This window comes from Carettochelys insculpta, chromosome 1, assembly GCF_033958435.1.
Source record: "Carettochelys insculpta isolate YL-2023 chromosome 1, ASM3395843v1, whole genome shotgun sequence".
Taxonomy (NCBI): Eukaryota; Metazoa; Chordata; order Testudines; family Carettochelyidae; genus Carettochelys; species Carettochelys insculpta.
Window position 1 is genome coordinate 284,492,749 of NC_134137.1, and position 61,266 is coordinate 284,554,014.

The window sequence follows — 61,266 nt, forward strand, 5'->3', positions numbered from 1 at the left end:
GAATCCAGTAAGCATCTCGATTCTTGGACTCCCAACCAAAAATAAATACAGGATGTAAAGCTTGGTTTGGATTGAATCCGTAGATCTGTGAAATGGGGGGAACTACCATAACTTTCACCCCCTCCCCTTGTGAGGAACACTGGAGGAGGATCTTGTATGAGGAAAAGGGGGACTGGAGACAAGGAAGTAAGGAAGCACAGATGTTTTCCCACCACCAATCTACAGGAAATATGTCAACAGTTAATGCAACCTCTACCTTATAGGTTCATAAAATAAGCCACACAGAAAATCATATGTCCATTTAGGGCCAATGTGCTGTAAAATCCCAAGGAGAGGTGCTGCATATATATTAAATATAATAGTAATATAGTCTCACTATTTTTTCTGTAACATTTTTCCAGCAGCATGAAAAACTTCTCACCAGAGCTTTCTAATGTGTTTTCTGGATATTCTGTCATTCACACTTCATGCCCTGCAAGGGCCTTGTAGAATGTGTGAAGAAATATTATCAGGGAGTGCATCATATTTCACATGATATCCTCTTCGTATCTCCTTGGTGTCACAATAAATAATAGGCCTTTTCCCCCTGAAACTTGCTCATATTGCTACCACTATTTCAGCTTAACTGGGGGAGCATCAGGTAAATGCAGTGCTGCTGGTGTCATCATACTGTGTTGTCTAACTTTGCTCCCAGCAGGGCCATGCCACCCACTGCTTTAAGGGCAAGCAGATGGCTGCCACCTGTGGAGTTGAAAACATGAGCGAGTTAGCAAATATTTCCTATCTTAGGCAAGGCTATAAAGCTAGAGAAGTGGAATTTCAGCTATGCCACACAGGTTCCAGAGTATCATATTCATATGTAGGAAGCAGACATCTTGGCTGCAGAAACTTGCAGGTCCAGCCAACTCCCTGTGATCCTATTCCAAGCAGGAAGTAAAAGGTCCTGTGACTGATGCAGTGGCTGAGATACCCTTGAGATTGTCGCTTGATGTGCTGGTCATACTACTGAGCCTGCCTGCTTGCCTTCTGCACCACCCTGTCCTACTGAGCCAGAACCTCTGATCCTTCCTAGCAATGGCGCAGAGCTGGGGTCACAGACCCCAGCAGAGCAGCACACACACTGAGATCTGATCTGCTCTGGGAAGGCTCCATCAATGGCACTTGGCACAGCCCCCAGGTGCAAGGCTCAAATGGAACCAGAATCCCAAGTAAATCTCTCTCACCCAGTATAAAATGTGTATAGAGCAAGCTCATAACTTGTTTGCTTCCTTAATCAATGAAAAAGAGATGCACAGCTGTTACCCTACCCCCTCGCCCCCAGTAACAATCATTTACAACAGGTTAATAAGCAAAAGTGATGTTATTAAGCATAAAAAAGTAGGATTTAAGTGGTTGCAAGTGATAACTTACTGTGATCTGCATGTTACTAAGCAAAACAGCACAAAACACAAGCTACGCTGAGCCTAATACACTCGTCCCTTGCTATACGAGCACAAATGATTCCCAAATTTCTTCTTGTAGGTGAAAACTCACAAGAGCGACATTAAATTCCCATTAAAATACATATAAAAGTCTCCAATTCATTCCAAGTGCTTGTAATGACATAAACTAGTTGACTTTAGTAACAGAGAGGAAGCCGTGCTAGTCTGTGCACTATCAAAACAAAAAGCAGTCAAGTAGCACTTTAAAGACTAGCAAAATAGTTTATTAGGTGAGCTTTCGTGGGACCCACGAAAGCTCACCTAATAAACTATTTTGCTAGTCTTTAAAGTGCTACTTGACTGCTTTTTGTTTTGATAGTTGACTTTAGGTACTTTTCTGATGTATTTGAACAGTTTGGCACCAAAAATAGCATGCAATACATGTATGTAGAGCAGGGATTCCCAACCTATGGGTCAGGACCCAAACATGGGTCACCATTAGATTTGTAAAGTGTCCCCAGCTGGGCAGTTCTGAGCTGCATGTGGCTGTTAAAGAAGCCATTTGCAGTTTCTTAACACTGCTGCCTCAGGCAGATATCGATCAACAGAGATAGCTGCCCTGTCCAGCAGCTCTCTCTATCACTAGGGATAGCAATTACCTTATGCCTAGGTGCTGAAAGCGTAACACTTGAATTCATTGGTTTTAACTGTTACCTGCTGGGAGCAGGAGGGCTGGGGGAGCTGCCCAGACTAGCAGCCCCTGTGGAGAGGCTGTGGGAGGAGGAGGCGTGTCTAAGGCTGGGGCCCTTTAGAGCTGTGGTGAGGGGTAGAATCTAAGGCTGGGGGCGGTTTGGGGCTGCAGGGGGAGTCTAAGGCTGAGGGCTGCTGGTGGGGGGTAAGCCTGGGGCAGTTTGGGTCTTCTGGGGGAGGGTCTAAGGCTGGGGGTGGTTTGGGGCTTCTGTGGGGGTTTAAGGCTGGGGCAGTTTGGGGCAGCTGGGGGGGCTCTAAGGCTGGGGGTGGTTTTGGGCTGCTGGTGGGGGTTAAAACCTGGCCAAGGGTGAGGTCTGCATGGCAGGTGGCAGGAACTAATACATTAAACCCTTGAGTTATGCAGGGGTTGTTCCTGCAACCCATGCATAACTCGGATTTTCCTGCAAGGCAGGGGGAGCCAGGAACTACCAGGGCTGGCTAGTTTCCTGGCTCCCAGAGTGGCAGGAGCTTGGAATCAGGGGCGGTCTGATTCCAGTCTCCCCATGGCTTGTGGGGCAGGAAACTTGCCAGCTCGTGGCTGGTCAATGTCACATTCCTGCCAGCGCAGAGGAAAGAACCAGGCTAAGAGCCTTCTCCCTCTCTTCCCCCAGCCACAGGGCTGTCAGACAGCTGCATGTCTGAGGGAAGGGAGGGAGAAGGCTCCAGCTGCAGGGCTGCGGGTCTCCCCACCTCCCCCCCGGCCAGGGACCCCGCAGCTTCAGCAGAGCCAGACACGGGGCTGCAGGTCTCCCTGCCTCCCCATGGCACTCCTCCCACACCCCTCTCACCTGAACTGGAGATATGTGCACGTTGAATGCGTGTGTCTAGCAAGTAGTTTACTGTACCTGGCAGCATGTTGGGTCCCTGGGGCAGTGGGGGTGGTGGTGTTAAAACCTGGTGGCAGGTTAGGTGAGGGGGGTGTTAAAGCTCATATTAGCAGGGAAAGTCACTCATCTAATGAACATAGATATGTATATGTGTCCCTCGTTCTAGCGAGTACTCACAAGTAAAGCACTCATGCAAGGGGGGGATGAGTGTATATTAAGAGAACTTATTACAAATCTTAATTTTTCACCTTAGTCCTTATTTCAGGTAAAGTCCTCAAACCAGAGCTGTCCTTTCTGATCTGAATCCAGCAGGTCTCTTCTACCCTTGTTGCCACAGTCCTTTTGTTTTCAGGTGTTTCATGTATCCTCTTTGGCCTGGTCTACACTAGGAGATTCAGTGGAATTTAAGTCTTATTTGGATTTTATGAGCTGTGCGTCTACACCCCAGCACTCAACAGGTCGATTTGAAGGGGCTGTAATGTCGACATTTGTAATGCTGACTCCCCCCACCACAGTACCTTGAGAGGTCGAATTTGCGAAGTCGAACTGTGCAGGTGGAGATGGCAATGTTATCAAGATTTTTTTTTTTTATCTTGAGCCTTTAAACTATCACACAGTGCCCCTCAAGGTGTCCTTTATGGTCATTGGTCCACCCCCACTGCTCACCAGGTGAGCCGGAAGCAGGTGACAGGAATTGGTGGTCATCAGCCATGGAATTTTGATTAGATTTCCTTTCCCCTCGGGCCAGCGTGGTGAGCAGATGTGTGGATCACATCTCTGCAGCACACCTTTAGACATGAGTTTCCAGGACTGCAAAAGGGCACCAGCATGGAGCCATGAGGAGAACTTGGATCTCATTTCAGTGTGGGGTAAAGAAGCTATTTTCCAACAGCTCAAAGCTGGTAAAAGGAATGTTGATATTTATGCCAAAATTTCACGAGGCATGATGGAGAGTGGGTGCAGCAGGGACACTCAGCAGTACCATGTGAAGATCAAGGAACTGAGACAGAGCTACCAGAAATACAAGACAAAGAACAGTCAGTCTGGGGCATCTCCCCAGAAATGTCAATATTATGATGAGCTTCATGCTATTCTGGGGACAGACAAACTTCTTCCCCCCAAAAGTTGCATTGACACACGTGGTCGTGGGAGGAATGCTGAAGTGCATCCTGAGGAGGAAGGGGTGGATGACAGCAAGGTCCAGTCCAGCCTAGAATTCAACCCTGAAAGCCAGGAGCTGTTTAGCAAACTTGAGCCAGTGGATCCCATCCCCTTAACTCAGGAGGCAGCTTCAGAGGCCAGCCTGGATGCTGGCGAGGGGACTCCTGGTAAATAGGCTTTTTGTCTACTGGTAATAGTGTGTTGCAATAGTGTGGTGGAGGGTCTATGCCTCTTTCCCTTAGAACAGCTTGTTAATGCGCCTGGGGATGGAGCGCAAATCCCCACCTCTTCTTGGGGTGGCATATGATCGCACACACAGCAGCCCCCTGCCCTTCCAGGCGATCAGACCCTCTCACGGTTCACATGCACGTCCCCAGTGACTTTTAATTATTTTTGAACTCATGGAGCAGTCACTTTGGAATTTAAAATCCAAACACTGCTTGAAGCAGCATACGCTCAACGCAATGCCGATTGCCTCGCAAGAGAGCGTGCTTTAAGAATGCTGGGATGCAGCCACCTACTCCCCCACGGGCTGTTGTCCCTGGGACATGCCATGCTACCCTTACCACTCTGCCCCAGCATTGCTTTAAGAAAGTTTTTTTTTTCCCTGTGAACAGTTTATCATAGTGTTGAGAGTAAACCTCTGCCATAGAAAAGCTGAAATTTTTCTGCTTGGAGTCGTGTATTCTTCTGTCTTAAGAGTAACAATAGTGACCTTACAGTTTCAATATGTTCTTCCATAGAGATGGGCAGCTGTTATTTCTGTCACTATGGTCATTGCCCTGAATAAAGATAAAAATGTTGCTATTGCTAATGACATGAATATTTCTAAATTTGTTTTATGAGCAAATGACCCTGGAAAAAGGCAATGAGGGTCCAGTTGAGCAGATAAGAGGCTGCCTATGATGTGGAGGAAGAAGAGCCGGAATGAACTGTTGGAGAATTATATACAAGTAGTTACAAGGGAGAAAAGTGAACTTTGTGGCTGGAGGACAAAAATGATAGACTCTCAAGACCGAATGCATGAATCAATCACGTCCTTTATGGGCAAGCAGTCAGAATTAATTAATTCTGCGATAGAGAAATCACAATCAATGAACTCCATTCTGGGCAGGCAGACAGAATTAATTACTTTGCTGATAGAGAAATAACAATCAGCGAGCCATGCCCCATTACATGCCCCCCATCCATACACATTACCTTCCCTTTCTAGAGACACACATCCCCAGGCCACTCCAGGCACCACTGATATGTGGCACACTTACAGCATTCATTCTTCTCCCCTATACAGGGCTCTGCATCCCCCAGCCACTCCAGGCACCGTCATTTTAGACCTTCCCCAACCCAGTCAGTCCACTCCCCAGCTCCTGGCCCTGCATCTCCCAGATGTCGCTCAACCCAGCTGTGCATCCCCCATCCAATCAATGCCCCCCCATACCTCATCCTTCCATATGTTTGGCACCCTCTCTTATTGGGGACCCAGAGCAAGGGGCAAAAAAGCACATAGACCCAGCCTCATCGCCCCAGAAAATCAAAATCTGCCAGAAGGCTAACATTCGACCACCTCTGACCTTATTATCCTTTTTTTCCCCAATATACACCCCACTCTTCTATTAGTGCCCCCTAAATAAAAACATACCTTATTGTTAAAAGAGTTTCACTTATTGGTTAACATGCTTTGGAGTCGGGTGGATGGGTGATGATGGTTGTTTTACAGCTGATGGAGGGTTTCATGTGAAGGACAAGGAAACAGCATGCTTGGGTCGGTGGGTGGGGTTTAAAACAGTTAACGCTCTTCACGCTCATTCAGAAACATGGTTTTCCAGGCATCCCTGATTTTCAGTGCATCTTCCTGGGCTTTCCTGTTTTCCTTTGGGGTCAGCTGCTGATAATTTCTTGCCAGGACTTCTGCCTCAGCCCCACCTGCAGGCATGAAACTTTTTCTCCGCATCTCACAAATGTTATGAAGAATACAGCAGGCACAATGACAAGGGTAGTGTTTACTTCATTGAGGTCTAAGTGGGTCAGAAGGCACCTAAACCTGGCTTTTAAAGGCAAAGGCACATTCTACAACCATGCTGCACCCGCTCAACCTATAGTTAAAGAGCTCCATACTGGAGTCCAGGCTGTTTGTGTAGGGCTTCATGAGCCAAGAGAACAAGGGATAAGCAGGATCACCCAAAATCACTGTGGGCATTTCCACACCCTTAATGTTGATTTTCTGGCCTGGGAAGAAAGTACCACTCTGGAGCCTTCTAAACAGATGAGAGTTCATAAAGATTTGTGCATCATGCATCCTTCCTGACCGCCCCATGTTCATGTCAGTGAAACAACCTTTGTGATCCACCAATGCCTGCAACCCCATAGGAAAATACCGCTTGTGGTTAATGCACTCTGAGGCATGGTGGTCCAGTACCAGGATGGGGATGTGCCTTCCAACTATGGCCCCACCACAGTTAGGGAACCCCATGGCAGCAAATCCATCCGCTATCTGCTGCACATTCCCCAGAGTCATTGTCTTCCACAGGAGAATCATGTTGATCGTCTTGGCTACCTGCATGATGACAGCCCCCACTGTAGATTTGTCCATTCCGAATTCATTGTCCACTGACTGGTAGCTGTCTGACCTTGCAAACTTCCAAAGAGCAATTGCCATGCACTTCTCAGCTGTCAAAGCAGGTCTCAGTCTGGCACCACTGCACTTCACGAGGAGAGACAGCATTTGACAAAGTTCCCTGAAAGTGTCCTTACACACGTGGAAGCTTCACAGCCAGTGCTGGTCATCCCATGACTGCAAAACAATGTGATCCTGACTAGTCTGTACTGATTTTGCAGCTCCAGAACCTCTGCTCAACGCTGTATGGTGACTCCAGGGCTGCCAGAAACTGCAGTTCTTCTCTCCAGATAGTCACGTCCGCCAATGCCCATGGAAACAATAAGCTCATTCTGCATGGGCATTCTGTTCAGAAGATACTGAGCACAAAACACTGCATCAAACTTTGAAGTGTATCAGGTTCCATGTTAGTGTCTGTAACGGTGGCTGGCAGTCAAAACAAAAAGCATGTGAAAATGCTGTTTTTTTCTGGCCAGAAAGGGAGGTGAGGAAAATGCATTCTGGGATGATGACATCAGAAACCCAGAACCACTTGCAGTGACTTTTTTCCCAGAAGATACTGCCACAAAAATCCCAAAATGCACTGGGGCTGCAGGAACTGTGGGATAGGTGCCCACAATGCACTGCTACCACAGTCAGATTCAGGCAACCATGTGGAGACACACTAAAACAGCTTTCTGGGCTGGTCAGGACATTCAGCTTCGACTTTATAAAATCCAGTGTTAAACATGTAACTTTAACGAATTTGACTTTATTCCGAAGTGTAGACATACTCTAAGGGTGAAGACTCAGTCTGTAAAGCCAGCTGAAGACAATCATTGTTTAGGGAAACTCTATATAAGGTAAGGGAAGCAGCATGAGAAGCCTTTGTCCAATTTCCCACACCCCTATGGAAAAGTACAAGATGGATTTCAGCAGCAGGCACGCATATTTCTAGCACCTCTGCAGGATGACAGTTTTCCCCACACACAATTGTCTCTTACTAATGAGGTATTAACTCTGTGTCTGGCTTCTTCATTGTTGTTTCTGAGGGCACTGGAAATAGGCTTTTCCCAGCATGAACAAACTGAGGATAAATCTACAATCAATTTCAGATACGGTACACATGTAACACCAACAACCCCAGGTTATCAGCAGAAGGGATTGAACTTGTGACCATAAAGCTAAAGCCCTGTGCTCTACCACCAGAGCTAAAGGCCAGCTGCTTCTCAGGCAAGGCTGTAGAGCAGAGACTTCACTAACCCTAGTACATGGGCTCAGTGCCTTTGGGGTTACACATGCATACAAGTAGAGTACGGACATTCAGTAGATTACAAGCTTTGCAATGACAGGTTATATGAAATATTTTGCATAAAGCAAATTTGAGTTATGTTGTATTCTTATTCATAATCATATTTCCACTAAAATATGGAGTGTAAGGTCACAGTTCTCCCACCCTTTTTCTTTTAGTCCTAATGGTTTTTGGTCTCTGCAGACTGGTGCTGTGTCAGGCTATACAAACACATATTTTGCTACATAGAGGTACAGTTAATGTGATTTTTTTTTTTTAGGCCCCACATTGCTAGCTCCTGCCTCTGTAACTAAGGGGCCAAGTTTCCCATAGAGGAAGAAAGTGTCATAGCGAAGAAAGCCTAGAGCTCTTTACTATCCTACTTTTTCTTTGGATCTGGCTGTTGACTAACTTAAAATGATGAAAGCCATTACTAAGTACTTGGGTTAGTATATTAAGCACCATGAGTGTTATTCTGTCAAGGTATCTCAGTCCTTACCTGCAGAGCCTGCTATGTTCTAGAATCACTTGGCCTTAGAAGTTAGGTGCCTAGATACCTTTGAGGCAATGGCCCTCTCTCTGGCCCTGTTGGAGAAAAGCCCTTCAGTCTATCCCTGTTAGGAAAAGCTGAGGTATGTGCTTAAGTGCTGTGCTGAATCTGAGCCACTGTCTCAAGTTTCACATCTCAAAAGAGTTTTGCTCTGTTCACATAAGGTCCAAAGCAGGACAGCAGGAAGGGGCTATGTGGTTTGAACAAATGCAGCTGTATTTCTCGAAGTGGGTTTCTTGTCTGGCTCTTCCCCTCACCCACCCCTCAAGCAGAACAGTTTCATCATAAGTCAATGAAAGTAGGGCAGAGCCTAACCGCACTGTGAGCTGACTGTGTTTTTGGATTCTGGGTAATTGTGATTGTTATCTGTACCTAGAAAAGATTTAAACAACTTATAAACCACAGCTGGGCACAGATAATGAAGGAAGGTCCTGGGGAGGAGAGGGATGTCCCCAGAGAGCTATGAGCTGACAGGAGGGCCCTCCTGGGGCTGTAGAAGAGTGAAGATGTCTGGAGGGAGGAAATCTGAACAGGGGGGCTGAGAGGTTGGGGGTTGTGGGGACAGTCAATAAAAGCAAAGTTTTATGATATACATAAAAATATGGTGGTGAGGCCTTGAACCCTGGTAAGGAACTACAATCCTTTAATTCATCTTCACTTGTTAAGGCTGTCTCTGCCTGACCCACTGTGACATATGTTATTTCAAATGCTATTTATAACCAGCAATAGCAACCATTTCAAACCCATAAGACTCATTTCACTGCATAAGCTCAGGCGTATTTGTTCAGACCTTGTATTCTGATATTTAAAAACTTCAAGACACCAGAAGATAGCCCATGTACCCTCTGCTTGCCTAGTGGTCAGCACTCTGCATTGCCTTCTGGGAAACTGGACTTCCATGACCAGACCTTGTCCCTTACTTCCTGAGATGGGTTCTCTATATGCCTACTTCTACACTACAGAGGTATATCGAAATAAGGTATTTCGAAAAAGCTATTTAAATATTTTCAAGGTACAGAAATAACACAGCTACACACAAAATTCATTTCAAAATAGCACCCAGCTCTTTTGAATTAGCATTTCTGGACACTTCATGCTATTTCAAAATAGAGCCATTGGATGCCTTTATGGTTTATTTCAAAATAGCGCTATTCCATGTGGCCGTGTCTACACAGTATTCCCCTTTCAGAGGAGGAATGCAAATAAGGGAGAGTGAAAATGCAAATGAAATGCTGAGTTACAAATCTTGTGCTTCATTTGTATAATCTCACACGATTGCATTTCCAGAAGAGACTCTTCTGAAAGCAAAAACAGCTGTGTAGCCAGGGATCCTCTGGGGAAAAAAAACCCCATTTTTGAAAGAAACCTTAGTCCTCATTTTTTTTCAGGAATAAGGGTCCTTTTGAAAACAAGTGTTTTTTTCTGAAGGATCCCCTTCTACATGGCTGTTTTTGCTTTCAGAAAAGTCTCTTCTGCAAATGCGATCATGTGACATCATGCAAATGAAGTGCGAAGTTTGTAAATCAGTGCTTCATATGCATTTTTGCTCTGCCTCATTTGCATTCCTCCTCTGAAAGGGGAATGCTGTGTCAATGCAGCCTGTCTTAATAGTGCCTATTTGAAATTGCAGTTTCAAAATAGGCATAATTCCTCCTACAATGAGGTTTACTGATTCCAAAATAACTCACCCACTATTTCAAATTTATTTCAAAATAGCGTGTGCATAGTATAGAGGCTTGCAAGCAGTTATTTCAAAATAACTTATCTTGAATTAACCGTGTAGTGTAGACGTGCCCTGTGTGTGTGAATTATACATTCCCCTTGCAACCTCTGTCTTTCCTGTTCTGAGAGTGCTGCACAAATAAAGATATTTTAAGACACTTACTCTCATTGCCACTCTCTGGCAGAGTCAATAACCTTCATTAGTGTTTGAGAGAGATTGCATTTGCAGCTCTCTAATGGGAAGCCTCCTGGACCTACTATACCATACTCCAAGAAGCAGTGAGTTGAGAGGAAAAGACAGGTGAAGGTAGGTCCTCCAAACTGTCCTAAAAAGGGTTTTGGAGTGGCCATTTTGGAAATCACAGAGACCTGATCCTCTAAGGCTTTGAGGGCCTAGCAACAGCCAATCAGGGCCTTGCAGGCCTGGATAAAAGGAGATTTCTGGTCTCAGCGGGTCAGTTCCTAGGTGAGCCCAGAGGGATAAGGAAGGGTGCTTGTCTCTGGTCAAAGAAGCTTGAAGTCTAGCTAGAAGGTTTCTCCCCCTCGCCCCCTGACTTAATTTTGCACAGCTAGGCTTTGAGACATAAAAACCTTAACCCTGAGCTCAGGGCAAATCTTGAATGGCTGAGTAGGAAGTGATACTAACAAATTGGATTGTGAATCTTTTGCTTATTGGTCCCTGGGTGGAACCTAGAGCCTGGGTTCTCTGCCAGACACAGGTAAAATGGCATTACCTCCAAGAAAAGGATGGTGCTTATTTAGGAGCCTGAACAAAGAGTTGAATTAAAAAGGCCCAGGGTTAGGGCTGAATATGCTTGTGAGTGTGAAACAGAGTGTTTGTTTATTGAACTCCTTTATAACTTGGAAGAAGTTTGGACAATGTGACTTGGATAGAGACAAAGGCACTGAGAACCACCAAGCAGCCTGCAGTGGGCCTTGGAGGAGAAAAAGGACTGTGACACCACACACCACTGCTCAGTGGTGCTCCAGAGTGAGTACCCCATCATAATATTTAAAAAACTAGAGTGAGCACAGAACTATTTGGGCCAGTAGAAACTTTGGCCAGTGGAGAAATGTCATTTAGGGATGTTCACTTTTGGTGGCATTTCCGTACCAGCAAAGATCCTCTTGTGGACACACCTAATACTGCCAAAATGAGCTTTTGCTGGTATAGCTTATTTTGTTCAGGGAACCGCTATAAGCTTTCCCAGCCAAAGCACATATTTGCATGTCTAAGATGCCTCTCTATTAGGAATGTTTGCCAGTATAGCTGCCACACCGTTCCTGGTGCAGACTGGGGTTTATGCTTGATCATTCAGAATACAAACTGGACTGGGGACAGCAGGTAAGCAGAGAAATTTGTGCAATCTTGTAAATGAAGCACTTTGCTCCTCCCTGCCCTCCAGCCTCACTCCTGTGACGAAAAAGCCATGATGATTATTTGTGTTATCATAACAGTCAACAGTGGTGGGCAACCAGCAGCCCAGTGAGGTTCTGCTTGCGGCCCGTGGATGCACCTGTCTTCCCCCTCCCTACCCGCTTCTCATGCACTGGAGACCTGCACTTCCTACCCCCTCCCTCTTTCCCAGCACTTTTGTGAATGCCACAAATTGCCGTATTCACACATTGTCCCCACTCCTCCCTGATCTTGAACACCGTGAATCCGCTGTTTTTAGCTGTTCAACCACTGGGACGGAGCAGAAAGAGCGGGGACGGAGTGTGCATCAGGCGATTTGTGGTGCTCCGAAAGCAGAGGGCGGGAGGGAGGGGGAGAGTGGGACGTGCCGTTCTCCAGCTCCCCAGTGTGTGAGAGGCGCAGTGGGGAGGAGAGCAGATGGGGGTCAGCGGGCTGCAGGTGGAACTGCCGTGGGCCTTGGGTTGCCGCAGTCCACTGTGATGGCAGAGGGCCCCTCATGTGTCCCACTCCCTGTTGGTGGTTGCCCATCGGGGCAGTAGGCCCATTCAAGCACACCACTGCATTAGATATTGTCTAACCCCAAACTGACCTTGCCCATAACCCTCTCCCCACGCCAAGAAACTTACAATCGAAGGATAAAATGAGAGGAAAAATGTGTACAGCCAGGGACTACAAAGAGATGTGCACAACAGAGAATGGTCTTGGCACACCAGTGGCCTTACTATTGGCATTGGCATTGCAGCCAAGGAGTTTTGAGGAGGGATTTGAAAGAGGGATCTTTATTTGCGTGGAGCTTCTCCCAAGGACGAGAGGCGACCTGGCAGATGGCACAAGTGTGCTTGTTTGAAAATTTAACGAGCGGGTGATGAACGGTAGCATCATGGGCTGACTGGAGGCAGGAATGGACATCTTGATAGTGGATAACAGATAACAGCTAGAGTGGGACTAGGTCATGGAGGGCCATGAAAATGAAGACGAGTCACCTGTATTTGATGTGACACAGTGATGGGCACAAACAGAAGGGTGTTGAGAGCAAGCGACCACCTCGGAAAATGATCTTTGCAGCAGCCGTCTGAGGGGATATAAATGGAACAAGATTGCATGTGCTGAGGCCAGAGAAGAGGATGCTGAAGCAATTGCGACTTGAGATGACGGAGTTATAGCTATGTGGAGAGATAGGAAGGGCTGCATCATAGGCTATTATGTAGAAGGAATTGGCAAGACCAAGACACATAGCCAAGAAGTGAGGGCCCAGAGACATGTCTGAGGCTTGGTCTACAGTAGACCTTACAGTTGAGTGCAGATATGCAATTCTAGCTACAGCAATTGCACAGCTAGAACTGACATCTCTGCAGTCGACTGTAAGGTCTGTCCTCACTGAGGAAGGTTGATGGGAGGAAACGTTTCTCTCATCGACCTCCTTTACTCCCCGTGAGAGCAGGAGAACAAGGAGTCAAATGCGGACCCCAGAGAGCTCTTTACCAGATGTGTGAAATCGAACTCACACGAGTCGATCTCCCAGCAAGTATGAACAAGCCCTTTGTCAATGGGCCTATGTGGCAGGCAAGCTGGTGATAGTCCCCACACTCTGCGGTGCCTGAGAAGGGAGGTAGTGGCTGGAGAGGGGTGGTATTTAAGGGAAAATTAAGAGCTCTTCCTTGCCCACACTGAGCTTGTGCTGGTGGCTAAACATCCAGGAGGAGATGTCAGAGAGACAGGCTGAGATGTTAGTTTGGACATAAGAAGACAGGTCTGGAGTGAAAAGCTACATCAATGAGTTGTTAGCAGGTAGTTGTGTTTTGAGGATGAGATTACCCGTAGATAAGTGACTCAGAACTCTTTTAGATGAGAAATTTGCACCATTTTAATTTAAGGTGGTGTTTCAAATGGACTAGTTAGTCTGTGGGGAGGCTCTTCGTTCCTTTTAGTCAAAATCACTTAGGAATTAAAGCAAAACCAAAATACGTATGTTTACACAGTGCTTTGCACCAGTTTAACCATATTAACTGGAAACCACGATATGTTAAACAGGTTCAACTTGCTTGCATCTATGAGGCACAGAATGGCCACACAGCTGGACTATAATTAATATGGGATTGAGATCTCAGGCTCCCTTGCATCCCTTTGACAAACTGTGTTTATACCTGTACCTCTCTCTGTTTGCACACTGAAGGATCAACCCCTCCCCCCAACCCCAAAAAAAGCATTGGTCAGCTACACAGGAAACCGGACGCTCAAGACCAGATTTACAAAGGTAATTGTAACCAAAAGATGTAGATAGGTGTCCCATGGGCCTCAATGGGCATTTGGTATCTAGGTGCTTTTGAAAATCTAGGTGTTTATCTGTATATCCAGGCATCCCAGTAGCTTTAAAAATCCAGCTCACAACAGGGTTTCCTCTCTTCCTGCTCAGTATGAAGCTGGTGTCTGTGCCGGCCCTGACACCAGTGTGATGGGGTTCAGGGATCCCCATGCACGGCACCCCATCCGCAGGCAGGAGTGACTCTCGCTCAGCAGGTAGAATAGGAAGTTTATTAGGCGACAGAGGCCCAGTTTCTCACAGAAGAGTCAGTGCAGCAGTCAGAGACAGTCCTTCCAACCCATCCTGGGGAGAGGAGCCCGAGGGTCAGTAACATGAGAACACCAAATCGCTCAGTTGAGTTCAGTGCAATCTACGTAATTACCCAGTGAAGACTAAACCTCAGTTTACCAGTTAAAAAAATGGATTGTTCACACAGTGCTACTGGGTAATTTTGGTACAGTTTCTGAATTCCAGAACATGGGCTTGTTGGACTATGGAAGTAATAAGATCTGTTAGATCAGAGTTTATTGTCACTTCCTTCTTCAAATAAAACATACCAGTAACGCAGAAGTTCTGTTTTTCCTTGCCTGCCACTCCTTGATGGCAGTCAGGGGAATTTGTGAGAAAGGCCTCATCTTTACTAAATAGCTCTGTCATAAAAATGTAATTTAAACAATCACTCCCCTTATCAACATGACTATCCCAATCAAAACTTCTAGCGTAGATCTGACCTAGAATGAGTGAGAAAAGGGGTTTTCCTCTTCTATTTACGATGTTTTGTTTCTTTTTGCGTAATGGGTGAACCTTTGCAGTAACATCTACAGCTTGATAAGTAAAACTTTTGTTCCTTAAATTGTTGATTGCAGTTAATTTACATTATTTTTTGCTGCATGTTCTAGTTGTTCACTTTTCCTCTGGTGTTATAACTCTGGTGCGGGGAAGTACAACAGCTGTTTTTTCTACTCAAATAGGGCTTTGACTGTAGAACATAAAACAGATGTCACAGCTTATATCCTGGGTTATATAATTCTGCCAAAGCAAGACAGTAGAAGCTGGGGGAAAAGGGAGAGAGAATGAGAGAGAGAGAAAGAAATCAGCATAGCCTGTATTTTACAAAAGGCTTTCTCTCCAGGTCAATCTACATTACGAGCCGATCGAACGAGCCATGGTCAATTTTCTGGAGATCGGTTTTGCCCCATGTGTTAACAAGCAGCAAAATTGATCTCTCTGGGCTCAGCCATTGACCCCAGTACTTGGCGCTTTTGTGTGCAGTAAGGGATGTTGGCGTGAGCCTGAAGATCTACACAGGGTAAGAGTTGATTCTGATGCACTGATTCTAGCAACTTTCTACCCTAGTGTAGCTGTAATCTCCCACTGATGGGTGTGAGTCTGTCATTTTACTATGTGTGACATCCAGGTACTGTGCATGATTACAAAGCTTATTTTTGTATTAACAGAAAATGCTTCCATGTATATGAAAGCAGAAACTTAATGTTAACCTGTCCTGAGGCAAAAAAAAATCAATTTTATTTACTATATAGGATAGAAATTGTTAATAATATTATAAAGAACCAACATTTAAAAACCAAGAGGAAGTGCTATTTTGTTTTCAGAGGGAGGTCTCATAAAACACCAGAGAACCTCCCCAGAGAAGGCACTCATTGCAGTAAATACCAGACACTAATTGGCATTTCTAATCCTATTGCTTTATCAGATGTGGGCTGCATGCAAGTTAAATGGAGTTTCTCTGGGTTTAGTGGGGTCTTTCAGTTTTTCTCTTGCTGTTTACAGTATTTTCAACCCAAAATGTTTAAAATAAAATCATGAAGTTAAAAAAAACCAGTCAAACAAAAAAAACCTCTTAGGCATTCTTACTTGCCTTCTGGTTTCTGAGCCTTTAATGTGAAAGCACTTGGATCACATTTATAATCCTCTTCCTGCAACCACGACAGCTAAAAACATCCTTCCTTTTTGTAAATGAAACCTGAGCTTCTCGTGTAATCACTTGTCTGCAGGATCCAGGAGTTGGTCTGTGAGCACAATACCACATAGTGTTTGATTATAATTCTGCTGTTTGTCTTTGCACCAAAAGATGGCTGAACAGCATTGATATGTGTGTGTCATCTCATCTCAGACAACCCCTTCCTCCCATTAGCCCCAATAGTATTAAAGCAAGATGACCAGAGACAGAATTATCATTCCAAAAATAACACCCACCCTCACCCCAAGATTCATTATAACGTCAGGAAAGAGAAAGGTAAGTGCAGGTTTTTTTCCCCAGTTCTGAAGGCTGGCTGCACGGATGATGAATTTTTGCTGTCTGACAAACTATGGCACACATCCTACTTAACTTAATTTGTTTCATCTACCAGTCCTTATAGTGACAGATAACTGCACCCCTCACAGCTTTGTTAACCCTGGATTCTAACTGTGTACTCCAATAACCTGAAGAAGTGGGTCTCACCCAGGAGACCTCATGACCTGATACATGTTACTTTTCAAGGTGCTACAGGCCTGCTTGTTATTTGTGAAATTACAGACTAACATGGCTACCCTTCTGAGGACAGAGTGCACGTCACGTCACCTCCCTGCAGTGCCTGACGAGGCCTCACCTTTTATAGTGCTGTATAATGTAATTGCATATTTTGTTCATAACTATAGCCCATATTGAAGCTTAGAGAAAAGGGACCACTGACTAAATCAGCCATGCTTTTGCAGAGCTGAGTAAGGTAGGAGGGGGGCAGGTGGTGGATTCATGCAGCTACCTCCACCCCCCAAACTAACACAGGCACAAAAGTACACATTCTGGGACAGGGCACCACCTGGTGGTTCAGCGCACACTGCTCAGGGTGCTCCTGAAGGTCTCCTCTGCCATGCAAGATTGTTCTCTCTAGTTCAGGGGTCAGCAACCTTTCCAGGCGGAGTGCTGAAATTTGACCTTTCGACCTCTATGTACGGTCCAAGTGCTGGTGATACTTTTTAAAGTCACTACTAGTAGACTAGTAGTAGTCCTACTTACAACAGCTTCGTTAATAATGAAATTAAGGTGCAGAGCTTTACTGTTTTAGCGAATGGTAGCATTAGCTGGTCTTTTGTTAATCCATAAGCAACACAGCTTTGAGCAAGCTCCTGGCTGCATGGGGCAGGAGGGGAGGGGCTGAGCTCCCACCTCACGTGCTTATGAAAATTGGTTCCTGTGCCACTCTAGGCACCCGTGCCAGGGGTTGCCGACCCCTGCTCTAGTTCATAACCTTCTTTCCCTCCTACTATCTGCTACTTAGTGCATCTTCTTCCAAATGCTATTTAACCTCTTTGGAGCAGGGATTGTGTATAAGTGCGTTCATACAGGGCTCTGATCAATGGGGCTTCTGTTGACTGGAGGGCCTGACGGTACAATGATGGTGATGATGATAGCAGCAGTGTCTTATCCAATTTTGTTTAAATATCCCATGCAATGAGGTTCCCATCACTTCCTTATGGTCACAATGGACCATATGCTGATCAAGCGCACTGCATTTGGCCAATTTGTGGACAATAGAAATTTCCTATTTGTCTGCCTAGAACTGACCACGGCTCAGCTAGCTGAGCATCCAGCAAGCGCTCGACTTAATGCTTTGGAGGAAGAGGGAGAAAAAGTCCATAATGCAGCTGGCTGATTTATGCAATGCTGTCCAACACGAGGGGGAGGGGCATTTCCTTCCTGATTTCCCTGTGCATCAGTTCATGCCCTGAAGCACAATGTTTGATCACACTCTGTGCCCACTGGTGATGTTCCAGATCGGGGGACAAATGAGACGTCACTCCGTTTTTTAAGTGAAGAGCAGCTAATTGGGGCAAACAAACAGAAATGTGAGAAGAAAAACATGAAACTTGTGGACAATATTCAGCCTTACACCAGTGCGGTGTAGAACTATTTCCCATGGGGTCATTGTAGGGCTACAGCTTTAGCATCAAGATACCTTTCTTCCACATGGATATAACAAAGCTCACCAACCTTCTGTGTTCCCCACAAGCCTGGTGACTCTGGGGCTAAGGCTGACAGAACCATTCCTGGAAGATGTCCACTTGTGAAGTAACAACAGGCAGAAATCTGCTCAGTTCCCCATTTGGCACAGGCAGGCTATGCCAGGAAGATTGCTGAGGGACGTTCCCGAGAAATGATGCACACGTGAGAGAAGTGAGTCTGTGCTCACGAAAGCTCATGCTCAAAACTTTTCTGTTAGTCTATAAGGTGCCACAGGACCCTTTGTTGCTGTTACAGATGCAGACTAACGCAGCTACCCCTCCGATACGTGAGAGATCGTGGCCAGGGTAATAAGGAGGAATCCCTGATGGTACATGATGATAATTTATGTGTCAGAGGACTTCTCAGTGGATCTAGACAGAATCAGGCAGGAAACTGCTGAGACTCATTTTGCTGGCTACAGAGGTTACAGAAATGTACCCTCCCTTCCCTGAGGCTGTGACTACCCCTCTTTGTCTTTCAATTGCCCACTGGTGCTGGTGCTGGTGCTAGTGTGGATAGCACACTGGTGATTGTACTGTGCCATCTCACCCTGACCAGAGCCGATCTAGGTAACGTGATGATAAAAATGCCAGCCTGGGCCTGGTGATTTGTTCTGCTACTACAGGAAAGCTTTAAGCAATAAAGTCTAGCATAGAAAAGGTCTAAAACCTTTGTGTTGAGTTGCAGACATAGTCTCTGGCCCCCATTTAGAGGGACGTGGAATATGAGGGTTACCCTATAAAAAAGAGGACACCCCTGAGAGGGAATGTATCTGTATCAGCATCTACCAACTCACGTTGTATTAATGTGTTATAGTAGCTAGAGCATTAATAGAGTGTGAATTGGTAGATACACTCCCTCTCAGGGGTGTCCTCTTTTTTGAAAGGTCAAAGAGGGTAACCCTAATAATATAGCTGGTTGGTGAAATTACAGTAAAGTTGGGCTGCGGCTGTTTTAGAAGCCCTCTGAAATGTTATCACTCAGCATCTGCAATCAAGCTTTTTATGCTGCTCTCTCTACACCAATGGTTGTGTCTGTTTGGCTGATTGCGGTGTTCAGTGTGACTGCAATAGAGAGGCTTTGTTGTGGTCTCTGCAGAGCTGCTTTTGCTGGCGTTTGCCTGATTACTTGACTAAACGATGTTACCTGGAAAGGTGTGTGTGTACTTTTGGGTGCCCATACCCCAGATTCAGCTAGAAACAGGCTGTTCTAAGGCACTCAGAATTTGCATAGATGAGGTGTTGTGGCTGATCTGCAATACACCCACCGTGCTTTTCTGCTAATGCTTTTTTACGGAGGGGACAGCAACAACCCTGGATCCCTTATCGCTATGCATGAGTGTGGAACATAGCACCAGGCCTGGACTGTGTCTCAGAAGCGGCCAATACCTGATGCTTCAGAGGGAAAAAACAAGCCCATAATGTACTGGCCAAAGTTCTGCCAAAGTGTGACATAAGTGCAAACGGGATAGTTATACATCAGGTGACTAAATTTAAATACTTGGGGTGTTATATCACATCCGATGGTAGGTGTACAATGGAAGTTAAATGCAGAATTGCACAGTGAAGTTTGCATTCCAGAGAATGAGGAGTATCCTCACTAACAAGTCGTTATCATTAGAAGTTAGGAAAAGAGCTTTGCGATGTTATATTGAGCCATATTATTATATGGGTCTGAAGCACGGACAATCAGCAAACAAGCTGAGAAGTCCATTGAAGCCACAGAAGTGTGGTTTTTAAGGAGGATGTTGCATATTCCATGGACAGCTAAGAGGACGAATGGGTCTGTTTTGATTGAAGCACAAGTGTAGAAGATCATTGCTAGTGAGAACAAGGACAAGACAAGCAAAATGTATAGGACATGTAATGAAGAAATTAGGACTTGAATAGCTAGTAACGACGGGGAAACTCGATGGTAAACAGGGTAGGGGTAGTCAGGAAGAGAAATTATGGGATAGTGTTACTTCCTGGTTATGGTGCAGAAGCACTGTAAAAATGCTGGAAAGCACTCACAATAGACAGAGGTGGAGGGCCATGATCGCCCGTGCCAGGTGGCCTGGCACTTAAGGGCTACGTCTACACGTGAAGCCTACATCGAAGTAGCCTATTTCGATGTGGCGACATCGAAATAGGCTATTTCGATGAATAACGTCTACACGTCCTCCAGGGCTGGCAACGTCGACGTTCAACATCGACGTTGCGCAGCACCACATCGAAATAGGCGCTGCGAGGGAATGTCTACACGCCAAAGTAGCACACATCGAAATAAGGGTGCCAGGCACAGCTGCAGACAGGGTCACAGGGCGGACTCAACAGCAAGCTGCTCCCTTAAAGGGCCCCTCCCAGACACAGTTGCACTAAACAACACAAGATACACAGAGCCGACAACTGGTTGCAGACCCTGTGCCTGCAGCATGGATCCCCAGCTGCAGCAGCAGCAGCCAGAAGCCCTGGGCTAAGGGCTGCTGAACACGGTGACCATAGAGCCCTGCAGGGGCTGGAGAGAGAGCGTCTCTCAACCCCTCAGCTGATGGCCGCCATGGCGGACCCCGCTATTTCGAAGTTGCAGGACGCGCAACGACTACACGGTCCCTACTTCGACGTTGAACGTCGAAGTAGGGCGCTATTCCCATCCCCTCATGGGGTTAGCGGCTTCGACGTCTCGCCGCCTAACGTCGATGTTAACATCGAAATAGCGCCCAACACGTGTAGCCGTGACGGGCGCTATTTCGAAGTTAGTGCCGCTACTTTGAAGTAGAGTGCACGTGTAGACACGGCTAAGGAGGAATGTACTGGCCAATCTGTGCAACCATCTATCACAGCAGCCGGGGGAAGAGCAGTTGCTTAGTAATCACACTCAGGCCTGCCAAGGGGAAGTGGGATGACTGCTCTGGGGCCTGCCATTTCATAAGGGCCTAGGCTGCCAGCTGCCTCTGTTGCCACAGCCACTGGCATTCTGGGCCCTTTAAATCACTGCTGAAGCCCCAGGCAGTGTGTCCCCCATGGCCCTAAGGGCTGGGTGGGGGCAGGGGTGAGGGGACACAGCTTGGCCTGGGCCGCTCTGTGGGCTGACTGCCTCAGCCCTGCTTCTTTTGGGAGCACACAGCCAGCTCCCACCACCTTGCCCAGGGGCCTGGTAGTTCTGTCAGCACCCCATGAAGCGAGCTCCCACCCTGACACGTTCCTTGCAGAGCTGCACCTATCTGTGATGCTAACGACTTTGCCCAGCACGTAGCAGTTTTGTATTTTGGAGCCTGGGCACAGCCCTCTGTTAGCAGAGCTTTCTTAAGTGGTTCCAGGGGATTTTCTGGGCGAATCAGACTGAATAACTCCATAGCCTCCACTGCTTGATAAAATAGCCTGTGAGTCCCCTACTTTCCCCACCACGGCAGCAGCCCAGTCCAAAATGCGAGAAGCCAACTGAATTTCAGTATATTGAAGGTTTGTGCTCCCTGGCTGCTCTACGGAATAGAACGTAACCTGGAAGGTATTGGCGGCTGGCAGCCACGTGAAAGCCCTTTGTTTTCAGAAAGCCAGAATGTATCTCTGGTCCCAAGTGCTTCTCCATCCCACCCCAAAGTCCCATGTGCAATCTTTTACAAAACGGCAACAATCTGTGGCTGTTGCAACATTCCCACGCAGTGATATTTGTACTGCTGGGCATTTAGGATGGCAAAGGACTTGACTGGAGTCAGGTGTGTGTTGTCCCAGCCACCCCACAAACCCACCCAATTTCATTTACCCCTAACTCTGAACTCCTGAGAGCCATAAAAGCCGATGAGAGAGAAATGACTTTAAAGAGAGACGCCAAGCACGCGGTGCTCCAGACACTCAACAACCCTGGACTGCGCAAAGGTTCTCCGGTGCCACACAGATAAACAGAAAGCTGCTGCCCTTCTGCTGGGGCAGCAAACTTCTTCCATGATGGGGTGTAGCCCTGCCACCCCAAAAAACACTCTTAGGCCTCACTTCTGGTGGGAGAGACGCTGCCCACGTCTGCCCAGGGCTGGTGCTGCCCAAGCCATGCCTGCATCTCAGACATCCCAAATGGACCCCCTAGGTAGCTTGTTGCCGCTCTTGATTGTTCTTGCTGCTCAGCCGTAAGGCCTGTGATGAGTGATTTCCAGCAGAGACCAGCCCAGTGCAGCTTCTTGCAGCTCATGGGGTAGGGGAGGGGGGCTTCATTTTGGCTAATCTGAGCCAGTTCTCCACTGGAGGCATGCAGCTCCTGCACCAGCCTTGCAGCGTACGGTAGGTCATTGCCTTTCCCCTCTCCCCATCTGTCAGGGGCTCTGAGTGCTACCCAGGAGAAGTCTCGCTGCTCAGGGAAGGGAGTGCAGTGATTGCTACAGGTGCAGGGTTGGGCATAGCGTGGTGCTAAAATACACGGAGCTTGAGAGCAAATCTCCCTCATGCGGCCCCTCAAAATCAATAGAATTAGGCGTGAAGACAGCCTGGGGTCCATCCAGCCTACAGCCGCATCAGCCTTCCTGTGTGTTGCCCATCCCCCCTCCAGCATGCAAAGCACACGCTGCTTCCCCCTCGCCCGCCCCAGCCAACTCACAACCCTACCAGGACCAGCGATGGCGTGGCTGGGTGCCCTGTTGTGGGCGCTGCAGGTGTCCAGTCGTTTCACCTGGCACGTGGCTGACGGATGGATGGACTAAATAAAGGCACTGCACTCAAATCTGTGTGTGTTTGGGGGTACACCTGTAGCCTCCTGCCACAAAGCACACTCCTTCCTGCTGCGCTATCTGTGCCTCCTCACGCCGCAATGTGCTTCTCACTGGCGTGCCGCGGAGAGGCTGTCCGGTTACCACTGCTCACCCCATGCTTGAACGGCAAAGCAGGTATCATCAACCGAATTCTGCACAGGTTAGCGGGGCTGTCCTTAGTCGCAGGCAGAATATGCAGCTGAGTAGGGCACACTAGGCTGAGAATTACGTGATGCCCTTTGGCATGGACGCCCTCCACCTGCCATAGGCAGTGCCAGCTGAAGTAGCTCCAAGCACCTGTCCCCAGCACCTGCTCTGCCTTTTGGCCTAGGCAACCCAACCCTTGAGCCTCAGCCACCTGGCCACAGAGGCCCAAGCCGCTGGCTTCTCAGCTTCTGCTCCACCTCTCAGCCTTGGAAGCCTTCTGGTCCCTGCTCCACCTCCCAGCCTTCAGCACTGGCGGGCTGCATCCCTCCCCGTTCTGCCTGTTCTCCCAGCTGCCTCCCTGCCCTGTTCCTGCCCCCACAGCTCTGAGCACCAGCCCACCCTTGCAGAGTTGGTGCCCAGCTCCCCCAGCAGGGGTTGAGGGGTGTAGGTGCTCAGGCTGCATAGGGCACCCGAACACATAAGGTCAGCCCTGCAGACAAGGCTCTCTGTTCTCTGACAATATTCCCGGTAAACTGCACCAGCAGCAGCAAGGTCCTAGTCCAGGCTGTGCAGCCACCATGGGGTGGCCATCTGGATACTTCACACAGGTGCCTGATGTTTTACAGACATTAGGAGACAAAAATTCTTGCATTTACAATCTGTTTAAGGCAGCTGTGATCATCAGCTGATTGATGTAACACCAGTGCAGCAGTTTAAAACAACAACAGAGGCAGGGAGGAGTCCAGCTGAAAAGCAGAAGGGAGCCATGTCTACCAGGAACAGCCTGCCTATTGCACTGTGTATCCATCCTGCTGCTTCCCCCGCCTCTTCCCTTACAAAGGGGAAGGGAGAAATACCTCCTCTGTAGAGACACCTGACTCACAACAACTTCTCTCTTCTCTTGGCGCCTCAGAGCTGGTTGTTTTCTTACCATCCTTGAGCCTAGCATGGCCTCTGCTCTAAATGCCATATTCCTTCTTCTCAGCATCCTTCAGCATGGAGGTAAAATGTGCTTTTTGTTAATGGTCTCATTGGTCGCCTTACTGCATTTTGTTCAGCTGGTGTCTTTTGTTAATCTCTAGGGATTCCCTTGTAGGAATTTACCCGTTACTGCTATTTGTCTCTTTTAAACATTCAGTCTTTGAGGAGCTCATAAAAACACAGCCAGCCAGGGAGTGGGAAGATGGAAGTAGTACTGGGTCCTAACTAAAAAGGTTCAGGTCCTTTGTGATGAGTTCTTCTTGAGCGAATGGCTTGGGGTAGGGTAGGCATCAGCCTTGTTTCAGTGGCACTTTGTAATGGCTTGTGTGAAAGCCAGGTTCGTGTAAAGCTTGGCATTGTTATCCAGGATGAATTGATGAGGAGGAAGAGGATGAATCATCCCACCTTAGACTTGAACGTAGGGTCAGAAGAGACCATTCAAAGCATTGGTCTTCCTACACCACCGTTGCATTTTGGACCATATCTCAATACATTCCTCATTGTAACATCATCTCTAACCTGCTCCTGACTCTGCCGTGATGGCACTCTGAGCATTTCTCTTGGGGGTAGCTTGCAGCTGAGTTGCTTTTATGGTTAGAAACTGTTCCCAGTGCTGTAACCCAAACTTTCCCTTAATTTCCTCCCCTCGCTCCTTTTTTGTAGCATCTGCAGGGGCGTCTCCTTCATCAGCATGATTACCCTGAAGATACTTGTAGACTGTGCTCTTGTTCGTCCTCCATCACCCCACCCCAGAACTCATCTCAGCAGCTTGCCTTTAGATCCTTTCATTTTGGGTTGTCACTTCTCAAATGTGGTTGTTCGGTAAATGGGATGCTGGCGTTCCAATGTGGAGTCACAACATGATACCATCACACCGAGCTCAGATTTCATAGTGTATAGAATGCAAGATGTCAGAGAATCCCATCAAAACTAGCAAAGCTTGGCCCCTCCGCTTGTCTCATTATAATTCTATCCCCCAATTCCTGTATTGCTGAAAGAATCAAAAACCCTATTGTGTAGACAGACTTGTCCACAAGGTTCTGACTCACTGCCCAAAGGGGATAATAAGGGAAGATCACTGAGGCATGGTATTCACAGAGTCTAATTTCCTTCTAGGCCAGTAAAGGTTAGGTGCAGTTTGGAAGACGGTGCAATTTGTCTGTAGAGAAAAGGGCAGCAGCTGCCCTGCAACTTGAGGGGCCAATTTCCAGCTGATCTTCCGCAGAGTCCAAGTATGGTGGTGACGGAGGTCTACCCTCCCCCATTATTTATCGAGGGAACAGTGGCAGAAAATCAGAAATAAAAGCAGTTGGCCGGAGCTGCACGGATGATTTTGATAACTTATAAAATGCTGTCAACACTCCTCATGTTCTTTATTCATTATTATGTCAGATGCTTTGTGATGGGACCTGCAGGGGCTAACGTAAAAGGATCAAGGCTGTCTGGGGTTAGAATCCGCCTCTTGACACCAAGGGGATGGGGGCTCCTACCATGGGAAATGGACTTTCCATGGGCATTTCCCCTTTAGCTGTTTTTCTTTATGCTAAGCAGAAAAGGGAACGAGCCTGGAAGCAGTATCCGCTCTTTGCTTTTGCAACCTCTGTTGTAACTTCCGATATAGCAGCGTGTGGTGAATTGCACCAGCAGCTATCCTTCCAACAGCCTGACAACAATCATGGGAACTATCTCCCCTCTCCCTTAAAGAGATATCATCACACACAGCAGCAGCAGAGCAGCACGGTGCCTGTATCCGATGTGCTGACTCGCTCTTTGCTTTGCTGTGTAGAGAGGCAAAAGTTTTGAACAACGAAGCTGCATCCTCTGAATATTTTGCATGCTCTCCTTCTGGCCTGCATGCAGCATGTGCAGTTTCCTTCCTTTCTCTCACAGCCCAGGTACCAAATCCACAGTGACGCTGACACGACCGTTTGCACTCTGCCACAGGGGCGTGGGATTTTAGAGGATGCATTATACGGAGCATCCGTCATGAGTTAATTTTAGTAAACTGCTTTCCCCTTTTGTCATCCAGAACATATCTGCACATAGTGAGTAATCAGTCCACTTCCTCCTGCCTTCCTCACGTTTCTAGAGAAGAACTCACAAAAGAGGGGGGGACACCTGGGATTGGAAGTGTATCACAAATCACACACTGTTTGTCTAAAAGACCTGTCGCTCTCCCGGGCCTTGCCTGGCCAAAACAGGCCAGTGGTCCACAGAGTCCAGCATCATCCTATCCCTGACAATCCTGGATGCAGCAGAGCTGGGTGCAGACCCTGTGCTGAGACATCTAGGGAGGTGGTAGAATCTCCATCGCTGGAGATATTTAAGAACAGGTTAGATAAGTGTCTATCAGGGATGGTCTAGACAGTACTTGGTCCTGCCATTGGAGCAGGGGGCTGGACTCGATGGCCTCTCGAGGTCACTTCCAGTCCTAGCGTTCTATGATTCTGTGATTTCAGTGTGTGTGTGTATCTGCGTCTATGTGAGAGATAAAGAGGGTAGGGGGAGGTTGCTAATGACTGTCTCCTATTGGGTAGGATGGCAGGTTGCAGGAGAGGTCTCAGTGCGGCAAGACTCTCTGATCCGGGTTGCTTTTGCCAATGAAGTGATAAATGTGAAGTGCCAGGTGAGCTTCCCCTACAGGACAGACTACACCACCTTCTCAATCAATTATTACTGGGTGAACTCAGAAAGCAAGAAAACTACAATCGGCTCATATACAGTATCTGAAGCAATCCCTGCTGAGAAGGAGAATCAGACAATCGAGAAGACTTATGAATATAAAATAAGAAGGTCTGTTGCTACCGGCACCTACTACTGTCAAGCAAAGTGGACAAGCGTAACAAGAACAGGAAATGGGGTTTTCATTCTTGTTAGAGGTAAGCTCCCATTGTACCTCCCCTAGCCTGGAAGAGATCAGAAGAGGACTTGTGAAAAGCTAAGAACTGGCGGGAGTTTCTCCATAAAAGGGTGATTTTTTGCCATTTTTCTTGACATCAAAACAAGCTGGGGGGTTAGTCAGACCGAGCACTTGGGTAGCACTTTTCATCCACAAATGTCAAAGTGTTTTACAAAAGAGGTAAAACAGTATTATTGGGGCAATGGAGACACAGAGAGGCTAAGGCCTGGTTTACACTACAAAGTTTTGGCAACAAAGCTATGTCATCTAGGAGTGCCACCTTACTCTAATCTGTACTGAGTGCAGCTGCAAACATCATCTTCTTCACTTGCTGTTCTAACCACATTACCCGCTCTTTGCATCTCCCCACTGACTCCCTGTCTTACACCATATCAAACTCATTCTTTTAGCACTCGCTTTCAAAGACCTTCACGGCTTTTCTACCACTTGATTTATCCACCTGTCATATGTCCCTGTTTCCTGTGCTGTAATGTGCCACCCTTGTCTTGCCCAGTCTACTTCTTCCTCTGTCTTTTGTGTTGATCTGGGAGGTAGGGGACGGAGGGGTTCAGGAGTGGAGCAGCAGAAAGTGCGGTGTCAGGCCTGAAGTACAGTAGCAAAGTCAGAAGGATTAGGAAAGCTTGCAAGGGCCTATCTGTCTCTCATTCTGTGCAGCACTAGCAGCCTTAGGCCAGGTCTATATTAGACATTAAAGTCTATTGTTAGTACACGATTCTAGCTATGGCAACTGCGTAGCTAGAAGTGACTTATCTACAATTGACTTACCTGGCTGTCCACACAGCGGGAGGTCGACAGGAGAAACTCTTCCATCAACCTCCCTTACCCCTCGCTGTATTAAGGAGCACAGGGGTCGACAGTCAAAGATAATTTTATTTTGTGCATTCTTAGCAGGTGCGTGAAATCGAACCCCGCCAGATCGATCCTCAGCGGGTCGATCTTCACCATAGTCAAGGCATTACCTCAGTTCTGGGACCTTTCACGTTCACCCAGGATGTGATTTAAAGAGGAATCTATATAAACAGTTGAGTTCTTCAGAGCTGCTTGTGAGCTTTATCCCACCGACAGACATGGAATGAAAATCTTGCGGGTGTAGAAATGAGCAGTGACTTCTCACTTCCACCCAGGCCATGAATTCTTTGCCTTCCTCTTCGCAGACAGAGGTTACACAGAGCCCACCCCCTCCACATGGAACTTTCTCCTCGCTCTGACCACTATCCTTGCCATCCTGAGCATCATTGAAACCGTGCTGCTGCTGTGGAAGAGAAAGGCAAGTCATGAGATAAGTATTACGGGCGGAGCAGATAGCGATGCCTGTAGCTCAGGTTTCTTGACGCTGTCCATTATGTGACCCTGTTTGCAGTAGTTAATAACTTTACCAAACTTGCGCTGTTTGGATTGAAATTTTAACAGCCTACCTCAAGCTGTTTGTTCGTTAAGTTGTACAGTACCAGGGTTACCATGTAAAAAAGAGGACACCCCTGAGAGGAAGTGTCTCTGTATCAGTATCTACCCTGATTAATATACCCTGTATTAATGTGCTATAGTACATGTAGTGCATCAATACGAGATGAGCGACTAGATACAAATACAGAGATGCTCCCTCTCAGGGGTGTCCTCTTTTCTGAAAGGTCAAATATGGGAATCCTAGTTTCAGCAGAAATGGTTCAGTTGTAGCAGTGAACAAGATGAAGGGGGGAAAATGCTGTTTTGTTCATATTAAAAGTTCCTTGTGTCAGCCAGACTGTGTGTGCATTATCCCCAAAGAGCAGCTGAGCTTGCAGCAGCCCAGTTGGGCTGAGCAGGACTTTCCCTGCCATCGCTTCGTGCTGCAGCTGGCTGTGGCACCAGGCCTGGGAACTGAGAGCCCATAGACTCGCTCCTGTGCTTCCTCCCTGCCAGTACCCAAGCAGCGCGGTGGAGAAGCAGCAAGCCTGGAAGGTAGAAGGGCAAGAGCTAAGCCCTGGGGAAGGTGTGCAGTGGAGGAAACGGAATGGGACAAGGAGCCTGGGACGGATATGGGGAGTGCCTGAACAAGGAAGTGGAGAAAAGGGGTGAGGGAGACTGGGACTGGGCAGGAAATGGGCTCCAGGCCGTGGTTGGACAAGGAGACTGGGACAAAGAGAATGCAGGGAGCCTGAGAGGAGAAGCCTGGGGAAGGAGACTGGGACTGGCAGCCACAGCCAGGGAAGATCAGAACTTGAAGGAGAAGACTGGGCTGGGATGAAGAGCTGGGGCAGGGGGAACCTGTGGTGTGGCGCCAGGGCGAGGAAGAGTCGGGGCCAAGTTAGGAACAGACTAGTGAAGTTGGGGCAGAAGGGCTTGGGTCTAGATGAAACAGGGGCATCACCGTCTGTGCTCATGGGAGCACACTCCCCTCAAGAGCCTGGAGCAGAACCCAGGATTCCGAAATCTCAACATCCCCATGCAGATCAGCCAGGAGGGGCAGGTGAGAGACCTGCTTTCCTGGCGGATTATACAGGTATTGGCTGGCATCAGAGTGTGAGCTGAGAGCTTGGAGTCATGGTGGATAATTCTTGAAAACCTACTCGACGTGCAGCCAGAGGCAAAAAAGCTAACTGAATGTTGGGCAGCATTGGGAAAGGGACAGATAATATGGCTGTAAATACCATAATGCCTGTATGCAAGTCTATGGTACGCTGGCATCTTGAATATGGCATGTAGTTCTGGATGCTCCATCTTAAAAATGATATATTAGAAATGGAAAAGGTACCGAGAAGGTCAACCAAGGGGTGAAGGGTGAAGTCCAGCTTCCCTTTGAGGATAGGTTAAAAAAAACACTGGGACTTTTCAGCTTGGGAAAGAGATAACTAAGGAGGGAATAGGAGAGATCTCTAAAATTTTGAAGAGTGTGGAGAAAGTGTTGTATACTCCTGTTCATAATAGAAGACGGGTTCACCTCATGAAATAAGGGGTGGTACGTTTAAAACAAAGAAAAGGAGAAACATCTTCACACAATGCACAGAAAACTTGTGGAACGTGTTGTCAGAAGATGTTGGAAAGGCCTAAGTTGTAACTGGGTTAAAAACAAGGAAAGACATTCGTGGAAGATAGTTTGTGGGGCTTGTGCTGGGATGGGGATGGTAAAGGGAAGGATATGGCCGTGGCACAACTGAAGCCTGCAGCTGAGTTTTGCAGAGACACAGGCATCTTTCCAAGAGGCTCCCAGCCTCTTCAGTCTCCAGGATTGGGAAGGCTGAGAGTTCAGGGCTGTGCCTTTTTAAATTTGTCCACCTATGAAAATGAATCAGGACTATAGGTGAATCCAAAGGGGATTAAGCTAATTCAAAGTATGGCACTCACTCTGGAATATGAGCATCCATACATGGGGCTAATCAAGCAAGCTCGGCACGGGGAGGAGCAGAGGGGGTAATTGCTCCGGGGCCTAGAAATTCAAAAGAGTGCAGGTCTCCTGGATGCTGATGCTGCTACCACAGGAGTGGCACTAGCCAGAGCCCTGAGCCCTTTAAAGTGCCATCAGAGAGCGCCGTGCTGTGCACTGTGGGTAGGACTAAAGGTTGGCAGGGTTCTGTGGCACACTCCAGGTGGTGTTGAGGGCTGGCTGCCCTAATCCCACCCCTTCTGTCCGAGGTCCCACCTCTTCCAGGAGCATGGAATGCCCCAACCCCTTTGCCCAGGGGCTCAATAAATCTGTGTCCCCCACAGTCAAGAATAAACATTCTGGAGTAACTTCCTATATAGACAAACTCAGAGGAGCATCACAGACTGCAAACTGATGCAGAAGGGAGCTCAGGGAGTGGTGTGTAGGAAAATGGTCAGGCTTTTCTATTTGCCATCATAGGCAAGTAAGTTCAAGCTTCTTTATCTTGTGCTTCAGGCTCATGGATTTCTTTGCTTCATTTTAAACCAGAGGGGAATTCTAGGCTGGCCTACCGTATGATGCTGGCCACCGAATTTCTTTATGCACGTTATCCAGGCTTGAAGATTTACACGTTTATCCCTAGTTACTAATAGATTGGAAAATAGTTTATCATCTGCATGTGCGATGAGACAAATGTCATACTGCTTCTTTCCAAGCATAGGACAGGATTGCTTTTCAAATACTTCTGCTTTTTCTTAACAATTTGCCTCAGCCACAAGAGTGGTTGTGGTAGTAATGGTTTCCCTGTGCCACGTGGGTAATGTGACACTCACTTTCACAATAGGAAACCCCCTCAATACAGTCCTGAAGCAAGTGGATCAATATTGTTATGTTTTATGCTGCAGCTTACATTTCTGTCCTTTCTATATATAAAAAATCTGAGGGCGTGACTTTGTCAGAGCTCACAAGCTCAGCAGGGTTAGATTTGGCCTGAATTTGAATGTGAGAGCATTACGGAAGATTCATTTGTTGCAGGAAATGGCAGTGGTGATTCCAGAAAAGGTTATCTTCCTTCAAGGCAGTAGTACAACAATGCCTCAGTGTATTGCTGACCCATAAAAGGTCTCTTGGCACTGTAGTGATGTCAGCCCTAGTTTTCTGACCGAGTGCCATTTTAAGTACAGGTTGAACCTCTCTCGTCTGGAACCCTCAGGACTTGCCTGGTGTCGAATGAGAGAATTTGCCAGATGACGGGAGGTCAATATTGTCTAACATATTCCACTGCCTACTGGGCTCTTAGAAGACATGTAGGGGTAAATTACAGCTAAATAACAGCGCAGAACACTGAGAGCCAGGACTGAGGGCTGGAAACAAACTTTATGGGACCATGGGAAACTTGGCCACACCAGTGATAAGAGGTCGTCCAGCTAACTAAAATCATGCTGGATTACAGATGTTGCCAGAGGAGAGAATTCCAGATTAGAGAGGTTCAACCTGTACTTGCATTCTGCCCCTCTAACACACCCCTTACAGTTGCAGCTGGGATGGGCATGCTTCATTTCCTGTCTACAACATTGGTACAACAGGAGGGTTCAGCCCACTGTTTTCAAAGTGGTCCTTTGTGATGAAAGTGCTACAGAAATGTGATTTACTAATGATCACTGATCCCGGGTTAAGTACAACCATGCAAACATTTGTTTCGCACTGTGGAATTGCGAATGTTTTCAGCAGACCTGTCATTTAGTGTCTCGTTGTTCTCGTCCTACGTAGGTGGTGTTCCCTGGGAGCAGCTGCCTCCAAAAGTTCCCAGACCTGAGTACAGGAGCCCAAGTCCCTGCAGAAAGCTCAGAACCATCTGGTTCCTTCTATGCTGTGAGTACCAGAATTACCCTTCTCCCCAGTGAGGCTTACTTCTAGACCTCCATGTGTACACCAGCACAGCACCCATGGAAAGAGCATGATCTGGGGGGAGGGGCGGGTGGAAGATAGACACAATGCAGTCCATCCACCTCAAAATAAGGATGAACTTGGTTCTAAAGAGAGGGCTGGCAAGGAGTTGAGGCATCCTCTTAGGCTATCACCTTGCAATAACTTTTCCCACCTGCAGCTCAGAACAAAACTGACATCCTTTCACCAATCCTGAGACTGGCCCAGGGCAGTTGTTTCCAGTCCCCTCCCTTGATGGTGGCAATGCAGCTCTTTCCCCAAGGAGGGGAAGGAATTGCTTCAGATGGTCAGCAGGACAAATGTGGGAGGAGTAAAGGGTGAAAGTGAGCAGAGTATTGGCTGACCGTCAGGAAGCCTTTTTTGAGCATGAGATCTGGACTGGACTAGATAAGTCTCAGGAGGCGAGAGATGGAAGCTCAGTTGTATGAAACATTTGCGGCTGTACAAAGCTCTGGAGGGTTTATTAAAGGGAATGCTAATGTGCTGCTCCTCACGGTGGCATGCTGCTGTGGTCACGAGGATGGACTGGGGCTTTCCTAGCTCACATTTCAAGGGCTCTTCTGAGTCCATTAGGGTTTGGTTTGGTTTTTAATTTCTGGAACTGACTTTTTAAAAAAAAACCCTCAGCTGGAAATAGCAGAGTAATAATTTGTGGGAGAGGAATTAAACTAATAATTCTTTTGCCTTTAGAAATAAATGTCCTTTTAATTCAACTTTTTAGTAAAATTGGAGGGTTTTTCCTGTAAAAGTGGGTGATTTCTGCAAGGAGATTAACCCAAAATTGCAACCCATTCCTCGCTCAGTAAGCAGTGTCAGGTGTCCTCCACTCCATCTTAATTACCTGTTCCAACATGTTGAAGGTGCTTACACAAAGCTTAATATAACAGGCCAGATTTGAACAGTGTTTTCAACACTGGGTCAGATTTGTGAAAGTGGCCCCAGGAAGGGCTGGTTGGTATGATGGTGCATCTCCACCACTGCTCCTGCTCCATGGGCAGCTAGGAACTGGCAGGAATAGCCCCCAAGGTATAGTGGGATTAGCTTCAAATGGGGCAAGGCTAATTTCCCTGTTAGCATCACTCAGTTATTGTCTCTTGGAATGCTTTAGCTGCTGAGGGCCCTATGGAGTCATGGGCAGAATGAAAAGGTGCCACCCACTGGGACTAACCAGGGACAAGTGCCTCCTCCACCACATCTACCCAGAGTGCAGCCTGCACTCCTCTGCCTGCGTGCTAGCGAATGTGTCTCTAGCTGATCAAACAGGACAGGGAGAAAAGGAATGTTGTGGGGCTTGAAGCACTGCCCTTGGTTCCACCTACCCTCTGAGAAACTAGTGTGGTGCTGGGGCTGGTTGCTGCACAATACCGGTTGAACCTCTCAAAGCCGGAGCTAAGCAACATCTGTAATCCAGCATGATTGTAGTTAGCCAGGCAGCCACTTATCACGGGTGTGGCCAAGTTTCCCATGGTGCCATTAAGGTTGTTTCCACCCACTAGTCTGGCTCTCAGTGTTCTGTGCTGTTACTTAGCTGTAATTGTCCCCTATGTCTCCTAAGAGCCCAGTAAGCAGTGGAAGTGTTAGTAATGTGCTAGAAAATAACTGACGTCCCATGGTCCAGCAAATGCTTTCATCTGACACTGGTCAGGTCCTGAGGGTGCTGGATGAGCTTGGCTGCTGGGAGAAAAATGCCCAGGGCAAGAGGTTTGGTAACCAGCTACTGGAGAGGACATGAGAGGCAGCAGAGTTGCGGGGAGCTCCATACATGTGCACATGGGTATTTTCCCCACAAATGGCTTGTTGAGGACACTAAGACCACGTCTACACAAGACGCATCTGTTGACAGACATCACTGTTGGAAGGGATTTCCCAGGAAAACTTCTGTCAAAAGATCACGTCTACACTTAAAAGCAGATCAAAAGAGCAATCTGCTTAGAGTGAAAATATTTCCCTAAGTGAAATACAGGACACCTGCTAAATTGCTTGGAGTTAAGCGAGTTCAATGGCAATCCATGAGAACTGTGCAGTACCAACATTCAAAATAACAGTAAGTTGACTGAGCCCACAAACCTACGGTTGAGTGGTTATTGCTCTATAAAAGCGCCTGTCTCGTCCTCTTCTTGCTGTCCTCCGGAGAGTGGGCTGGTAGTATGAGCAAGAGAGAGGTGCAGAAGGCTGGGGGGAGGGGTATGTGGGGAAGGGCTGGGGTATGTGAGTGAGCTACTTAAAATCAGGGCTGGATGTGTATTCAGGAGGCAGAATAGGAGGCTGGAAGCAGGGAGGAGCCCTGGAGCCGGGTTCTGGGACAATGTAAGCCATTGGATGTTTTTGCAGCAGTATAAAAAGAGAATGAAACCTACTAGGCCAATTCTCTCCCACCCCCTTTAATTTCACGGGAGTCAGTGGATTTAGGACAGATAAACCCTTAGCTTTCAAAGCAAAACAATATCTTATTCTACACCTGATACCTTCCAATACCTCAATGTATTCGGTACAGCACAGCCTAACGTCTAATAGCCACACACACATACACCACATACCTACCATCCAAGCCCATGGCCAAACCTTCCAACCTGCCACCAGTCTGTGCACAACAGACCTACATTCTTATACCTCACTCTGGAAACAGGATTTTCAGAGCTTGTAACTTATAAGTCCCCATGAGAGGTACAGCCCTGAAAGACTTGGAAACCTTCTTCCCTTGCCCTGATGCGCCTTCCTGCCATCTCCCATCATGGGTTTAGCTCTCCCAAACAGTGACTTGACCTCCCATCTAACCACTAGGCCCAGCTGCCCCTCTACACCTCAGAGATGCCCAGGCTGCATGGTGCCTTTTTATTTCCTGGTTGCTGCCAGTGGGCCACCCCTTGCAAGAAACGAGTCTGTCCCATAAAAGCTCATAACCTAATAAGAATACTGGTAGTCTTTAAGGTGCTACAGGACTGCATTTTGTTTTGTGAAGATACAGACTAACACGGCTACCTCCCTGAGACACTTCCTCCCATCTCTCCACCACCCCTCCCTGCTGCGGACCTGGTCTAGCTAGCTCCTTCCTTCCCCAGGGCAAGGCCTGATTAAGTTCCAGGCTGCAGCCCAATGGTTCAAATACCCCTCCCTAAACCCATGCTAAAACTTGATGGAAATCACTTCTCTGGAAATCCAACTCTAATTGACAAGTCAAATAAACAGGATCTCTGGTAAAGTTCTTCCAGCTTTTAATTTACCATGTACCAAATTGCAAAGTAACACAGGGTATTTTTTAAAAAAAATTATTGATCAGTTTCAGATAGCTACAAAACTTCTAAAGAATTCTGTTGTAAATAGAATTCTTTCCCTGTGCACCTCGGCAAAGTGGAGCAGCCAAACTCCCTACCCTATTTCTCCCATCACCTCACCTCTTTCTACCTTCTCCCGGAGGGTGGTGAGGTTGTGGTCTTTGAGGGAAGGCACAGGCAGAAAGAATGGAGTGGGGGAAGGGGGTGGGTCTCCCCAAAGGAGGGGGTTCCACCTGCCACACCTGTCTGAGTAATTTAAAAGGGTCTGGGGTTCTCAGGCCATTTTAAATTGCCTGGGTCCTGGGCACTTATCCCTTTGCTCCTCATCCGTCAGTTGGCCAGGCTGAGCCCCCTCCCACACCCCAAACCCCTGAGCCCCAGCTTTAACTCAGAGCATGCACTGCTAGCTGGAGCACCCATCCCGCATCTCACACCCCAGCCTTCTGGCCCAGCCTGGAGCACCCTCTCCCATATTCTGGACCCATGATGTTTGCGCTCACCCCAGGTCTGAGGGGGCCTCACAAAATCTCAGGTGGCTGAATGCCACTAGTCCCTCTAAGAAGTTGGACCCTGACCTCTCAGAGGTCTCATAACTAGTTAATCCAGCCCCACCAGCCCTCCTCCATGATTCACCTTCCTTGTCCCCTTCTTCCTGTCCTGCTCCTTCCTGAGCCCTGTCCCCCACCCTTCATTGGACTCCTCCAGACCCAGGAACCCCCCCATCTAACTCCTGGCCTGGGCCCAGCTGCCCTTTACCCTAGAGACGTGCCTATTTGCGCTGCCTGTGGGCTACCAAGCTAAATGCAACTCTCCAGCAGCTGTACCCACTTTCCCCTGGGTGGCTGCCCCCTGTTCCCTGCCATAGGGCTCTGCCCTCCCTCTCCCAACCCTATTTCCTGCCAGCAGCGTGTGTGGGAAGAAGTATCTGAGACACAGCCTCCTCGGTCTTTCTCAGGCAGCGTGAGCAGAGTGCATGGCAGCCATGCGGCCTGGCTCTGCCCCTCCTCCTCCACCTCTCCCCGCCCCCCATCGCCCCTGGGGCTGCTGGTAACAGCGTGTTTAAACAGTCTGTGACAGAGAGGTAGCTGTGTAAGTCTGCATTCTATCGAAGCAAGACAGCAGTCCAGTAGCGCTTTAAAGACTAACAAAATAATTTATTAGGTGACGAGCTTTGGTGGAACGGACCCACTTCTTCAGCTCAGGAGTTGATCTTCAGTTGATCTGAAGAAGTGGGTCTGTCCCACGAAAGTTCACCACCTGATAAATTATTCTGTCAGTCTTTAAAGTGCTACTGGACTGCTTTTTTTCTTTTCTTTAAATAATCTGCTTAAAGAAACTACCAGCCTCCTGCAGACAGCTCTTTAAACAGACAGCCCCTGCTGCCTAAGGAGCTGTCTCTTCACAAGGCAGGTCTCTGCTTGCAACATAGGGGACAATTAGCCTGTTTTATAAAAAAGTTGGGATGCTCTCCAGGGACCTGAGAAAAGGGACTGTCCCGGCTAAAATGGGATGGATGGTCAGCTAAATCTGCTCTGTCAACAGAGCAGCCAGACTGCCTGGCATTCTGTTGGCAGAATAGCTGACTGGAAGCTCTGCAAACAGGGCTGCCTGGTGAACCGGAAGCCCTGTCTGTTGACAACAGGGCCCTGGAGCATCTACACGGCTGTTTGGTCGACAGAACGCTGCCGAGAGAGGCATTATACCTTCCAACACACTCTGCTCTTCTTTAAGGCCTAATCACTTTGAGCCTGATCCTGAGGGGTTCTGAACCTTTGTCATTCCCAGAGAAGCGAATGGGGTGATAGAGGCTCAGCACCTCTCAGGATCAGCCCCAGTCAATTGCTTTTCTCTTGCTGGTGTTTTTAGGAGACAGGACAGCCTCACTCAGGGTGCACTCCCTCCCTCGCAGCACGGGCCCCTCCTGCCTGCATAGGCTCCTCCCATCTTCTTGTTGCCAGAGAAACAGCCACCTTGGCAACCTGCTGTCATCCTTGAAATACCCCCAGAAAAGTCCTTCTGATTGTGATATGCATCACTCAGGCTGATAGGCCTCTTTAGCCACACGATTATCTGAGGGACAAGGAGACGCTCCTGCGTTGTAGGATGCACACGTGTGTTTCTGCGTGTACCTGTTTGTGAGTACTCAGGGCAGGGCTTAAATTGTCATAGGGTAATTCCCAGATCAGCCCTGCCCCGACCTCCCCATTCAGGGCTCCAAATTCACCTGTGGGGTGGTCAGCCTTAGGGCTTTCACCCCTTGGGGGGGTGCTCCAGGGTATGGGGCTTTGGTACGGAGGGTTACCCTGGGTGTTATGGCATCTGCCATATGGGGTGCACATGCAGGGGCTTGGAGCCAATGTTCCCTGTAAGCTGAGTACTTGGGCAGCTGCGCAGGAGAGCTTCGGGTGCCGCTCAGCTGATTAGCAAAGCGCCCACAGCCGGCAGCGTGTGTGTCTACTGGTGGTGCCCATCGGCACGTGCCTCAGTGCACACAACAAAATTTATCCTACACTAGGATGGTGAAAATTAGAGGGAACACTCCTTGGGGCTCTGGGCTTTGGCTAGGAGCCAGGTTGAAGACTCCTCCCTCACCCACCCCGCCAAGGTTTGAATATATTTGCCAGTGCTCCAATCCAGAGAGATCTGGCTGAATTTAAGCTCTGACTCTTGGGGAGCATGTGGGTGTATATATGTAATGTAGAGTGTGTGTGAGAGACAGTGTAAGTGTGTATGTGGGCAGGCGGCGGGGGGTAACCATTCCTACGTTATTTCTGCATGCTGAGAAGGCGGAGGAGGAAGAATAGTTCCCAGCTTGGAAAACAAATGCAGATTGTCCCCATTGTGACGATGCCAGTCCTGCCTTTTACTCTCACGTTACACAGCACGACATCAGCTCAGCCTTTCTTCCCCTCCCCAAATGCCCAGCGTGACCATGACTGGTGCCTGGGGGCGAGGCGCACACTAATGTCAGCAACAACAAGTCCTGTGGCACTTTATAGACTAACAGATACTTTGGAGCATAAGCTTTTGTGGGCAAAGACCTGCTTCATCAGATGCATCTAATGCCATAATGTACCCTCCAGAGCTCATCTTGACTGAAGGTTCACCTCCTGTCCCACCGAGTTGGGAATGTCCCCCCATAATGGAGGGTTTTGTTCTTCGCTGTGAAGAAACTGAGGTAGATGGAGGCAGGTGGGAGGGGCCCTGTGCTTTGTATCCAAGAGAGAAAAAAAAAACCTCGTGTCTCCATGAGTCAAAATCACATTAAGGACAAGGCTGCCCAGTGCAGGAAGGAAGCAGTTTCCTCTCACCCAGATTTAGAACAGGACTTTTGCAGACGTGCAGATCTCTTTCAGACACAGGGTCTGAGCTCATCAGAACTCAAATTTAGGATGCGTGGGACTCCCTGACCCAGACAGACAACTGTACCTGTTTTAGCCTCTATGCACTGCATGTTTGTCATATGACACAAACTGTATTTCCTCTCCCCACACCAGTGCCTAGAATCCCATCAGGCTGAAGTCTATTCTGTCCTTGAGAATGACACAAAGAGCCTGTCGCGTGAGAAGAATCCCCCTGCGAAGGTAAGTCTCCTCAAGTAACCCTGACCCCATCCTGCTGGGGGTTCCCTTTGAAACTAGGCACAGCCGGGAAACCACCGCAGAGCTGCTGTGCCTTTGCAAAGGCAGTAAATCTAATTGCGGCTTCCACTCCTCCCGCCCAGAAAAGGAAAGGCTGAGTTCTTCCCGCTCCTGGGCTAAGCTCCTGCATGTTAACTCTCATTTCTCTCTGCTTAAACAGTTGGTTTGTCAAATGTTCTTCATCTGGGGAGGCCTGGCAGATCTAGGTGCTGTGTTGTCAGGTTTGCTCTGAGGCATGGTGGGAGATGTGAGATTCTTTCAAGCAGGTGAAACCTCCATGTATGCAGATTAGACCAGAGCTTTCTGGAAGATGGGCTTGTCCTGGCCTCCAATATGGCCTTTTTGGACTGTTCAGGTAAGGCAAAGATCAGACAGCTGAAGAGTCATCCAGCAGGAAGAAGTCCCTGCCTAGGGGCATGGCTGGGACACTACGAAACTTCAGCCATCCCTGACTAGTGTCACTGCACTCTGAGGGCCATGTCAGTGGACCAAGATTGTGGAACAGCTGTGAGCCTGCTCTAACTTCTGCCAGGGTTTACCTAATCCCCTGGTTGCCACTGAGATCAGGGAAAGGAGATAAGCAGCCCATTCACACTCCTTTTGCATTCTGGGCTTACAATAAGAGCAGGCTGGCCAGCCCAGGAAACTGAGCTCAGCTTGTTCTGAACCCCATAGAAAGTGTGTTTTCCCCTTACGGTCAAGGTGAAAACCACAGTGAGTGGAATGCTTCTTGAGCAACTGCTCAGGAGCAGTGTTCCCTGTGAGTTGAGCCATTGGTTGGCTGCCCTGGAGACATTCAGATGCTAAGTAGCAGATCACCCACGGCGGGCAGTGTGTGTTTCTATTGGTGGTGCACCTCCACACTTGCCTTGGTGCACACAACAAAATTTATTCAACTCAGATGGAAAAAAGGTAGCGGGAACACTGCTCAACAGATTGACAAGCATCAGTTGCTTAACAAAATAATAAAGTCTTTGGACTGGAAGGAACCTGAAGAGGTCATCAAGTCCAGCCCCCTGCACTCATGGCTGGACCAAGGACCATGTAGTCCATCCCAGACAGATATGCCCAGTGTGTTGTATGTGCTGGTACTTGCCAGTACTGAGTACCGGCCCCTCAGCAGCCCCAGCCATGGGATTGGCTGGGGGTGGGGAGGGGGCAAGGAGCCAGCTGAATACCAACTCCTCTTTTTTCACAAACGGCACTGCATGTGTCTATAACCTGCTTTTAAAAATCTCCAACAATGAAGATCCTACAACCTCCCCAGGCAATTTATTCCTGTGCTTAACCACCCTGACAATTAGGAAGTTTTTCCTAACATCCAACTTAAGCCTCTCTTGCTGCAATTTAAGCCCATTGCTTCTTATCCTGTCATAGGAGTTTAAGGAGAATAATTTTTCTCCCTCCTCCTTATAACAACCCTTTTATGTTCTTGAAAACTGTTATCATGTTCCCTTCTCTCTTCTCTTTTCTAGACTAAACAAGCCCAATTTTTTCAATCTTCCCTCATGTTTTCTAGGCCTTTAATCATTTTTGTAACTCTTCTTTGGACTTTTTCTAATTTGTCCACCTCTTTCCTAAATGTGGCACCTAGCACTGGATATAGTACTCCTGTTGAGACCTATTCAGCGCAGAATACAGCTGATTTCTCATTTCTTACTTACAACATTCCTGCTAATAAGTCTCAGAATGGGTTGTTTTGCAAGTGTCACACTGTTGACTCTCATTTAGTTTGTGATTCACTATAACCCTAGATCCCTTTCCACAGTACTCCTTCTTTGACATCATTTCCCATTTTGTATGTGTGCAACTGATTGTTTTTCTGACTTTGCATTTTCACTTATTGAATGTCATTTTATTTACCTCAGACTATTTCTCCAGCCTGTCCAGATCATTTTGAATTATAACACTATCCTCCAAAGTACTTGCAACCCTTCCTGCCTGGTAACATCTGCAAACTTTATAAGCATGCTTGCTATGCCTTTATGTAAATCGTTGATGAAGATATTGAACAGAATCACTTCCAAAACTGATCGCAGTGGAAACCCATTGATTATGTCCTTCCAGCATGACTGTGATCCATTGATAACTACTCTCTGGAAATGGTTATCCAACCATTTATGCACCTACCTTATAGTAGCCCCATCCAAGTTTTTTTCCCCCTTAGTTTGTTAATGAGAAGGACATATAAGACTGTATCAAAAGCCTTAATAAAGTCTAATTATACCGCATCTACTTGCTTCCCCAGGTCCATCAGGCTTGTTATGCTGTCAGATATCAGAGAGGTAGCTGTGTTTGTCTGTATCTTCAAAAACAGCAAGAAGTCCTGTGGCACCTTGTAAACCAATAGATATTTTAGAGCATAAGATTTTGTGGGCAAAGACCTGCTTTGTCAGATGAAGTGGGTCTTTGCCTACGAAGGCTTCCGCTCCATAATATCTGTTCGTCTGTAAGGTGCCACTGTGATGTCAAAGAAAGTGATCAGGTTGGTTGATATGATCTGTTCTTTACAGATCTGTGCTGACTATTTTCTATCACCTCATCATCATCTAGAAGTTTGCAAATGGGTTCCTTACTTATTTACTCCATTATCTTTCCTGGCACAGAAGTTAAATGGACAGGTCTATAATTTCCTGGGTTGTGTCCTTATTTCCCTTTCTATAGATGGAGGAGGAGAATTGTACCTTGAATGCAGGACCAGAATAATGCAGGAGCTTTAGGAGCTGTAGCCCCATGCTAAGCATGGCGGGGGAGACATAAAAATGAATCCATAATTATATCAGTAATCACCAACCTGTTGATCACAGAGAGTTGGTTGATCTGGAGTCTCCACCAGTCAACTGCAATCTCTACCCTGATAAAAGTCCAGTGATGCAGCCGGTCTCGGTTAGGCTGCCTACACGCTGTGGCCCCATGCCACTCTGGAAACAGACAGCTGTCACGTCTTTGCAACCCCTGAAGGGTGAGGTGGCTCTGGGCACTGCTGTCTCCTCTAACATTGGCCCTGCAGCCCCTATTGGCAGGGAACCAACCAATGGGAGCTGCTGTGGTGGCTCTTGGGGGGCATGGGCAGTGCATGACGACACGCTGCCCCCCTCTCTCCAGGGATGCAGGGAGACGTGCCAGCAGCCAGCTGCTTCTGGAAATGGTATGAGGCTACAGAATGTAGGCAGCCTGCCTGAGCCCTGCTGTGCCACCAGCCGGGAGCCACCTGTGATAAGCACCTCCTGGCTAGCATCCACATCAACACCCCTCCTGCATCCCAACCCTCTACCTCAGGTCAGAATCCCCTCCTGCATCAAACTCCCTCCCTGAGCCTCCATCTCTCACATGCCCCATGACTCTGCACCAGCCTGGAGCTGCTCCTGAACCCAAGTTTCCACCCAGAAAGAAACTAATCTAACACCTCTTCTAAGGGAAGATGTCAGCTATTCTGAATCACCTACATTCTACATTTTTAAGACTGAAATGTAACCACAGAATGGCTTTATGTTAATTAAAAGGTAAATTTAGTATAGCATGAATAGCCTTCATGCCACAAGTGTGATCAGTTTGTTTTAAATTAGGAAAAAGGCATGTATATAGGGGCCCTACAAAATCTAATAACCCGGGGCCCACAGGAGAGTTAATCCACCCTGCCCATATAGCAGGCACCACTTTGGAGCAGTCTCAACAGGAGAATGCACTGCCCTAAGGTGGACTCCTGTGCAGGTGTCCTTGTGCCGTGTGGGTTGATCTTCTGCTGTTTGGGTGAGTGGGCAGGTTAGATTTTTAGATGTGCTACTGTGAACACTTTGGATTCTATGTCCTTTCCCATTTGTTGCTGTTTATTACTGTGAGCGGGATGGATCCCCTGCCTAGCCGCTGGAATCTCTGGTGGCAGCCTTGCCTAGTGGTGAGGGGCACAGAACCCAGGTCTTCCTACTTCACCACGTTCTGACCTAGGCCACTCTTGGGCACCACAGAGAAGGCATCCACTATGTGTGGTCCAGTTAACACACACGCTGGGTCTCTTGCTACCACTGTGTCTCTCCTTGGGGTGTGTAGTGGCTTGCAGTTATCCCTATAACTTGGTCCATGGGCCTTTGCAAGCTGAGTCGTCCCAGCTTCATGCACCCACTCTCCTCCTTGTTCCTACACCCCATCTCTCTCCGGCGTGGACGTTGTCCACACTGTGACAATTACTATTTGCACCGAGTTTGGCTAGTGAGCAAGGTTTGGTGAGTTGTGCCTTGTTTCCACCTGGGTTCACTTTCTGGTTTTTGTGCTTATTAAGTGTCTTGGCTCCAATAAGTAAATACTCTCATCCCTCGTTATACGAGCACAACTGGTTCCCAACTTTGTGCTCGTAGGCGAAAACTCCTAAGCGGGACACTAAATTCCCAGTAAAATATAGGTAAAAGGCTCTGATTGGTTCCTAGTGCTCTTAACGTGGGGAAGGAGTGGCAGCAGGTGGCGCTGCTTTTGAAAGTTAAGTGAACCTTGGGTTTGGTGGGGGTTGGGGAGGGTTAAAGGCTAGGGGCAGTTTGGGGCCATGAATGGGAGGGAGGGTTAAAACCTGGTGGCAGGTTGGGTCTGTGGGGTGGGCAGGGAGTTCAGGCTGCTGCAGGTTGGGTCCATGGGGTGGGGGTGGGGGGTGAGGCTTCTGCGGTTGGGGGCTGCAGGGCCAGTGGGGAGGGGGTCAGGCTGGGGGGCTGGTGGGGGGTGTCCTGCTGCAGCAGGTTGATGCCGTGGAGTCAGCAGGGGTGGTCAGGCTGTGGCGGGTTGGGTCTGCAGGGGCCGGTGGAGGGGTTAGACTGCGTTGGGTTGGAGCCGCAGGGGTCGGGTAAGGCTTGTGTTATTTTGGGGGGGAGGGTTTCAGTTGTCCAGTGAACAAAGGTAAATATATGTGTCCCTCGTTTAAACGAGTACTCGTAAGTAAAGGCCTTTTTTAATGACGGATGAGGGTACTTCACTTTAGCTATAAGAACAGAACAAGGACAGAAAGGAACAAGCAAAATAAATCAGGTTAGCACATTTAAAGGGCCTTTGTTGGCAAACTCCTTCCAGCCTGCTGTTTCCACCTCCGGAATCCAGTTAATACCAATTACAACAAGAAGTCCTCTGGCACCTCATAGACTAACAGATCTATTGGAGCATAAGCTTTCGTGAGCAAAGACCCACTTCATCAGTCAGAAGAATGCACAAAGCGGGTCTTTGCCCACGAAAGCTTATGCTCCAAAAACTCCGTTCATCTATAAGGTGCCACAGGACTTTGTGTTGTTTTTGCAGATACAGACTAACATGCTCTTTACCCCTCAGATACTTAACACCAATTGTTTCCCACTACCAAACTCTTTACAACTTTGCATACAGAATGCACTGGCTGAATTCCAGATGCCCTAAACCCCGGGCACCTTCCCCGCAGTTCCTAAACGTGACATTGGTATGTTTGGGTTGCAAAGATATGAAGGAAATGTTTTGGTTATAAAAAATAAAAATCTCTCTCTCCTCCTAAAAACCCCTTAATTGTACTGAAATTCTATTTTGTCACTGAAGTATTTCTATTCATATTCTCGTCTCTGACTAAACATTTTGGGCCTGAGCCTTTTGGGCAAGTTGAAAATTGTAGATTTGAGAGTGCCTAAGGGCTAAATCCATTGCTGGCATAAACAGATGCAATTCTGAGTGTGGCCTTCCCAGGTGGGGTCTGACAGCTTCTGCAGGCCTTGGGGCAAGGGGAGTGTGTGTGTGTGTGTGTGTGAGTGTGTGTGTGTGTGTGTGGAGGGGGCACTTCATGTCCCCAGAATGGATGGGGCCTCAGGTGCAAGGGGCAAAGCTAGAGGCAGCCAGCCCACAGCACCATCCCCTGAGCCCTCAGAGCCACGTGAGTGGTGCTTTGTCATGCCTGGGGCAATTTTAAGGGCCTGGATGCTGACTGCCACTAGTGTCACAGTAGCTGCAGCAGCAGCCAGGAGCTCTGAGCCTCTTAGGATCACCAGGCCCTGGGGCAGTTGAGCCCTCTGCCTCCTGTCGGTGGGCCCGGGCCTGCCAAATGCATGTTGACTTAGGAACACGGCAGAACAGGAGCTACCATATTGGATCAACCCAATGGCTGTCTTTAATAAACAGAGGCAGAGGAAGAAAACCCACAGTCACAGTTATGGAGATGTTTCCTCCTCTCCCTGCATAGTTAGTGGTTGGCACATGTCCCAAAGCAAGCAGTCATATCCCTCCCAAAACTCTTGTTTACTTGAAAAATCTATTTACAACATTGAATAGCCCCATTAGCCATAGAAATGGCTGGTACTTGTTGGAATCATGCCAAGCTCTTAGCCTCAGTTAATGTCTTGTGGCAGTGGGATCCACAGGCCAGCTGTGCACTGCGTGAAAAAGTTATTTCCTTTTTATTAGTTACACTTTTGCCCCCTTTCAGTTTCACTTGAGGCCCCTAGTTCCTGTGTTCTAAGACGGCAAGCGCAGGTGATCCCAATTTACCTTTTATCCCATTCGTTCCTCTGTAGGCTTTTAATCATGACTGCTCTTCTGCGGGCAACCTGAGTAATTCAGCTGGGGGGCTGAGATGCTGTGTACATACCCTGTTGCTCCATGCTAAATATGGAGCACTCTGCATGTTATCAGAACCCTGACACGGCCACACGCGAGCCAATTAATTTGAAGGGTCGATTATTTGAAGAGAGGAGGCCAGGGCAAAATGGCCTGCTGTTACCGAGTGATGATGGTACATCTCTTGTAGCTTCAAGACACGACAAACGCACAGCCAGACATGGCTGGGAATACAAATGAAGATTTTGGGAAAACAGGGAAGAGGAAAAAGAAGAAAAAAATGGTAAGAGCCTTCTGCAACTCTCTCAGCAAAAGCAGCCTCCCGGCAAGCATTCAGCTGATTGCACCCTGAGGAGAGTAAAGACTTGAGTACTGTAGTGATGTTTTAAATCTCACCCTCACTTACCAGGTGGCCTGTGTCCAGACTCAGCTCTGTGAGGGGACAGGGGTGTGGTGGAGGGAGCTTGTCTAGCAGGCACAGTGTTAGGAATGGAATGGACAGGTTTGCGCCTGGGTATGTTCCAGCCTCTGTCTGCTGTGAGAACAGAGTGACTGAAAACTGAAACGTTGTGAGAAACACGATGAGCGGGAGCAATTTGTGGTGTAATTCCGTCAGAAACAGGGTGGATAAATTTGGCCCAAACTGTTCATGGCCTTCACAGGGCTCGGGGTGCTACCTACCACTGCAGCGCCTAACTCACCTGTAACACATCATGCACCCACCCATGGAATTACAAGGACTATGCCGCAATTATTTGCACCACTATTAGGACAGCACTTGCTTTGAGCAAGGCTGGCCACTCGTGCTGCACCAACACCTAGGACTGTCTTGCATTCACCCTTGATTGCACTAACCATTTCACTGACGCAAGTAACACTGAGACAGCTAATAGATAGCAGTTGCCAGTGATTTTTACCACCCTTTCCAGTTAATCCTGCTCATGGTTGCCCAAGGCAACCTGATAATAAAATGCAGTGATTGGTTTAGACCAGGGCTCTCACTGTTGTTACCACCAGCAGAATGGCCGTGTTTACAAGAAATGCCCTGTGTGGATGCTGGGCATGACTGCATCCTTAATTTGAAGGCTAGCATGGGTGCACTGCAGTTCAGCTAGTAATTAATAGGTCTGTTTTCTAGCGCACATTCACCCTTTGGAGTGTCTGCACTTGGCTTCCTTTGTAAAATGTTTCCCGCTGATGCCATGGAGGAAATGCTAGTCTAGACAAGGCTTCATACACCTTCTCTCTTTTCTAACCTTGCTTCCAACGGTCCTATATGAGCCTATGCTTAAAATGTCTGGGTCTGTGGGGAAACCTGGTCTATGCCAAATAGAGAGTCACAGAAAAGATCCAACTGCTGAGGAAATACAACTGGGGAGGTCAGGGGACTCCTCTTTCATAGAATCCAGACCGATTTATTTTTACTTTAGGAATCACCAGGATCAATCCCCTTCCTCTTTCCAGGAGGATTGCTTTTTTGGACCAGTGGAAAATAGGAAGCACTGTTCTGCCCGGAGCAGGGTTATTAACATTCATCTTTGGTGGAGCAACATTCCAGTGGCTGAGTGAATTCCATTCTGTGGCTCGCTAGCGGCCAGTGCCAGTGGCGTGGATTGCAGAGGGTAATTCTCCTTAGGGGTCAGCTTGGCTTCTTTTGAATAATTTTCCTCCATTTCTTTTTTTCTTACCATTTTGTAGAAATCTCAGCAAGAAACTCCAGAAGAGTCCTGTGGCACTCTGTATGAGAATATCTAGGGGGAAAGGCCGATCGAACTTGGACTACACATCTCTGAGTATGAGGGAGCTGCCCCCTCACTTCTTTAGTATCCATCGGAGTTCTCCAGAGAGTCACAGCACACTGAGGACAAAGCCCTGGGAAACTCCTCCACTCAACTCCCTTTCTGATCTGTTCTTTATTGGCCTCAGAATTCTTCTGGTCTGATCTCAGCATGGCACAAGCTCCTTCAGATGATATTGCTCTCAGTTATTTATAGGTCTGACTTTCAGAGACTGCGTAGCCAGGGTCTGTGCGAGGTTCCCTTCTCCAGCTCTTCTCATGCATTTGAGTCCTGATCTATAGAAACTGTTGAACAATACCGGCGCCCCATTACTTTTTTTGACAGTGTACCTCAATCCTGACCTGCAGCCTGTATTATCCCACCCCTAGCTCTCGCCTGTCACGCCAATACGAACTTGCTCTATCTACTGAGCACCTGACTGGGAGCCAAGGTGCCCCCTCACTATGCTCCCTTTCTCAGCAACTGCAGGCTGAAACAGTGACCTGCTAACCACTATAACTACAGGTGTATGCTCTAGCCCTGTGCTGCTCTGAGATTCAGCTGTGCAGGATGCATGTTTTCCTTTGAATGGAACCAGCAGAACTCGGGGGGTTGGGGTGGGTGGAGCAGTATGAAAAGAGCTGCAGAAAATGAAGCAGGAGTCTACCCAGCCCTTGGACATGGCTCGGTGGTGATGTACCTCCCACAATACAGTATTTGGAGACAGGACTTGCAAGAAGAGGGAGGGATAGCTCAGTGTTTTGGGCGCTGGCCTGCTAAACCCAGGATTGCAAGCTCAGTCCTTGAGGGGGGGCCATTTAGGGATCTGGGGCAAATAGATGGAAAGGAAATCTGTCAGGGCTGGTGATAGGTGCTGCTGTGAGTGCAGGGGACTGGACTCAATGACCCCTGAAGGTCTATTCCAGCTCTAAAAGATAGGTATAACTGTAAGAACAGCAACTGTCCTGGAGTCTGTCCTGTGTAGAGCCCTGCTCAAGCATTATGTCCCTTCCAAGAAAAGTATTTAGAGGGAGAGTTAACATTCTGCTTTTCAATAGGTGTTGTTATGTAGCGCGATTGGTTTTTTTTGTCCTGACATGGGTCGATATAGTATCTTGGGGACAACTCCTCTCCCTCCACCATTAAAGTCAGTAGGAGTTTTGCCATTTACTTCAGCCAGGCCAGGATAGTGGTCCTTGGCTACATCTACACTACGGTGATCTGTGAATAGAAGTTACAGTTGGAGGATCTCTTCTGACAAAATTTCTGTCGACAGATTGTGGCCACCCACGAAAGTGGATTGCTCTGGTGGCAGGGTATGGCCAGGCTGCCATCTTGACAAAACAGCCAACTGGAAGCAAAGCAGACAGGGCTGCCCGGTGACCTGGAAGTGCTGTCTATCAATGGGGGTCCCCCAGCACATCCACACCGCATTTTTGTCCACAGATTCAGTTGAGAAAGGCGTTCTTCCTTGTGGGGCAAAGGCAGAAGTTTGTCGAGTTACTGTCAACAGACAATATTTTAGTGTGGACACTTTGTGAGGCTTGTCGACAAAACTCTCTAGTGTAGATGTAGCTATGCTGTTTAGGGTGGTACTTAAAAAATATTTAGGCAACTAAACCAGTTTAATCAGCTTCACCATGTATGGAGTGGAGGCCTTGCTTGTGAATTTTCCATCCAAGCTCTTATCCTTCACATCAAGTGGATCTGGCTAAACTTCTGAATTTGTACTCATTGTAGTTCTGGTGGGCAAGGAGTGACAATGTATTGTATCATGGAGGTGTGTTGGTAGCGCTGGATTAACTCTTTTGGAGGCAAGGGCTATTAGATGTTGTGGGGCCCTCTAGGATCTGGAGTGAGCACAAACATCAGGGATTCAGATGAGGAGGAGGGGCTCCAGGCTGGGCCAGAAGGGTGAGGCGTGAGATGGGGTGAGTGTGCTCCAGCTAGGAGTGCATGCTCTGAGATAGAGCCTGGGATGAAGGGTTTGGGGTGCAGCAGGAGGGGGGGTCCAGGCTTGGGCCCAGGGGGTTTGGAGTGTGGGAGGGGGCTCAGCCTGGCCCACTGATATATAGGAGGCAAAGGAGTAAAGTGCCCAGGACCCCAGGCAATTTAAAATGGCCTGAGAGCCCCAGACCCTTTTACATTGCTCAGACAGGTGTGGCAAGTGGCAGGAACCCCCTCCTTTGGAGAGACTAACCCCCCCCCCACTCCATTCTTTCTGCCTGTGCCTTCCCTCAAAGACCAAACCACAGCCCCCCACACCACCCCCTGGGTGGAAAAAGGTGAGGTGATGGGAGAAGTAGGGAGGGGTAGGGAGTTTGGCTGCTCCGCTTTGCATAGGTGTTAATGGCCTAGAAGGGAAAGAACGCTTTTTACATAATTTGTAGGTGTTTTGTAGCTATCTGAAGCTGATCAATTTTTTTTTAAACGCCCTGTGTTACTTTGCTATTTGGTAAACGGTAAATTTAAAACTGGACGAACTTTACCAGAGATCCTGTTTATTTGACTTGTCAGTTACAGTTGGATTTCCAGAGAAGTGATTTCCATCAAGTTTTAGCATTTTTTTGGGGAGGGGTATTTGAACCATTAGGCTGCAACCCTTATCTTAAACTGGCCATACCCTGGGGAAGGAAGGAACTAGCTAGGCCAGGACTGCAGCAGGGAGAGGTGGGGGAGGAAGAGTCTCAGGGAGGTAGCCGTGTTAGTCTGTATCTTCACAAAAAAGAAAAAAAAAGCGGTCCTGTAGCACCTTAAAGACTACCAGTATTCTTATTAGGTTATGAGCTTTTGTGGGACAGACCCATTTCTTGCAAGGGGTGGCCGACAGGCAGCAACTAGGAAATAAAGAGGCACCATGTGGCTTGGGCATCTCTGGAGTGCAGAGGGGCAGCTGGGCCTAGTGGTTAGATAGGAGATCAAGTCACTGTTTGGGAGAGAGAAACCCATGATGGGAGATGGCAGGAGGGTGCATCAGGGCAAGGGAAGAAGGTTTCCAAGCCTTTCAGGGCTGTACCTCTCATGGGGACTTATAAGTTACAAGCTCTGGAAATCCTGTTTCCAGAGTGAGGTATGAGAACGTAGGTCTGTTGTGAACAGACTGGTGGCAGGTTGGAAGGTTTGGCCATGGGCTTGGATGGGAGGTATGTGGTGTATGTGTGTGTGGCTATTAGAAGTTAGGCTGTGCTGTACCGAATACACTGAGGTATTGGAAGGTATCAGGTATAGAATAAGATATTGTTTTGCTTTGACAGCTAAGGGTTTATCTGTCATAAATCCACTGACTCCAGTGAAATTAAATGTTGGGGGGGGGACAGGAACTGGCTTAGTAGGTTTCATTCTCTTTTTATACTGCTGCAAAAATATCAAATGGTTTACATTGTTTCAGAGCCCAGCCCCAGGGCTCCTCCCTGATCCTAGCAGCCTGTCCTGACTCCTGCCCTCCTGCACACACACCCAGCCCTGATTTCCAGCAGCTCACTCACATACCGCAGACCTCCCCCCGTAACCCCAGCCTCCTGCACCTCTCTCTTGCTCATACTACCAGCCCACTCTCTGGAGGACAGCAAGAGGAGGACAAGACAGGCGCTTTTATAGAGCAATAACCACTCAACTGTAGGGATATGTTTTTAATGTGTACCTATTTTTGTTCCACTGATGCAGTATATGGTTTAAATGGGGGCTCAGTCAACTTAATGTTATTTTGAACCTTTGTACTGCACAGTTCTCATGGATTGCCATTGAACTCGCTTAATTTCAAGCTATTTAGCAGGTGTCGGGTATTTCACATAGGGAAATATGGTCACCCTACTTATTCAGTACGGTGGTGGGAAGATGGTAGGCAAAGGGTTGGCAGTGCAGTGATAGGCTCTGCTTAGTTAAGAAAGACAGAGTCTGAATTCCAGAGAACAGATGGAAGATCTGTGCTGTTGAAGCTGTGTCCAAAGCCCACTGAAATCAATGGGGAATTGCACGGAGAAAGAGGATTGTGCAAGAAGGTGACACCAGTATGGAGATGTGGAGCTGTAAGCTAGAAACCGCTTCTTAGCAGCATCCTACTACTGAGAGAATAAGCTGCCTCATGGAATCAGAGTGTGAGAGGGAAGGATGAGAAGGAGGATGTGTGTGGGGAGGACAGTGAGTAAGACACAAATATGTTCCAGGGAGATCTGTAAATCAATGTCTCCCATCAAGGAAAAAAAACAGGTTATTAAAGAGCATTCAAATAGCAGTAATGAGATAAATGGGGTGCAGAGGCTTAGAAAATAATTGTTTAATTTTGTATTTATACCTGTCTGGCCTATGGATTAATATGAGATCCCCATATACTGTAGGAGGAAATAGGGTATTAAAAACTGTCAAACAGCTTAAACAATAAAATAAAGGAAGAGAAGCCATCAGCCTGCTGGATTCTGGTTTTATTGGCTTGTTGTGTTTATTCCATACACAGTTTTGCTCTAAATTAAAGGATTGTTTTAAGCTAAGGACTATTGGTTGTAGCTGTGATCTTTCTCCCAGCCATTACACTAAGTCATCTACATTTACCTTAGGACAAGCATGCACACTGTTGTGTCCCAGCTCTAGTTGCATCTAGGGATATTTCCCCTCAAATTTAGTGGATTCAGTAGGAGATGCACTATCTTCTTCTGATGGCCCTGTATGAGGTATAGTTATATTGGTGGTAATAACTCCCTTCCCCCATCCTCATGAGTGAACCATGAGCAAATGGTCATCTTATGTCTTGAAGCATGCAGTTTGATCACCTTTAAATCATTGTCTTAGCCTGCATAGCTACACATATTGTTAATCATGGTGATAAAATGATCAAGCCCCTATTTAAAAATCCTGCCACAATCTCTTTCAATGACCTTCTGTAACAAATTCCACATTGTTGGCACATTTTAGCTATTTTTTTTCCTGTTTCTGCAGTGTACAAGTCATTTTACTGTACCATCACTTAACAAGCTCTACAGTTATATGAGTTGTCATATTTCCCCCTTTATCTGTACTCAAGAAACACAAAAGTTGTAACAAATAACTGAGAAAATGGATGGTCCAAGGTGTAGATTTTTTCCCCCCCTTCCTCCGTTCTTCTTCAACCCTTGTCTTACCATAGCACCTAGCTGCTTCAGTTAGGCGTGAGGCTGTTCTGTGCTAGGTGCTGCATCAAACAATACCCACAAGAAACAACTAGATTTTGCTGGTTGGCACATTTAATCACTTTGCACCACGCCTTCAAGGTACTGAGCATCTGCTGTCAGAAACGTGCAGGCTGACAGGGAACTGCATTCTCTTATGGGTGATCACCAGGTCCTATGATTTATGGCTTTGTGACCTCCAGGCTGATGGTGTCCTTGAATATCAACAGATTGACCCCAATGCAGTGTATGCGGTAGCAGGCATCTGCCTGTTCACCCCAGACAACACAATGACATGACGTCTGCCCGTCATGAGCTGCAATAACTGCCTATTGTTTAATGAATGAGCGTAAAGCTTCGTCTTTAAAGGCTTGTGTATGATGACACCTGTTTGCCTTTGAGCTCTTCTGTGTCTCTCTCTGTTCCTTTTAGCCCAATGCAATGACTGGCTTGAACATGTTGACTTCCCGACATCCAGTCTGAAGAGAATGAAGGTGAAGTTGTGGGTCTGGACTGCTTTTCCCCTCTGTATTCCTCAGAGACTGTCTGTGCTACCCACCCGGGACAGAGTCCAGATTCTTATTCCCTTTCAGTTTGTGTGTTTACCAGGCGAATGTCTTTTTCTTCCAGATTTTCACTGCCCAGTAAAGGGGATGTAGGAAAGGCTACACCTCAAACCACCAGATGGTGCCCTTGGTCCTCAGTGCATCTCCTGGCCTTCCCCTTTATCTTTCTTTCCCTCTCTCACAAACCTGCCTCTCTATCTCCAGCAGTAAAATTATGTTTTGAGCAACCAGGAAACTGAGTTCACTTTTGTGGTTGGAACTTCATTGCTAGTCATAGGAGTTTAATCACACTCCATGCTTCAGTTTGCAGAATGATAAGTAAATGTGGGGGGGGTCAGGAAGGAATGCCCCTCACCCACACCAGGGGTAGCATTGAACAATTGTCCAGAAGCTGGATACATGTAATCTGGCAGTGGGCAGGAATGGATAGCTTCATCTTCTTCAGAAACATCTGGTGCTGGCAACATCATCATCAACCACAGGCCTACTGCACTCTGACACTGCATTGTCTGTCCTATGAAAGCAGGATGAGTGGGGAGGGGGAATTTCTTACTGATAGCATCATTATGACAAATTGGAGATGGGAATGCAAAACCACTAGGGCCCAGCATCTAAAAAGAGCTGCAGCCAGATCCACCCCCTGGTCCTAGGATCATGGCTGGCAAGCGGAGGGGAGAGGAAGGGATGTCTTGTCCTAGGCTTGGTGCCATTAATGTGAGGCAGGCTGTAGGAGCAGAAAATGACCTGTGTGTCTGCTTTACAGACTGCAAGGAAAATCCTTTCCAGCCTGAGTGGTTCTTTAGCCTGGGTCTGGCCAGAAGAGCCAGTTACTGATGCGTTTGTCCTCTGCAGTTGTTTCATGGCCAAGATTTACCCTTCTTGCAGGGGTCTGTCGCTGAGCTGACTTGCACCATCTAAAAAAGGAGGCTGCTCAGAATAGAAAGCAGCAGCGAGGACTTTGGGCCCCCGCTGACCACCCAGAGAAGGGTGCAAACATGTGAAATCTCCAATGAGCAACAGTCTGCCTTTCTCGGGTGTTGATATAAAAACACCTGGGACCGAGGCAAATGAACACTCATTGTCAGCCAGATGAAATACTAGTGCAGATTATCATTAACAACTAACCTTTCCATAGCATCTTTCATGATCCCAAAGCACCAGGCAGACATTACAAAGGGTATGTGGCAGGGTTGTGTGCCATTCTCCTGCAATGTAGAAGCCTCCTCCGAGGTGGAGTATGATAGCTGTTTAACAATGCACAGTACCGCTATCAGGCCTGCTGGACAGTGGGGGGATGGAGGCAAAGGGACCAAGTGTACCAGAGCCTGGCGTCTGAAAGGGGCATGGAGCTCTGTCTACCACTACTTTGGTACTGGTGGTGGCTGGGGCTCCAGACCCCTTAGAAGTGCTACGACAGCACTGCTACGCTGCTCTGTGTGGCTGTGACTCCTCGGGACAGGGAACCGGACCCTCCCTCCCACCTTGCCCCAGAGCCCCCCGTGGCTGCCAGCCCCACTGACCAATGCACAAAAGTTTTCAAAGGGAAGTGAAGAAATACACACGTCAGCAGCTTTTATGATATATCAGCCTAGATTATCAAATAGTCCCTCCGGCCTTCAAATCTGAGACTATCATAGATAATTGAAATGTTAGGGGAAATTTTAAGGCATCATAATGGACTAGCCCAAGCAGGAATGTGGCTACCAAAACAGTGCTAACACCATGGCTTTGGGGAGAAAAATGGATCTTTGAATGACCAACAAGTGTCAGGGCCTCAGTTTTACATTCCACCTGTCTAGCTAAGGTTTTTAACCACACTCAGCATTATGCTCTCTGAACACTTTCAAGTAAGTTGGCACCTAAAACAGCTCTAAGACAGTATTTGGGCATTACAAATAACAAGCAGTCCTGCAGCACCTTGGAGACTAACAAATGCATTAGTGTTGCTCAATCAGGGGTACACTGAGGTCTTTCGGGGGTACATCAACTCATCTGGATATTTGCCTCATTTTACAATAGGCTACATAAAAAACACTGGTAAAGTCAGTACAATCTAAAAGTTCATTCAGATTTGTTTCTGCTGTTTCATATGCCTGACGTAGAATCATAGAATCCTAGGGCTGGAAGGGACCTCAGGAAGTCCTCTAGTCCAGCCCCTTGCTTCAGGCAGGATCAACCCCAACTAAGTCATCCCAGCCAGGACCTTGTCCAGCCAGAAATTACGCTGAAATGTAAGTACCATATTTCTATTCCAATCCATTTATTTCATAAGATGGTGGGAAGCCAGCAAGTTTTCAGGGGCAGTCTTCTGTGATATTTTGGCATGTTTTTGTAAGTAAGTAGTTTTTAACTGAGGTGTAACTTGGTGGTATGCACAACAAATCTGACTCCTGAAAAGGGTATGGTAATTTGGAAAAATTGAATGGCCCTTGTTTCAAGACCCTCAGATTACCTCAGAACCATGTTTCTCAACCTGTGGTATGCGTACCACTAAGGGGTATGTGAGAGAAGCCTGGGGGTACTTACAATTTTTAAAGGGGGTACTTTATAAAACAAAGGTTGAGAAACACTGTATTAGGTCATGAGTTTTTGTGGGTAAAACCCACTTCCTCAGATTCAAAAAATTGGCATTAGTTCAGTAAGTAACACAGGTTGGACCCTTCTAATTCAAAACGCTCTTATCCGGCAACATCTGTAATCCAGCATGATTTTAGTGAGCCAGATGGCCACTTCTCATGGGTGTGGCAAAGTTTCCCATGATCCCACAAAGTTTGTTTCCAGCCACCAGTCCTGGCACTCAGTGTTCTGTGCTGTTATTTAGCTGTAATTTACCCCAACTGTCTTCTAAGAGCCCAGTAAATAGTGAAATGTTGGTATTGTGCTTGACAATATTGACCTCCTGTGCTCTGGGAAATTCTCTCATCTGGCACCAATCAGGTCCAGAGGGTGCTGGATTAGAGAGGTTCAAACTGTACTGTTTGGTACTTTACAGATTGAATACCTGTCATCCAAGGCCTTCCAAATCTTCTACAAAGCTGGGTAGGTGTTATGTATCCTATCTATGAAACTGAGTCACAAAGCAGCAAAATACCTATCCCAAAACAGGACCATGGGAACAAAACACAGAGGCAAAGTGGGAAACAGAATACAGGTTGTCTGAGCCCCATTCTCATGGATAGCCCATGCTGCCTCTTAGTGCCCTTGAAGAAGGTGTTTTCCCTGCTGAATCGTCAGTATCAGTTCTTGCAGCACTATGCTTTTCCTTTTTGCTTTCTAATTCAAATGTTGTTTGGGACCCATCCTGTTTATCTTAGATTTGTAAGGGTCACCTGCTGAGGTAGAGTAGTTGTGGGGAAAAATCCAGATTTTCTCTGCTAAAGAGACAGTATCTTGGACCTTGAAGAAAAAAGAGTCAAAATTTCCATAGAGGGTCAAACCCCCATGGTGTAATGCCCAAAATAAACAGACCGGAGCTTGGACAGAAAAAGATAAATTCTTGCACACATGCCCCACAAAACACCTTGAATGTGAGGCAGTCTCTTAACATGAGAAGAATATTAGTCAAAGAAAATGTCTACGTTAATTTTAAGTAAATGTCTGCTTTTCAGTCACATTTTCACCATCTGCTCATTTAAAGGGAACACTGTCAAGTAGTTTTAATTCTGACATTTAGATTAAAAAAAAAGGAAGGGGGCAGGGAGGCGTGTTATAGCTCTTACGTGTGTGGAGATATAACTTTTTTTTAAAATAACAGTTAAAGGAAACCACAGTTTTAAGGTGTTGTAAATCCTCCCCTGCCAAGCTGGTTGCTCAAACACAACAGTATGAGGCTCATGAATGAAAAATAGAGAGTAAAGCTTTTTGGTCTGGTTTCACTCTTATCTGAGTGAAATGCGAAAGCAAACATGAGACTTCAAAATGGAAACCATTTTAATAGAGGGAGTTATATCTGCTTTTCCCCTCCAACTGGACTTAGAATAGCTCTTCCAGCTACAAAATCACAATCTGAAAGTCAGATATCTTGGGCTCATTAGCCGTGTCTACACATGCACGCTACTTCGAAGTAGCGGCACTAACTTCGAAATAGCGCCCGTCACGGCTACACGTGTTGGGCGCTATTTCAATGTTAACATCGACGTTAGGCGGCGAGACGTCGAAGCCGCTAACCCCATGAGGGGATGGGAATAGCGCCCTACTTCGAAGTTGAACGTCGAAGTAGGGCACGTGTAGCCGATCCGCGTCCCACAACATCGAAATAGTGGGGTCCGCCATGGCGGCCATCAGCTGAGGGGTTGAGAGACGCTGTCTCTCCAGCCCCTGCGGGGGCTGTATGGTCACCATGTGCAGCAGCCCTTAGCCCAGGGCTTCTGGCTGCTGCTGCTGCAGCTGGGGATTCATGCTGCATGCACAGGGTCTGCAACCAGTTGTCGGCTCTGTGGATCTTGTGTTGTTTAGTGCAACTGTGTCTGGGAGGGGCCCTTTAAGGGAGCGGCTTGCTGTTGAGTCCGCCCTGTGACCCTGTCTGCAGCTGTGCCTGGCACCCGTATTTCGATGTGTGCTACTTTGGCATGTAGACGTTCCCTCGCAGCGCCTATTTCGATGTGGTGCTGCGCAATGTCGATGTTGAATGTCGACGTTGCCAGCCCTGGAGGACGTGTAGACGTTATTCATTGAAATAGCCTATTTCGATGTCGCTACATCGAAATAAGCTACTTCGATGTAGGCTTCACGTGTAGACGTAGCCATTCAGGCCTAGAATAAAAATTTTTCTAGTGGCATCTGCCCAGCTCACCAATGAGACTTAAAATGTCCAAGCAGTCCAATCCATGTCCGACTGGTGTCTCCACACATATGGCAGGTTTGCAGGGGAGCTGGAACAATTTTTATAGTTAGGGTGCCGAAAGCCATTGAACCAAACTGTAAACCCTCATGTATATAATGGAAAACATTTCAAGCCAAATGATGCAGCAGCAAGCCCAGTTCCAGCACCTATGGCTGCCTGGAGACGGCACAGCTGCTGGCTGGGATGTTGTATGCTTTCCTTCCTCCTCTGCCATTTCTCAGCCTCTTGAGCAAGGCAATTCTCTTCCAAATAGGTTGAGGCTTGATGTAGGATGCAATGCCACTGCAGTCTAATGCCAGCCACCTCTTTCCTAATTCATCAGGTCAATGCCTCCCTTCTTAAGTTACACTTTTACAATGTCCTCACAACATTTTCTCTGTCCCTCACAAGTCCTTTTACCATGACTCTGCTGAAAAAAAAGACGACTTGTTTCATAAGGTGAATATCAACTACCCACACAATTGCCAGCCCACTAAAGCTGATGTTTCATGATCTTCACTTCAACACAGGTGATTTTAGTTATGGAGAGAATGCTGGCACAGGTGCAACAATCTTCCTACCTTATATGGAAAATCTTCCTAAAGCAGCACTGTTGGTGCCAGGCCAGACATTCTCCTTGGACTGTTACCTTGTTGTGGCTTGTAAATCACAATGATACTCAAAGCAATGTTGTCTGGAGTCTTGTACTACTTTGAGGGTGAGAGTTTTGTCGACAGAATGTACTGTCGCCAAAAGCGCAGTGTAGACACTTCTGTCGACAGAGGAGGGTTCCGGTTGCTGGGCTGCCCTCTTTGCAGCACTGCCATTTCACTTTCAGGCACCAGAAGGCAGTGCAGTCTGGCAGTTCTCTGTCGACAGGGAAAGTTGTGTGCAGAAACTTCCCTCGACAGACAGATGCTTCTAGTATAGACATAGCCTAGGAACCACCCCTGAACTGTTCTAAGGTGAATCTCCAGACAAAGCATGGTCCAAACTTCTCAGGACTCCTGTTTCAGAACAGGGTTATCAGAAGAAGAAAATACAGACTCTCCGTGAAATGGGGTTATACCCGTTCCAATGGTTTAAATCTCCCATTTCTACTCATGGTGGGTCATAAAAGATCAGCCCTTAAATGCGTGACTAGTCTTGAATTTCCAGAACAGAACATTTCCCATCCTGATACTCAGACCAGAGCTGGGAAGAGGTCACAGGCATGAGATAGAAAGAAACCTTTTTATAGCAGATTTAATAAAATAATCAAAGAAAGACAACTATCGGAGAGTGCTGAAGGGTTTGGAATGCTATTAGTCAGAGGAAGATGAACAAGTGGGCAGCACAAATGAGGCAGCCAAAGGTGCATGATAAATTGTGGAACCATGTGATAAGTTAAATATATCACATGGTTCTGTAATTTACCATATGGCCATCTCTATTCCATATGTTTACATGCTTATATATAGACGGGCTGACAAGAGCCAGATGATACTGCTAAGTAAATAAATCAGACCCTGGAAGAGTCTGAGATACCAGTCCTTAAAATTATGACTTTTATATATAGAAGAGCTGTCCTAGGGATGGTTATTGCCTCCACCCGAAACCTATTCAGTTGGACTAATGATAACCAATGCACCTGACTTAAGAAGCAGAGATCGATATAGCTATCCCCATAAAAAAAAACTTAAAAAAAATCTCTTTAGAATGGTTGTAAAAGAGAGATTTTTCTTCAATGTGTGGCACACACAGAGCAACCCATTGATGTGGTATGACTTCAGCAGCACACAATAGCTAGTACGGGGTGTGTCTCTCTAGCATGGATTGTATAGAAGTAAGAATATACAGTGGTGTCATGAGGTATAAATGGGTTATTTGTATGAGCTCAAAGTGACTTTTCTACTTATGCATGTTTTTTTTAAAAAGACATATCTACATTATTGCTTTAATGATAGAATATTAACATTTAAGATTTTGCCCATTTGAGTAAATTCCTGCTGCTGTATTCAACAATTTTTTTGTCAGAGGTGAGTTGGATCCAAGGTTTGCCATAGGGTTTATGTTTCGTGGGCTGTGTATTCAGAATGATCATCACAGCTCTAAGAATAAAAGATTGGAGAGAGGCTATCTATTCCATCATCGCTGCTTATATCAAGGAGGGGGTTGGAGACCTCTAAGGGAAACTTCATCAATAAATGTTAAGGCCGACAACTGGTCACCAATCTGACTACCAGTGAAAATTAAAAACAGCAGCAGTATTCACTGACCTTTCTTCTGCATATGATACCATATGACACAAAAATCTCCTATGGAAGATCAACCAAAAGATTCATCACCTAGATGCTGAATAACAGAAGATGCACTATGCATCTTAGTAAATCTGCCAGCAAATCATGGAGACTGAGCAATGGCTTCCCCTAGGAACCCATTTTAGTGTCCTCACTATTCAGTCTCTACACCAGTGACATTCTGATCACAACATGCTGTATATTTGTATATGCAGATGACATTGTCCTAGCAAAGCAAGTGTCCTCTCTGAAAGCCCCAGAAAAGGTCACACACAATGACCTCAGCGAACTTGAGATGTATTTCAAAGCTTGGCAACTAAAATCCAACACTTTGAGAACACTCATCTCTGCTGTCCACTTGAATAACCATGAGGCCAAAGTGCAGATGAAAACGGTCTTTTGTGATCTGTCTCTTTCATATAACTATAATCTGCATAATCCATGATGCCTTGGACTTCACTCAGCATCTCATCGAGGTTATAAACAACACCTTGACAATATCAAAAAAAAAAATATATATATATATGTATATATATTATGTATATAGTGAGATATAAAGACAAAGGTTAACATCATCCACAAGCTCACTGATGCATCCTGGAGATGTCATGCCATACACTTTAAACAGCAGCACAAATTCTCATCTTGCCAACAGCAGAGTACTGTGCATCAGTTTAGTGCAGTAGCTCCCATTGACTCTCAAATTAATACCATGCTCAGGCTTGTTAGAAGTATCTCAAGTAAACACCAATACCTTGGCTTCCAGTTTTGGGGGGCGTCTCACACAACATCAGGCAATATGCTGCTGTGGTCTGAGAGCACCAAACCCTTTCTACTCTGGACCTGCTGGTATGGCCAAGACTTCAGTTCACTGCCGCTCCTCTGACTCAAAGCCAAGAAGCCTTTTTGGATCCACACATCAATGCTACAAGCCAAGGGGAAGCTGGGGTCCCAGACCAAGACCTGAATGAAGATCCAATAAAAGTCGTCCCAGGATTCTGTCTCCCTCAGAGGCAGTGGATTGCACCCAGCTGTGTTTGGACAACACACAGAAGGTGTGGCTCTGTCTTATACAAATGGGAAAAAAAAAATCAAAGAATCACCAATTTGTGACCATAGCACAGCACAAACCATG

At 47.2% G+C, this 61,266-nt stretch overlaps 1 protein-coding gene across 1 annotated transcript; it reads left to right on the forward strand.

The window, feature by feature from the left end:
- The first annotated feature begins 23,848 nt into the window (after positions 1 to 23,848).
- Positions 23,849 to 49,306, forward strand: NFAM1 (NFAT activating protein with ITAM motif 1). The gene is made up of 7 exons (XM_075010465.1): positions 23,849 to 23,903; positions 26,420 to 26,761; positions 27,957 to 28,069; positions 31,913 to 32,014; positions 38,859 to 38,945; positions 45,739 to 45,831; positions 47,247 to 49,306. The coding sequence occupies exons 1-7, from the start codon at positions 23,849 to 23,851 to the stop codon at positions 47,301 to 47,303; spliced, it is 849 nt and encodes a 282-aa protein (XP_074866566.1). The 3' UTR covers positions 47,304 to 49,306.
- Positions 49,307 to 61,266: the final 11,960 nt, after the last annotated feature.

Bases quoted from the DNA above. Each gene is read 5' to 3' on its own strand.
- NFAM1 (XM_075010465.1), top strand. From the start codon at position 23,849: ATGGCCTCTGCTCTAAATGCCATATTCCTTCTTCTCAGCATCCTTCAG. The intron at 28,070-31,912 runs GCAAGTCATGAG...CGTCCTACGTAG, and splicing joins TGCTGCTGTGGAAGAGAAAG to GTGGTGTTCCCTGGGAGCAG. The intron at 32,015-38,858 runs GTGAGTACCAGA...TCCCCACACCAG, and splicing joins CATCTGGTTCCTTCTATGCT to TGCCTAGAATCCCATCAGGC.